Source organism: Alosa sapidissima, chromosome 8 (genome assembly GCF_018492685.1).
Source record: "Alosa sapidissima isolate fAloSap1 chromosome 8, fAloSap1.pri, whole genome shotgun sequence".
In the NCBI taxonomy this organism is placed as follows: domain Eukaryota; kingdom Metazoa; phylum Chordata; class Actinopteri; order Clupeiformes; family Clupeidae; genus Alosa; species Alosa sapidissima.
This window is the reverse complement of record NC_055964.1, coordinates 25,268,560-25,340,185: the sequence shown is the minus strand read 5'-3', so window position 1 is coordinate 25,340,185 and position 71,626 is coordinate 25,268,560. Positions and strand designations below refer to the sequence as shown.

General features: G+C 41.0%; 5 protein-coding genes across 8 annotated transcripts in view; 3 read left to right on the top strand and 2 right to left on the bottom strand.

Moving 5' to 3' along the window:
* Positions 1 to 209, top strand: part of inpp5jb (inositol polyphosphate-5-phosphatase Jb) — a 22,179-nt gene extending 21,970 nt beyond the window's left edge. The window contains exon 14 of the mRNA XM_042100758.1: positions 1 to 209. This exon is cut by the window's left edge and continues 1,641 nt beyond it. The gene's annotated coding sequence lies outside the window, so the exon portion shown is untranslated.
* An 18,453-nt stretch (positions 210 to 18,662) lies between these two features.
* On the top strand, positions 18,663 to 42,827 carry mat2ab (methionine adenosyltransferase II, alpha b). 3 transcript variants are annotated; one of them, XM_042100775.1, is made up of 10 exons: positions 18,663 to 18,874; positions 19,817 to 19,894; positions 20,284 to 20,406; positions 20,631 to 20,743; positions 20,836 to 20,979; positions 21,102 to 21,320; positions 21,445 to 21,627; positions 21,781 to 21,914; positions 22,079 to 22,192; positions 42,795 to 42,827. In XM_042100775.1, exons 1-9 carry the CDS (start codon positions 18,793 to 18,795, stop codon positions 22,179 to 22,181), a joined length of 1,179 nt encoding a protein of 392 aa, XP_041956709.1. In that variant the 5' UTR covers positions 18,663 to 18,792; the 3' UTR covers positions 22,182 to 22,192; positions 42,795 to 42,827. The 3 variants fall into 3 exon arrangements, with proteins under 3 accessions (XP_041956709.1, XP_041956710.1, XP_041956708.1); XM_042100776.1 differs by lacking the exon at positions 42,795 to 42,827 and adding an exon at positions 31,701 to 31,724; XM_042100774.1 differs by lacking the exon at positions 42,795 to 42,827 and having other exon boundaries at positions 22,079 to 23,198.
* Positions 35,036 to 37,132, bottom strand: c8h2orf68 (chromosome 8 C2orf68 homolog). Its single transcript, XM_042100795.1, has 4 exons — positions 36,884 to 37,132; positions 36,324 to 36,439; positions 36,080 to 36,231; positions 35,036 to 35,840 (listed from the first exon to the last, which is right to left on the bottom strand). Exons 1-4 carry the CDS (start codon positions 36,991 to 36,993, stop codon positions 35,718 to 35,720), a joined length of 501 nt encoding a protein of 166 aa, XP_041956729.1. The 5' UTR covers positions 36,994 to 37,132; the 3' UTR covers positions 35,036 to 35,717.
* usp39 (ubiquitin specific peptidase 39) lies at positions 37,421 to 46,742 on the top strand. Its single transcript, XM_042100767.1, has 13 exons — positions 37,421 to 37,648; positions 38,170 to 38,248; positions 38,476 to 38,570; positions 38,708 to 38,844; positions 40,110 to 40,262; positions 41,901 to 42,126; positions 42,465 to 42,539; positions 42,690 to 42,757; positions 42,996 to 43,184; positions 43,473 to 43,615; positions 45,944 to 46,079; positions 46,177 to 46,263; positions 46,420 to 46,742. The coding sequence occupies exons 1-13, from the start codon at positions 37,600 to 37,602 to the stop codon at positions 46,471 to 46,473; spliced, it is 1,491 nt and encodes a 496-aa protein (XP_041956701.1). The 5' UTR covers positions 37,421 to 37,599; the 3' UTR covers positions 46,474 to 46,742.
* Positions 46,743 to 48,630: 1,888 nt separating this feature from the next.
* Positions 48,631 to 56,553, bottom strand: sftpbb (surfactant protein Bb). 2 transcript variants are annotated; one of them, XM_042101859.1, is made up of 10 exons: positions 56,409 to 56,553; positions 55,928 to 55,986; positions 51,789 to 51,863; positions 51,510 to 51,620; positions 51,169 to 51,306; positions 50,984 to 51,058; positions 50,524 to 50,707; positions 49,942 to 50,084; positions 49,771 to 49,851; positions 48,631 to 49,590 (listed from the first exon to the last, which is right to left on the bottom strand). In XM_042101859.1, the coding sequence occupies exons 1-10, from the start codon at positions 56,509 to 56,511 to the stop codon at positions 49,546 to 49,548; spliced, it is 1,014 nt and encodes a 337-aa protein (XP_041957793.1). In that variant the 5' UTR covers positions 56,512 to 56,553; the 3' UTR covers positions 48,631 to 49,545. The 2 variants fall into 2 exon arrangements, with proteins under 2 accessions (XP_041957793.1, XP_041957794.1); XM_042101860.1 differs by lacking the exon at positions 55,928 to 55,986 and having other exon boundaries at positions 56,409 to 56,551.
* Positions 56,554 to 71,626: the final 15,073 nt, after the last annotated feature.

Sequence of the window (71,626 nt, the reverse complement as noted above, 5' to 3'; positions counted from 1 at the left end):
TACAGTATTGTACCTCTGTCTTTAGCAGTACAGTAGGACAGTTTGTGCAGTCGTAATGTAACTTGACAGTATGAGTGTGTGAGAGCTAGAGAATGTATGGGTGTGTGGTTGCATGGTTTGCCGCGCTTGACTCCTAGTTTGGTGCTGTGCATTACCGTGTCTGACCTGTACTACGTGTCAGTGTTCATAAAACTATCAAACAAATTTTTTTAAAAAGTTAGAGAAACAGTAAAAGAAGGAGGTTCACACATTGACAGAAAAGAGGGGGAGAACTCAGAACAAGGAGACTTTCTTTTACATATTGCCACAATATTTTGTGTTGAATCCACCAATTGTAAAACAATTAGAAAAGGCATAAAAGTTTAGAGATTGTAAGATTATTTGAAGGCACTGAGAACTCTGTCTGTGTGTGTGTGTGTGTGTGTGTGTGTTCATGCATGCGTGTACACATGTGTGTGTATGGTTGCGCGTGTGCATGTGCACATGTTTGTGTGTGTGTGTGTGTGTATGTGTATCTACATGTGTGCATGTGTACATGTATAGAATGACCCTGTTGTATATGTAGGTTGAGAGACAGGTGAGTTCTAGCTGGTTTGTGTGGCTTTAAGAATGGTTAAACAGACTATTGGAAAGAACTCTTTCAACTATTGTTGAAAATACAGTAAATGAAGGCTATTGCATCATTACACATCTAGCTTTGATCATAAGCCTCTTCACAGCCAGCCAATAAGACTGTGATGTTTTTCAGTTCTGGTCATGAAGAACTGCACTGTCTGTAACAGTGATAGGTTAGACACAGCCTAGGTTTTCACGTGCACTGTCTGTTCTTATTCTGTGGTCTTCCTTTGGGTGGGAATGTGTTAATATATGAAATATGGGCCTCAGGCAAATGTGCAATCGAAAAATAAATTATCAGATTAATGTCTATTAAAGAATGTGAAGAATCACGATTAAATGTGAATACATAAATATATGTATATTCATATAGACCATGTTAATATTGATAGGATGTGAATATGAGTATTGTTAAGATTTAGTGAGAAGGTCTGAAGACAATCAATGCCAATATAGTTGTTTTAATATATATTTTTAATTTCTTGTCAAGCAATCTGCTGTTTTTTTTTATTCTGATGGATTCAGTACATTTCAAAGATATTTAATTTTCACATAACTTGATCAAGTGCATTTGATTTATGACTATTTGTGTGTTTTTTTTTATTTATCAGAATGGATCATGCCTCTCCATTGATTTATTATGGGACTGGTAAGGGTTGTCGGTCAAATGGACTGATTTGTGTATTGATCACTCATTGTAGTGGCTGGTTAATCTCTAACAGAGACGGGTCTTGTCCCTACAACTGCTGTTTAATTTGTGTCCTCAGAAACACACACACACACACACACACACACACACACACACACACATACAGTTTGTCAAGTCAAAATAAAGCAGAGGTGTATCTTGTCTGTGTGTTTTGAGTTTTTTTTTTTATTTATAGGCTATGGTGTGTTATATGTGATAACTGCAGCATTCTAAAGGTAAGTGGCCAGAAGAAATAGAATTTAGAGTAGGGTGTAGTTCTCCCATTCCCTTTGTCCTCCTTGTCTTTCATGCGCTCCTCCTCTCTCCCCTCCCATCCTCTCCTCCTCCCTCTCCTATGATGTCCTCTGTCCCTGCTCACTCCATCTCTCCACTTCCCTCTCAGCTCAGGTGGAGGAGGGGTGCTTATGTCATTACTCTTCAATCTCCAAGGCCTTGTCTGTGTCTCCATAGTCACACACCTCAGAGGCTGACCCTGGAAAACACACACACACACACACACACACACACACAAACACATCCCAAATAAACACAAACGCAGGTCTTCTGCATCTCCGACACGTACAGGAAAGCATCACATTACCTGGACACCCACGTGCAACCCTGGGTACACAGTCTGGACTGCTTAATTCCTACTAACCTGCACAGCCTCCACTGCTTTAAATGGGCAATGTGCAGGACTTCAGGGATTATTGGTCAACATTGTCTGTGGAGCTCATAACTTTCCATTAGTGTATAACCTGTAAGTAATAATCATTGTATTTTTGTCAACTTAGAATAAATCTAACCTAAGGGCAACTGTGGCCTACTGGTTAGCACTTCGGACTTGTAACCGGAGGGTTGCCGGTTCGAACCCCAACCAGTAGCACCTAACCCCTCACTGCTCCCCGAGCGCCACTGTTGTTGCAGGCAGCTCACTGCGCCGGGATTAGTGTGTGCTTCACCTCACTGTGTGCTGAGTGTGTTTCACTAATTCACGGATTGGGATAAATGCAGAGACCAAATTTCCCACATGTGATCAAAAGAGTATAGGGGGCAGCCGTGGCCCACTGGTTAGCACTCTGGACTTGTAACCGGAGGGTTGCCGGTTCGAGCCCCGACCAGTGGGCTGCGGCTGAAGTGCCCTTGAGCAAGGCACCTAACCCCTCACTGCTCCCCGAGCGCCGCCATTGTAGCAGGCAGCTCACTGCGCCGGGATTAGTGTGTGCTTCAGTTCACTGTGTGCTGAGTGTGTTTCACTAATTCACGGATTGGGATAAATGCAGAGACCAAATTTCCCACACGTGATCAAAAGAGTATATATACTTTTACAGTTAGAGGAGGCGTTGTGCAAGTTGGCTGTATTCTGCAAACTCAGCTCACCCAGAAAAGACGGTGGCGTGTCATGATCATGATGATCGCATGGTTGTGTTTTAACTAGCATTTTTTGATGGAGCATCTGTGTTGCTAGCTAATGGTTATCAGTAGATTTTCAGAGCCTGCATTGGTTTATTAAAGAATCAGATCTGTTTTTAATGCAGTGCCATCTGAGGCCCTGGCGTGGCCTTTCAATGTTTTTCAGCCTTGTCCTTTGTTTACAGAGATTTCTCAGATGATATTTTAATTAAATCTCCAAATTTGTGATGAGTACCTCCGCATCTTTACTTCTGAGAGTTTTTGTCTCTGGGATGCTCTTTATATACACAGTCTCTGGGATGCTCTTTATATACACAATCATGTTGATAGTTAACCGTTAAGTAAGATGTTCCTCCTTGTGTTTTCTTCAACATTACACACTTTACCAGCCTTTTGTTGCTGTCCCCATCCCAACTTTTTTGAGATGTGTTGCTGTCATCAAATTCAAGATAAGAGTATATTTTTCCTAAAATTAAATTAGTCATTTTCATCATTTCAACATTTAGAAATGTGGTTGTTTAATTACTGCTATACTCTATTCACATATTCTCTACTCTATTCACATATTCACTGTAACAAGTGAAGTGTTTCTGTGGAAAGTATGCCTACTTTTGTGTTCCTTGCACAAGCATCAATACTCACTAGGATTCATGTAGAAACATAGCCAAACTCAAAAATAACATTTGATAAATTAACCTTACATTTTTCAGTAGCCATGGGTGTGTAGATTTGAACAAAATCTAGTTTGATTCTTACCGGGGCTTTTACTGCCTGAAATATCCGATTTTGTTTACCACGCTCAGAGTTTAGTGCTGGTGGCTGCCTATTTCCGACCTTTCTCACAGCACATCAACGGTTAGACTGATAATTCTCGTCACAAATCAAAAAAAGAGCTCCAAGCAGATTTGTACACGCAGTCTTACAACACTGTTTACAGTCACGGTAAAATGTAATTTTTGGTACATAGCTAATTTAGATACACTTATGGTGTGGGTGCTTGCATTTCTTTAGGAATCCGCCGTCTTGGTTTGTGTAGAAATTAATATTAAATGACACATACACGTATGAGGTCGGAAATACGGGACGGTCGGTAATAGGTGACGTTCCGATATATATATAGGTTGGAGCTTCAAGTTCAAGTTCAAGTAGTTCATTGTCATGTACTCATAAAAGGAATTATAAGTAATGAAATTCTTGTGCTCAAGAGCCAGCTAATCTTTAAAATATGGTGTGTGTGTGTGTTGGGGGAGGGTGTACTTGTGTGCAGAGCCATATAGACCGCAACAGTCCTACCCACAGCCGATTCCGGAAGTAAGAATACAATACAATTTCTCCATTGACAATTGCAGTACTGTATAAGCCATAAAATCGTAACCATCCACGGTAGACTTAAAACCAGCTACGACATAAGTAAACGATTGTACATGCTCATATAGACGCTGTAAGAAATTAAAGGAACCATATGTAAGATTGTGGCCAAAACTGGTACTGCAATCACTTTCAAAATACTGAAGAGCGGTGTATCCCCTCCCCTTCCCCCCTGACTCGAGGTTGCCAACCCTGATGGCGAAACACTACTGACTTCGTGATTAGTAGATAGGTGGAGGGTGGCGCATCAGGCCAAAACACAACATGACATGACAAAACACAACATCAACATCAGTTGAGGGCTGCAACTTCACTTTTTAAATGACAATATCCTGGCCGGACTACTGTTGTCAGTGTTATAAGTATTTGAAATGAACATGATTTCTTAATGTCTAGTGACATATCAGGGCCATTTTATGATTAATTGAAATATTTTTCTTACATACGGTTCCTTTAATCCTGCCGTATTGTATGAGTGATATCATTTCTCCAACCAAGATGGCAGGCCAGATGTTTTGGCGCCAGGTGAGGTGTGAAACACCAACGATAATAGAATGGGTTTTGGGGGTAAGCCATTGAAAACCATCCCAGCCAAAGGTGTGAGGTTAACTCAATTATCATATACATAGGACAAAAGGCTATCTGGGTAGAAGCCAGATTAATTTGCATTGAGACCAGCATATACTGTAATGACTTGAGTTGGTAAATTTTAGTAGTTCATGCAGGACGAAGGAGAGAGGTTGAACCTTTGTGAACTTTTGTAAACCTTTCTACCATTTTACACTGGAATAAACCACTTTTCTGTATCAATCCGAAGAAGAGAAAACCTTTCCTATTTTTTCTTACAATGCCAAAAGTTAATGGGGCATTAACCTTGTTTTGAGAAGAAAAAAAAATATTCGCAATTTAACGGAAAAGTACTCCAGCTGGGATACCCAAAATCCTAACATTTAAAAGCCGGTAAAGCAGAGCCTTTGATTGGTAGAAATCGCCGTTGCCATGTAAATGTTCATGCCACTGTTCCCGTGCCTGCATCTCGTTACTCGCTGGAATCAAGATGGATACCAAGGCTGTCACCCTGTCACCCACCCACTGCCAGATGCCTGTTGAGGTGTCCACGACCATGGCAACCTTGACAGGGACAACAAGGAATGGTATGGGGTGGATTGGTGTGTGGATATGGTGTGTGTGTTTGGGGGGTATGGTATAATGGTGTGTGTGGGGGGGGGGGGGGGGGGGGGGACAAATACAACCCCAAAACAGAAAAAGTTGGGACGTTGTGTAAAATGCAAATAAAAACAGAATGTGATAATATACAAGTCGCGTAAACCCATATTTAGCAGCAAAAAGGACATAGACAACATATCAAATGTTGGAAATGAAAATGTGGACTATTTCATGGAAAATATATGTTCATTTTGAATTTGATGCCAGCAACATGTTTCAAAAGAAGTTGGGACGGGAGCATGTTTACCACTGTGCTGCTTCACCTCTTTATTTAACAATTTTTTTTAAATGTTTAGGAACTGAGGAGACCATTTGCTAGTGTTTTGAGAATTAAATGTTGTCCCATAACTCCTCAATATAGGATTTCAGTTGCTCAACAGTATGGGGTATTCTTAGTCATGTTTTTTTTCCATTATGCACCTAATTTGACAATTCTGGACTGCAGACAGGCCCTTAGCACCCAGACTATTCCTCTATGGAGAAATACTATTTAAATGTGCAGAATTCATTTTGGCATTGTTTTCCTGAAATATTCAAGGTCTTCCCTGGAAAAGACATTGCCTGGATGGCAGTATATGTTGCTCAAAACCTGTATACATCATTCAGAATTGATAGTACTTTGCCAAGATGCCAAGATGCCAATGTGCAAGATGCCCATGCTGTAGGCACTAATGCTCCTCCACACCATCATAGATGTTGGGTATCGAACTGAGCACTAAAACAAGTTGTATAGGCTGGATCAGAGCCATATAAAGGTAGAGTTGCGACAATGGGTGTTCAAAATTCGTTAAGGTCACGTGGTTCATGTAAACTTCAAATAGTTCCCGGAAGTGATTGACAATGGATTAGAATGCATTAAATAGGCTACTGTTCAATGATAGACAGAGCCCCGATTTTGGTTCATTGACAGTCAATAAATGCATTGATATACAATATTTATAACACAGTGTAATTATTGTGTAAACTATGTAGTTATCCTACCATTACAACAATATTAAATTAAATTCCAGACCTTATATCTTAGCCTGCTATATAAGGTGACGTTTTTTTCCGCCCTTTTACGTATGTGTCACTTAATATTAATTTCTGTACAAAAGAAGAGATTCTTTAGAAAACGCTATTGCACCCACCCCATAAGTGTATCTAAATTATCGCTATATAAAATAAATGACCTCGTACAGTGACTCGAAAAGCTGTAAACAGTGTTTTTGAGACTGCGTGTAGCCTACAAAAGCGCATGGAGCTCCTGTGAAATTTTGATTGCAACGAGAAACTGTAACACAGCTAGTCTAACATTACTTGTTTGAGCTTTCTACCCCGCGTTTCCTCTGGTAGTCACTGATCTGAGCTAATGAGCGAATTACCTAGCCAAGCCTAGCCTATCGTCGCGGCAGAATAAAAAAAGTTTAAAAGTGTTTTAACATCTCCAGTGTAATGGTGGGCATTCTAAGTTAACCGTAGCATTAGACCTACCTATTTAGTAACCCCGTGGTAATGCGAGTGATCATAATAAAATATAAAACGTGACATGTAAGTCCTTCGATAAATAACCAGGATATGAACTCATAAACATGAACAGCATTTTGTCATCGTTTGTCATTCACCGTGCTGTGAACAACAGATGCTAGGCTAAAGAGCTTGAGATTCAGACAGGTGAGCACCTGGAAATGGTGTGCATTGTGTCAGAAAATAGCAATTTGATCAGTGATCATGCATCATCAGCGCAAGCTTGGTTTGAAACTTTCTGGGGATGGGGATTTTACACGATCCTTCATCACTGGGCTAGCCATCACTGGGCTAGTGTGCCCTGCTGTGTTAATATGACCTGCAGATGCTAACAGCTGCAGCTCCCTCAAATCTAGGTTCTCTCATGCATAGGCTAGCTTTTGCCAATGAAAATGAATGCAAAATAAAAAAAACAGTCCTGCTCCTAACTGAAGAAACGTTTACGTTACCAACAATGTTAACAACAAACTCAGTTTCACTGCTGCAAGTAGGCCTACAAAGTTGGCTGTAAATATGCTTCACCATATTTAACGAACCAGCTAGCTTTGTGAAATCTTACCTTTTATGTGTTTAGTCCACTGAAAGTTATCCACATATCAAACGATTAAATCCACAGGAATTGTTTTGGGGAAGCAGTTGCACTTTATCCCACTTTTGCTGCCCTTTTTAAAATTAAACCACTTAAATCCATAGCCTAGATGAGCATTGCATAACGTTACAACTATGTTGACATGATGGTAAAGCGAAATGCCCAAGACACGTCACGTCATAAAAGTGTTATAGTAAATAGTTTATTATTATAATTAGGTTATTAATACTATTACTTTACAACTATTACTGTTATTATTATTATTATTATTCGGATGAGCCAATAATGTAAATCTGAGTCTGAAATGTTGGCTACAAACAGTCTGTAACTGCACTGCTGCTATTATAAATTGTTAACGTTCGGGAACTATTTGAGGCTTCCATTAGCCGCCATTGTTGAAAAAAAATGGAACATTAGCGTCAATGGAGTTGTCGCAACTCTACCTTTATATGGCTCTGGGCTGGATATTTGGACAGGCCCTCTCCTCTTTAGCCCAGATGAGTCCACGATTTCCAAAAAGAATGGCAAATTTTGATTGGTCTAACCACAGGACCTTTTTCCATGTTACCTCAGTCCATTTTAAACAAGCTTAGGCCCAGATAAGACGGTGGTATTTTCTGTATCATGTCTCAATACAATATTAGAGGTTACAATTTTGGCTGCAGTTTTTGAATTGAATATCAAACTATGCACATAGACAATGTCAGAGGTTTTCCTGAGCCCATACAATGACAGGTCTGGAAACAGGTCACTGGTCTGCAGTGCCATCTAAGTTCCAAAAGACCACAGCCATCCAATTTGTTTTCAGCTCTTTCTCTTGTTTGCAAAGATTTCTCTGGATTCTCTGAATGTTTTAATAATATTATGTCCTGTAGATGATGAACTCCCCAAATACTTCACAATTCCATGTTAAGAAGCATTAAAATTACATTGTTTCATCATTTGTGCACACAGGTTTACACAGAGGGATGAATACCCCTACATCTTTACTTCTAAGAGACCCCTGCCTCTCTGGGATGCTCTTTTTCATACCCAATCTTGTTGCCAGTTATAGTTGTGAATCATTCCTCCTTTTGTTTTCTTTGTCATTACACAACTTTTCCAGCATTTTGTTACCACTGTCCCAACCTTTTTTGAAACATGTGGCTGGTATCAAATTCTCAAAATGAACATACATTTTCCATGAAATAGTCAAATTTGTAATTTTCAACATTTGATATGTTGTCTGTGTCCTTTTTGCAACTAAATATGAGTTTAAGAGATTTGCAGATTATTACATTCTGTTTTTATTCACATTTTACACAACGTCCCAACTTTTTCTGTTTTGGGTTGTAAATAAAAGATAAATAAATAGATAAATAAAAAACAATTAAAAAACCCTGAGGAGGTTTGAGGTTGATTAGGTACTACCACATCCCTCCCTCCCGCCTCTCTATCCAACTGTCTTCAGGAAATCAGATCCTGGTAAACTTTCTCAAGCTCAACAGTGACAAAACAAAACTCCTAATCCATCCTCTCTAAAATAAATGACTTCTCCATCTCCATCGACAATTCATCTGTGCCCCCCTCCCCCCAGGTTAAGAGTCTGGGTGTCATCCTAGATAGCACTCTATCATTCCAGACCCACATAAATAACATCACTCGGTCAGCATATTTCCATTTACATACCATCTCTCTCCCCCAACAGTGCTGAAATTCTGGTTCACACCCTGGTCTCCTCCCGCCTAGACTATTGCAACTCTCTCCTCTATGGTTTACCTGACAAATCCATTCATAAACTAGTCCAAAACTCTGCTGCCTGCATCATTAGAACCCCCTCCATCAGTCACATAACACCTGTCCTGCAGCAACTTCATTGGCTCCCCTTCAAATACTGCATCATTTACAAGATCCTCCTCCTTACATTCAAAGTTATCAACGATCTTGCCCCTCAGTATCTCACTGAGCTCCTACATATTGTTATGACCGCCGCGCAGCGAAGCGGCGGTCATATAGGTTTAGTCAGAATTTTTTTTTTTTTTCTTTTTTCTTTTTCGCATGCCCAAATTTCCGTCAATGATTCCCGGGACACTGAAAGACTGGGGTACACGAAACTTGGTGGGCATGTAACCCCACATGGATAGCATGGAACCATCGTTTTTTGTTTTGATCTGTAGCCCCCCGCTGGACTGGACCCCCCCAAAAGGAGGGTAGGGCAGACACAGTTTTCTGTGAATATCTCGAAAACCGTAGGGTTTAGGAGGACCATTTTTTTTTTGTATGTTGATCTCAAGGGGCCATGTCAACCCATTCCATAACCACTCATTTAATGTATAGCGCCACCTAGTTAAACACAAAAAAGTAAAAATGAGGTGTTGTAATTGAAGGTATCTGTGACCTAACATAGTCAAAACTGCACGAAATTGGAAGTGTAGGATCATTATGACACCCTCTGTATGCACGCCATGTTTTGTGGAATTCCGTTCATGGGGGGCCACACAATAAATTAATTTATGTTACTATACACCAACTGGCCTGTAGGTGGCCGGAGACAGTTTTCTGTGAATATCTCGAGAACCGTAGGGCCTAGGAGGTCCACCTTTTTTATGTATGTTGGTCTTAAGGGGGCATGTCAACCCATCCCATAACCACTTATTTCATGTATAGCGCCACCTAGTTAAAAATTAAAAAGCAAAACAATTAGGTGTTTTCATCACAATATCTCTGGCTGACACAGTTCTCTGTGAATCCCTTGAGAACTGTAGGGCCTAGGATGACCATTTTTTTCCGTATGTTTGCCTCCAGGGGTCATGTTAACCCATTTCATGTGCACACATGTGCACAAACAGATACACACACACACACACATACATTCACAGTAATCATACGTATGACACTCACACAGTAGACATATGTACATACGCAGGCACACACACAAGCACGCACGCACACACACACACACACACACACACACACACACACACACACTCACACACTCACACACACACACATACACCCACACACATAACATAAACATAACACAAACAATCAAGAATTTCTCAGAATTATGAACAGGCAAGATGGAGGTGGGGTTGTATAAAATGAATTTTACATGTGAAATCTATGAACTAATCATGTTTTGGTACTTGTTGTCTAGCAGATAGCAGTGAGAATTGAGTGTGGATAATGCAATTTAGTGAGACAGTTAGAATCATATAGGCCTTTCAGCATGATTTCTTTTTGTGGAAAAAATGTGCTGGACTGGGCGGCGGTCATATTTTGTACCGCTCTGCGGTACATCTAGTTATGTAGTATAATTAGTATTATTATGTTATTTTATTGCCTGTTTTTCTGATTGCTTGTTTGATGGACTGAGTGTTTTATTGTTGATTTTGTAAGGTGACCTTCGAGTGTTGAGAAAGGCACCCATAAATAAAAAATGCATTAGGTATAAGGAAGAGAATGACAGTTCAGCGGCCTGGTGGCTTGTGGATTGAAACTGTCTGTATACTGTCTGTATATGCTGGTACAGGTCCGCATACTCTTGTAGCTTCTACCAGATGGTAGGAGGGTGAAGAGACTCTGACTGGGATGACTGGGGTCAGCGTGCTTCTGCTTGGTCTTTCTCCTGCAGCACTGGCTGTAAAGGTCCTGGATAGTTGGTAACTCAGGCCTTGTAATGCGCTGACCTGTCAATACTCTCATTGATACTCTCAAGTTGGTCAGTATTTCACCACCCATTCCGCAGCCTGAAGAACGAAGAGCCGCTGTCTTGCTGACTTTGTGACCATACCTATATGGTGACCAGCTCAGAATCAGATTCTCGCTGATGATAGTTTTTTGAATTTCCCCTTGGGGATCAATAAAGTATCTATCTATCTATCTATATCTATCTATCTATCTATCTAGTTCCAAGGAATCTGAAGCAGCTGACTCTCTCCACTGCTGTTCCCCCAGATGGATGTGTGCTTCCTGCAGTCTCCTAGCCTAGAAATCTAGACGCACCCTAGCGGCGGCAAATTAATTTGCTCAGCCTGTACGTCTAGTATCAAACCATAGGGATTTCTAATCACAGCGCTCTATTTTGTTAGAGAGTCTTAAGGCGGGCTTAACAGGATGACGACAGTCCTGCGACGGTGAACAACAAGGAAGGTGGCTATGGCGAACGAAGAGCGGTTGTTTAAATCGGCATTGGCATCAATTTTGGAGGAGTTGGACTTGTGCTTTTCTTTGAAAGTTGAGCAACACAATGCACTTCAGTCATTCCTTTCAAAGAAGGATGTATTTGCCGTTTTGCCGACCGGATACGGATATGGTAGTAGCGCTGGCCTATTGCATGCCTAGGCAGTTTGAAAGACAATTCTCTGCCCGCCCCTTGGATTAAGCGAGGTAAATGGCTCGATTCCAGACTATACATTTCAATGATATAGAATGGCCCGCCAGGCTAGCAGTCTCCTGTAGTCAGGGGTGATTAGAGTAGGCTACTGAAAAATGTACTCAAATAAAAGTAGGCCTTCAATTACTTGAGTAAAAGTAAATATTCCCATCTTGTATTAAATGTTTGATGGCCCAAGGGATACAAAAGTATCTTTTGGGGCCAGAGACTCGGAGTAGTTCTATATCAGTAACCATTAATAGCTTAGTGCTGTGAACAACAGCAGTCTACCTTAGTTGAATATTTTATTACATTTAATCATAGGCTATTGCAATTTAATACCATTGTTAGCTGTGTTTATATTGTCATCATGCCATATCAGTGTAAAATTAAATAATACTAATAAAAAAACGTTTGCATTCCCAAAAGTATTAGCAGGGAGTCCCAAAAGTATATATTTTTTAAAAATGTGTGAACTCTGAATTCTGTGTCTTTGTATACACAGCTCAAGTTGTGAATATCCTACAAATAATTTAAAGTTCTCAAACTATGAGAATTTTATGAAGTGCTGAAGTGGTCTGAAATGACCACCATTCTAACTTTCAGTCACCTGATGAGAACTTTGTGAACTCTTTGTATGAACATTTGAACGAGTGAATAAAAAATAGAAATAATTATCCCAGAAAGTCCCAGAAATATGACTTGAATAGTTATTAACAATTAATTGATACATTTTTAAAATACTTTGAGCACTGATGCAGTCAGCATAGGCCTCTTACATTGTTTGCAGGTAGGCTTACATTTCATTCCGTTTTCGATGGCAAACGCAAAACAGCGCCAAAACAACCACCGGTGGACAAATCGAGTATTACATGTGTACTGTTAAAGGGGTGGTTCAGGATTTTGGACATAGGACCTCATTTCCAAGTAAGCAAGTGTGATATTTATCAGTGGAGACCGTTTTCAACACGTTTCATCCAGTCGTTCTAATTGCAGAGTTCGCAGGTGCTAGACTAGCGCAAATCAACGGTATGTGCTAGCCTGCCACTAAAAACAGTCTTACCCACTCCAAAGTACACCCAAGGCAAATAAATTATAACGCCAGACTATCGATGTAAATGTCTGTATTGATAGTTTTATTTCTAACATTATTCTATCCTTGCATTTCAACGATCGCATTACATTTTGAGGGACTAGTCTTAGCAGCGGCGGAATTATACTTGCTCCAGTTAGTAGTACTGCGCCAAAAAGTAAACAGTAAAGCACACTCCAATGGGGATACCTAGTAGTAGCCTTGGTAATATCAGTCCGCCGCTGAGATGCAAAATGACTACTACCAACTTCAGGGAACAAAGTATAACTATTGCAACGCGATGCGAGGGTAGTTGTATTTCTTACACTATTCTATCAACACAGACATTTACATCGATTGTCTGGAATTTGCCTCGAGTGTCCTTTGGAGTAGGTAAGACTGTTTTTAGTGGCAGGCTAGCACATACCGTTGACTTGCGCTAGCCTAGCACCTGCGAACTCTGCAATTAGAACGACTGGATGAAACGTGTTGAAAACGGTCTCCACTGATAAATATCACATTTGCTTACTTGGAAATGAGGTCCTATGTCCAAAATCCTGAACCAGCCCTTTAAGACTCGCCATAGAGAATGAATGGGGGAAATTGCGGAGGTTTTAGTTTGACGATGTTGTACTCCCGTGCGGGCCGGATGATATATACTACGGACATGTTTTGGGGGGCCACCCAAAATGAGGTGGCGGGCCGTATACAGCCAAGGGGGCCAATGGTTCCGGGCCAATTCCCGGAAGTAGAAGAATCGACGTAGGCTGGAGGGACCACCTCTCTGCTAACTCCCATAGAAGTCCATTCATTCTAGGATTTTTTTGAAATACCATAACTTCATATAACATATATCCTGTGCTGATATTGTAGCTTTTGTGTAATCAACATAAACACTACAAAGGCAAAACAGACTCCACTACCTCGTCCGTAACGTTGGTTACCCGTAAGAAGAATGGTTAGCTTGTTCGGTTGGAGGGAAGCTAGCTTTGACGTAATCTCTCTTTCGCGCCGTAGGGAGATCACCGTATTGTTTGGATAAGAAGCTCAGTCCACCTTACTGTCTATGACGGTAACTCGTAAGCAAAACCTAGCATACACGACCGTATGTTAAGGTAAAGCATTACACAGAGGCAACCTAATAATAATAAAAAAGTAAACCTAATTAAAAAAAACAAAAAAAAACGGCAGTAATCATTTCAGAGGTTTTCGATGGATTGACCGTAGGTCGGAAAAGTGGAAAGAAAATAGCTTCAAGGCTATAACTTTTTTGTTTTGTTTTAGCATGACTGTTTTTGAAGATGATCATGTATGGTAGCTTCAACATTAACACGACTTGGTGAGGATGATATTAATAATAATACATAAATAAATGTTTAACTTTGATGACTTTGAAGGCGAAGGAAATGTGAGAAGAATTTCTGTGTATCTATCATATGAGTTACAAGATTCAGTTCTATGGCTAACGTCACAAAGTTAAGTGTGAGGCTGCGCAGTACTGGGGGGACCAACTGAAAAATCGTTCTATTTGACTCAGTGCCCTCCCATTGAAAACGACGGAGTCTGTTCGTCCATTTCTTTTACTGTCTATGTATACAGCCCGCGGGCGTAGTTTGGGGACCACTGGTCTATGTCATGTCCTGCACTGACAAATTGGGGCTACATAAACGAATGCTAGGTTTTTCTAACTTGTGGTCCAGTGCATTTGCGTTGCTTGTGAATGAAGTTGTAGGCCTACTTTCCTAGTCCAATGTGATTGTTGAAAGATGCTGGCCAGAAATGAATATAGGTGAAAGTTTCCTCATGTCATGTCACGTCATGTCATGCCATGCCATGTCACGTCATGTCACCTCTCGTCTCGTTACTCTGGCAGTCTCACCAGAAGATGCAGCAGCTGGCAGGACGTCATTGCCATTGACTGAGCTCAGCTGTTAGATAGAACATCTACTTCCGTGTAGTAGGCTACATAGGCTTAACCTGACTCTCGCCAGGTTAACATAGGCTACAGCATGGTTTGATTCTACAGTCATTACTTTTATAATCGCGGGGCAACGTAGCAATGCATTCTGAAGCCCTGTTTATTTTCTCCCACGCCGTTGTAGCCCGGTTGACACCACCGAGGGAGGGGTGCGCTTTTCACCTTCGAGATACTTTCTCCTCCGTTAATAAACTTGTAGCCTACTCGTAACGAAAGGCAATTGAAAATGTAGTAGCAGGTAAAGAGTAGATTATTGCCTCAAAAATGTACTTGAGTAAGAGTAAAGTAGGCTACAGTTTTGAAAAAGTAGCCTAATATAAAGTTGCCGTTCCTCGAAAAAAAAAACTTTTTTTCTGCGTTATCCACCCCAGCCTCACTATCAGCTCCTTGGTTTTGCTGACGTTAAGCAGCAGGTTGTTTAACACACATTCAAGCTTGTGTGGTAAGGTTTGGTGGTGTCATTGTTACATAATCCAGGAAAAAGACTTTTATGGCTCTCAGGTTCAGAGCAAAATATCTTCATGCCAGATCAAAGTCCAGTCTTGAAATTACTAATGCAACACCTTGTTGAATATTCGATGACAATTGTGTGTGCGTGTTGTGTGTGTGTGTGTTAACTTGTCTGTATGCTACTGTGACCTTGAATTTCCCCTAGGGATCAATAAAGTATATCTATCTATCTATCTATCTATCTATCTATCTATCCATCTAACTGATCTGGCCTCTGAGTCTCTGTGTTAATATTTGCTGTCACCCCTATGATGCAATAGCTGTGATTATTGCCATGACTCTATCATTCTTATATCAACCTAACAGTGAAAAAAGTGTTCAAAACATTGCTCTCGATCTGTGATTTGCTTTATATGATGAGATTAGTGTGTTTATGCATTTACAAGTACAGTACATTTGTGCACATTTATATTGTGTATGTGCATAAGCATAGAGGGTATGTTTATAGAAGTACAATGTCCCTGATTGGGCATTTGCAATAGGATGCCAGACCGAGGTTGTATAGGGGATTCAGAACAATAACAATCTCCAAGCCTGACTCTCAAATCACAGATAGCAGGATTTGTTTTGTTTATATTTCTCTCTGTGAATGTGTATGTGTGTGTGACTGATGCAATAGTTGGCTTGTATTGAGGGGTGCGGCACAGTGCTATTGTGTTAGTGATTTATGCCAAAAAGTCGCTGTGTCAGTATGACTGCACAGGGCTCATGTTTTTCTTGTGTTTGTGTGTGTGTATGTGGGTGTGTGTGTGTGTGGGGGGGGGGGGGGGGGGTGCGAATGTGATATTGCAGTCTTAATAAGCCTTTCTGATAAAGGATTAAATATGTGAGTCATTGGAAATAATGAATGAAAATGCCAACTGGAGTGATGGAGCATATTTTGTTAGAAACAAACAGCAAACTCACACCGTGTATTATCATAGGCAACACACAAGCATGGGCATGACACAAAATTGTGCATTTGAAAAAACTTGTGGAATAAACCCATCATGATCATCCTTTATTATAGAGGCAGAGTACATGATGGCCACAACAACACACCATTACATAACATTAACACTCAAACTAACATAACATTATGTTCAGCTAACATGTCCCCATCGATATACACATGTCCACAATGGAGGGAAAGGTCAGCAGGAACCATGAGCAGCGTTACCTTTATGCACTGTTCTGTTATCCGAAGTCTTCTTCTTCTTCGAACCAAAATTTCTGCGTCTAATTCAGCTTCATTCAGCTATGTATAGAGATATATGAGGTAGGCCTCACAGCTATACTATGTATAGAGATATATTATGAGGTAGGCCTCACAGGTTTTCACACACTACCAAGTCATGTGTGAGACAAGGTCACAGATGCAGCACCATGGGCGAGCTGAGAGGAATTACAATATTTCTAGGGTTCTAGACTAAGCTCTAGATACTTCTGAGAGACTTTCTAGGTCAACAGTGTAAATTCCTATTCTCAGCAAACACCCAGTGTAGTCTCACGAGAAGCAAAGTTATTGCACTGTACTGCACTGACCCACTAACAAGACAGTACTAGGAGTGCTTACTGTATACTGTGTATGGAGGTCAAAAGTTCAAACCACACAAGAATAGTCTGCCTCTGACTGGATTCAACAGGAAAGTGCAAAGGTTTCTGGCGCTATTTTTTTATTTCCTGATGTCTGCAATCTGCACCAATACATTACTTAAATAATCTCTAACAAGACCACACCCTCGGTGTATGAATATCAGTAAAATGACCCTGCAGTAGCCTGTAATGATGACATCATCAATATGAGGACAATCAGCTGTCCATCTTAGGTTCCACATCAGTGCTGATTAAGAGCAGCAGAGGAATTACCACTGGCTTACACATGGAGTCATCAACAGGTCAGTGGGACTTGTCTTCTTATTGTCCATCTTGACTGTCCATCTTGTCTGCTTATTGGAACCTTTAGGTATAAGTATATATACTCTTTTGATCCTGTGAGGGAAATGTGGTCTCTGCATTTATACCAATCCGTGAATTAGTGAAACACTCAGCACACAGTGAACACACACTAATCTCAGCGCAGTGAGCTGCCTGCAACAGCAGTGAGGGGTTAGGTGCCTTGCTCAAGGGCACTTCAGCCGTGCCTACTGGTCGGGGTTCGAACCGGCAACCCTCCGGCTACAAGTCCAAAGCGCTAACCAGTAGGCCACGGGTGCCTGCTCTCATAACAAACTGCACTGAAATAAAGACCACTTATCTCATTGGATCCGCCCAGGTGGCATGTAAACCAGTATGATGGGGGGTGTTAGGACAATTCTAAGGGCCCAACACTGACAGGGGGCCCCCAGAAAGCAAATTATCGTCTGTCATTTTCTAGCAGCGCCCTATTCGATACCCCTAATGGTGACTATTTTCCCAGGGTAGTCCTCTGGATTACATGAGTCTGGTTAAGATGTTAATTCATTTCACTATATGGCCTAAATAGAATGTATTGTTCACAGACATCTGCTGATGAGGCCTCACACAAATAAGCAACAACCAAACGCATGAATGACTCCCACAAAAGCATCCCACTAATCTGTGAGGCAAACCTCCCACACCTGAAAGAGCTCACAGAGAGCAGCAGGACTGGAGTAGCTCCCTCAGGATATGGGGGAGATAAGACCTCCAGAAGAACAACACCTGGGGTTGCACCTCTTATCGGTTACATAAGAGTAGCCTGCTCTCTCTCTTGTCATGAAACAGATAGCCAGATTTATGCCGGGATAGCCTATTGCTATTAAGTTATTAGTCTAAAGATCAGGCCTCCATCTCTCAACTCTGGGGCTCTCTGTGACTGTGTGTGTGTGTGACCTCAAGGTTTCTGTCAAATTTAATTGAATAAAGATTGTAGGTAAACCCACAGATCTGGTAAATGTGACCGTGTAGGTGTAATTAAGCAGTGCTGACGCTAAGTGTCCTCCTCCAGGCGTGCAGTCACCATGATAACAGCCTTGAAAACAAATTGTAATGGGATACATATGCTGGGTGACAAAACGGGGTGGCACACACAGACACACACACACACACACAGCACCATGAAACTCTGAAATCATATTGAAATATATGTTTGGGGAAAGACACATTATAGTATCAATCAGTGAGTTGGGCAAAGCAACTAAACTAAGCAAACTATTTGGATGCAAGTCATGCATGTTCACATAATTTAGCCCATAAACGGGTCTTCATGATGGAATAAACCATTCACGGGTAGGCCTACCAAAGGCTCCGCCTTAACAATCTTTGGGCCTACCTTACGGGGCTTATTTGGTTTCGTCCGGTGATGCAAGAGGACATGGAAGACCGCGCTGATGACGTCTGTAAGAGGAGGATAAATACCGGTTTGGCCACGCGCTCTTGCATGCGGTCCTGAGGTAACGCAGCAGCCTCGTGGAGCAACAAACTCACTAACAAGGACACTTGGGTTTCAGTGATTGTCATTACAGCCGTAAAGATGATGAACGGTTTTCATAACGCACTTATCGATGAAGACTACTTCCTCTTCACATCGGAATCCGTAGGAGAGGGACATCCAGGTAAGATATCTGTGGTGGAAAGGTTGCTAGCACGTTAGCATCTATTTCAGGGTAATAAAAAAACGTTTATAGTTTTAGATAAATTAATCTCATTCTGACCTGCACTTCATCATCATTCTGACATCTAATTATTTCCGGCACTTTAACGTTAGACCAACGTTAGTTTTGCTGGAAACCCGTGCTAACAAACGGGATAACACAAACGTCAGTTAACTTCTCACGCGACTTGTGAGCGCAAATTTGTAGTCCACTGTCTCCGACTGCTTTGACTGATTGATTTGTACAGTCAAACAACGTGTTTTCGTTGTGGTTCAACCTTGCGACATACAGAGTTAACTCTAGGGCAGGCTCTGTGGTGCCGACGGCAGGTTGGCGGCAGTCCGCGCATTCACGCACTTAAGGCGCCTTACTCACAAGGCCCAGATAGAAGATTAGCATTTCTCACCAGCGTTGATTGATGACTCTGCGGAAACCAAACAATAACGTAAACATATAATTATCTATAATGAACTCTGGGCTGTTAATAGCCGGAGTTATTCCGTGTCGTTGGTGCAGTGGCTAAATACACGGTGTACACGGTTTTTGATGTATTCTGTGCTGGTGCCATCTATGGATTTTAAGTTTTTGCGCAGTCCTTGCTGGTTCCAGCGCACTCGGGCGAAACCACGTTGTCAAATGTCAAGATGTTTACATTCTCATGCTTTGGTATCTTGGGAGATGGCTCGGTTAAAAACCTTATTATTGAAGGTCTACTCAGATAACCACATCAGAAGTATAACTATTAACGTTACTAAAATCATCCCTCCCCAATAAGGTTGGCTACCTTACCTATAATACTGGATGAAGGCTTTGTTTGGCTGATATCTGAATGGCTAATATTTGTTCAGCAGTTCATGTGTGATGGGGAAGTGGTGTAATAATCACCCCCCTCTTTTATTTCAGATAAGATCTGCGACCAGATCAGTGATGCAGTCTTGGATGCCCACCTCAAGCAGGACCCTGATGCCAAAGTGGCCTGTGGTACGTTGGCAAACCCATACCTATGCACACACAGGCACCCTCTTTTCCTGTCTGATGCAACTTCTGGAAGAGCCTGCATCAGCATAGCAGGAGTTAGCTCAGCTTGCTAGCCTCCGCTTTTTGTGTCCTGAATGATGGCTACAACATGTTGTACACCCCAGTTTCTCTCAATACACTCAGTTTTGCCTCTTTGTTAACACGCATATACTTTTCAGATGGAAATTAATTCGTATACACTGCACTGACATACTAGACCATGTGTACTCGGTTATGTCCAAGATGCTGTACATGCACAAACTTTTGAAAGGTGTTTTATTAAAGATACTTGGGGTGGTATCTGCACTTCATGGAATGTAGTTGTTGAAGGTTTTCCCCTTCTCCTTACACAGAGACTGTTGCAAAGACTGGCATGATTCTTCTAGCTGGAGAGGTGACCTCTCACGCTAATGTTGATTACCAGAAGATTGTCAGGGATACAATCAAGCACATCGGCTACGATGACTCCACGAAAGGTCAGTGTATATTTCCGCTTGTCGAAGGCTTGTATTTGTTAGGTGCGTGTGTGTCTCGGGCTTTGACTGTATGATGCTGTAATGTTAGTGTGTTATATAATTTTTTAATATTTTTTGTATAACTTTACAATGACTTGCATAATAAAATTCTTGTATAATATAATTGCACAATATAATACTTGAATTCATACTGGACATGGTGTCAATTGTGTCTGTCTGTTTAGGCTTTGATTACAAGACCTGTAATGTTCTGGTGGCTCTGGAGCAGCAGTCCCCAGACATTGCACAGGGCGTTCACCTGGACCGCAATGAGGTGGATGTAGGAGCAGGAGACCAGGTGTGTTTGTGTAATGATTGTCAAGAATTTCAGAAGCATATACTTGACTACAAGTGATTTGTACTGAAGTATTGTGTGTGTTTGTGTGTCAGGGCCTGATGTTTGGCTATGCCTCAGATGAGACTGAGGAGTGTATGCCACTCACCATTGTCCTCGCCCACAAACTCAATGCCAAGATGTCTGAACTGCGGCGCAATGGAACTCTCCCCTGGTTGAGACCCGACACCAAGACTCAGGTACGCTGATGCCTTGAACTAGTTGTGGTATTATGCTGCTGATAAAATTTAGATGTAAAATTAAGTCCAATGAAATTATACTCGCATATTATTATACTCGGTGTAATTATACCCCCCCCCAGGTGACTGTCCAGTACCGACAGGACCGTGGGGCAATGTTGCCAGTGCGCGTCCACACAATTGTAGTCTCTGCGCAGCACGATGACGACATCTGTGTGGACGAGATGCGCGACGCACTGAAGGAGAAGGTCATCAAGGCTGTGGTGCCCTGCGTGTACCTCGACGACGACACCATTTACCACCTGCAGCCCAGCGGCCGCTTCGTCATTGGGGGTCCCCAGGTGTGAATACTTGGATGTGTGCAAATGGGGGGGGGGGGGGGGGTGCGCTAATGTCATTTTTTTAAAGACTTTACTGAGTGCGCTGGCTATTACAGCTGTTAACTTTATGGCCTCTGTCTGTTAGGGTGATGCAGGGCTGACAGGCCGTAAGATCATCGTGGACACTTATGGGGGCTGGGGGGCACACGGAGGTGGTGCCTTCTCTGGGAAGGACTATACCAAAGTGGACCGCAGTGCCGCCTATGCAGCCCGCTGGGTCGCTAAGAGCCTCGTCAAAGCTGGACTTTGCAGACGCGTGCTGGTGCAGGTATGCACACTCAAAAGTACCACATTATATGAGAATTGCACATTTACTGGGTTTTTTCCTAGTCCTATCTCTTACCAATATTTTTTTATTTATTCAGGAAGGGCTAATGAAGTGAATATTGCTCATGTTTATTTATTTCTGTATGTGTTTAAGGTGGCTTATGCCATTGGAGTGGCCCACCCACTGTCTATCTCCATCTTCCATTATGGCACCTCCCAGAAGACCGAGAGGGAACTGCTTGATATCGTTAAGAAGAACTTTGACCTCCGACCTGGAGTTATTGTCAGGTAGGTCCTCATACCCATATGCACATATATACCACTAGGTTGACTAAATGTCCCTTTTGCCTCAAAAGACCGCTTGTTTATTTCATGAACCTGGTGTAGAAGACACAGAAGTTGCTCCTACTTGACTTGAGCCACACTAATATGTTTATGCTTATGTGTTCCAGGGATCTTGAGTTGAGGAGGCCCATCTACCAGCGCACAGCAGTATATGGACACTTTGGGCGAGAGTCCTTCACATGGGAGCAGCCGAAGAAACTCCAATACTAAAACACACCCACACACAGCATCCTTGCATGCCTGTTGGTGTAACTACAGAGAAGCCACAGGCCTCAAGGGTGTCACACAGACACGCACACACGTATTAACATTCTCTATGTAACAGAGGTCCTTTCCACTATGTCTTAGTGCGAGGAGTGACCTGTTCAACTGTTGATGCAAATCTTCCTGTAGCTCTTGTGTTTTACAGTCAACAGCATTTGGTGCTCAAGTATCAAGATGTTTGTTTTTTGTTTTGTTTTTAGATTTGTTTGTTTTTTGTTTTGTTTAGATTTTTTATTTTTTATTTTCAATTGTTTTAATGTGCCTACTCCAAGGTGTCCATGTCTTGGCGTTCTTAGTATATTTTGTGGGAGATCTTCTGTCATAGAGCCACATTTCGTGTTATTGGTGTCATTGTTTCTAGGTCCCACATTCTCAGTCGGACCAAACATGGTCTTTCTCATATACCCCAGTCAGACCAAACAATATGACTGTTAACTCCCAAGATACTTTCACTCATCTGAGTGAAAATAACAATTAGTACTCCATATGTGTGTGCACATAATATGGAGGGAACCTGAGGTTCTTCTAGTTTCTGGAAACTATAAGGCTTTTTAATCCATCATATTTATTAACCCTGAGACTTAGCTGTAAACCTCAAACATATTCTTCTGTCGGAGAGACAATAACATATTCCCCACACAAACATACACGCACATAAAGATGATGGTGAATGGTTGAATGATTGTGTCTCGGTGAGCGTGTGAGGGCCCAGAGTGTGGTACAGAAAAGCTCATGGTTCCCCTCCATGCTCACAGGCTGCTGGGCAGGTCCCCTGTCATATCTGCTCCACATCCTCCAGCACTAGTGGCAAGGAGAGGCAAAGTCTGGCTGGTGTTGTACAGAGAAACCAGCCTTGTTTACAAGCCTCCCTGGTCTCCACTTCTGCATGAATGGACGTGGAGGAACTTTTATTCCTTTTCCATTTTTAAACTCTCTTTTTACCATTAAAGAGATCTACAATGATCCTGTGTGTCAAGTTTTCTCTGAATTGACAGTAGGTTTTGCTGTTAAAATAAAGCACAAATCCCAGAAAGTATCTCTTGATGTAATTAATCACAACAATTAGTAGCTGAACAGCAACACAATTGTTAAACATGATACCTGTAACTGATTATCGTTCACACAGTTAATCAACAGTGACAAAATTGCCACTCTGCAGATTTACCAGCTCAACAGCTGGTGCTAATCAATCAGATTAGACTACCAGACATATGTTCAAACAGCTGGTGCATGAACAGGTGGATCTATAAATTAACCCTCTAGAGAGAGATCCTGGTGATAGTTTAAGGGTACGTTCTGACTAGGTGCATTTTTCACAGCTGCCGGTGTCCATTTTAGGTTTTAATCTTATGGAGTAGGCTATCCCTTGTTTTCAAAGAAGTCAAGTCAAGTTTATTTATATAGCGCATTTCATACACAGAGGTCATTCAATGTGCTTTACATAAACAAAACCAAACAATAATAACAAATAAAAGCATAGAAGGGCAATATAGTCAAAGAATAGTTAAAAGGTAAAGATCATAATAGAAAGAAAACATAAACCAAGGTAAAATCATTTAAAAATAAAGAATAATTAGTAGCAAAAACAAGTAGGCAAAAGTAGTAAAAAAAAAAGTAATAAAAGACAAGTTAGAATAATTATCAAGGCAGTTTCAGAATTTGTAACTCGGCACAGTTAGCAGAAAGCATCTGAGAACAGTTTGGTCTTAAGTCTAGATTTAAAACTGGCTATAGTTGGGGCCTTTTTGATGTCATCCGAAAGTTGGTTCCACAGCTGAGCCGCATAGCAGCTAAAAGCTGCTTCACCATGTTTAGTTCTAACTGTGGGTTTTACTAGCAGGTTTTTCACCTGGGACCTGAGAGGACGAGAAGGTGTGTACTGCTGAAGCATGTCTGACAAGTATTTAGGTCCTGCTCCATTTACTGATTTATAAACAAGCAATAGTGCTTTAAAGTCAATTCTGTGACTTACTGGAAGCCAGTGCAATGACTTAAGAATGGGGGAATGTGGTCAGTTCTTTTATTTTTTGTTAGAATCGTAGCTGCTGCATTTTGTATCACCTGAAGCTGTTAGTCTTAATAGTCTTTTTAGGAAGGCCTGTGAACAGTCCATTGCAGTAATCAACTCTGCTGGAGATAAATGCATGAATGAGTTTTTCTAAGTCATGTTTTGACATCAGCCCTCTGAGTTTGGCAATATTTTTGAGGTGGTAAAAAGCTGATTTAGTTATCGCTTTCATGTGGCTGTTGAAATTTAGATCACTGTCAATTAATACACCAAGATTTTTAACAGTATCCTTTGCCTTCAACCCTTTTGTGTCGAGGAGAGTGGCAACCCTAAGTCTTTCCTCCTTTTTACCAAATATAATTACTTCAGTTTTTTCTTTGTTCAGCTGAAGAAGATTTTGAGACATCCAGGTGTTGATTTGTTCTATACACTGACACATAGATTCAAGAGGACCATAGTCGTTTGGTGATAGAGCTAAGTAAATTTGTGTGTCATCTGCATAGCTATGATATGAAATCAAATTATTTTGAATGATTTGTCCAAGTGGGAGCATATAGAGGTTGAATAATAGTGGCCCCAAGATCGACCCCTGGGGAACACCACAGGTCAAGGATGTTGGTGTTGAGGTACAGTTTCCGATGGCAACAAAGAAGCTCCTTTCTTGTAGATATGATTTTAGCCAGCTGATAACTATGCCTGTAAATCCAACCCAGTGTTCTAGTCTGTGTAGTAAAATATTGTGATCAACAGTGTCAAATGTTGCACTAAGGTCCAGTAGCACTAGGACTGATGTTTTACCTGAATCTGTGTTGAGGCGTATGTCATTGGAAACTTTAATGAGAGCTGTTTCAGTGCTGTGATTTGCCCGAAAACCAGACTGAAAGTAATCAAAATACCCATTTGATGTTAGGAAGGTGGTTAATTGATTAAAGACTACTTTTTCAATAATTTTGCCAATAAAAGGTAGATTGGATATGGGCCTGTAATTGTTTAGCATGAAGGCATCCAGGTTATTCTTCTTGAGAAGTGGCTTTACAACAGCTGTTTTCAGTGATTTAGGAAAAGTGCCAGACAGCAGTGATACATTTACAATTTGAAGGACATCCGCCGCTATGGGGTGAAAAACAGTTTTGAAGAAATTGGTAGGCAGAGTGTCTAAGACACATGTGGAAGAGCTGAGATTCTGTACCGTTTTTTCAAGTGTTTCGTAGTCTATCAAGCTGAACTCTGACATCAAGTTTAGTTTCCCTCTGTTTGTTGCTGGAAGTTCAGGTTCTTGAATTTGTAATTGAGCAGATATGTTGTCTGATTTTGTCAATTTTACCTTTAAAAAGAGATGAAAACTCATTGCATTTACTAGTTGAGAGAAGTTCAGGCGCTAATTGTGAGGGGGGATTTGTTAACTTATCAACAGTTGAAAATAGAATACGAGTGTTATTTGAACTTCTATTGATAATGTTAGAAAAGAAAGACTGTCTTGCTTTGCATATTTCAGAGTTATATGTGCAGAGCATCTCTTTATGGATTTCATAGTGGATCTGAAGTTTGTATTTACGCCATTTTCTTTCAGTCTTCCTACACTCTCTTTTTAGAAGTTTAACTGCTGGATTTTGCCTCCATGGTGCTTTCTGTTTGTCCTTAACTTTCTTGAATTGTAATGGAGCAATGTCATCCATAATGTTTGCCATTTTTGCATTAAAGTGATCAAATAAGTCTTCAGAGTCTGACAGTTGACTTGACTTGAGTGAAAGTGCTTGCTCAAAGAGAGCACTTGTCTGATCATTTATGATTCTCCTTTTTACCATCATAGCTGTTTTGAGTGTGTGGGGACATAGACACATCAAAGAACACGCAGAAATGATCAGATAAGGCCAGGTCTTTAACAACTGTAAGTCGCTTTGGTCGCTAAAGCGTCAGCCAAATGTAATGTAATGTAATGTAAACTGTAGAGACATCGAGACCTTTTGTGATAACAAGGTCGAGGGTATGGCCGAGAGAGTGTGTTGGCCCCTGTACATGCTGTGTTAGGGAGAAAGTATCGATTAGTGCAATGAATTCCTTGGCATAATTGTTTTCAGGATTATCCGCAAGTTTAGATCCCCTGATATAATAAGACAGTCAAACTCTATGCAAACAACTGATAGCAGTTCACCTAGCTCTTCAAGAAAAACTTTAGCTGAATGTTTTGGAGGCCTGTAAATTGTCAGTAATAAAATCTGAGGAGAAGACTTAATGCATGCACACAGATATTCAAATGAAGTAAAGTCACCGAATGACGACTGATTGCACTGAAAAGACGTCTTGAAAATTGTGGCTATCCCCCCACCTCTTTTATCAGCTTTTAAACGTGATAGTGGGCGTCTTTTTCTGCAGCTCAGCTGTTTTTAAAGTTTCGAAAATTCAGCTTCTAGGCCTAGTTGAAAATGCCCTATGTCACGCTGACAGCTGACCAATCACAAGCAGATAACCGAAACCTGTGAAGACGCTCCCTGCTGCTTTTTGGAAGAAAAATAATGGCAGGTTTTAAAAAAAAAAGGGGGAAAAAAGCGGCCTGCACAACTTATTTTGTCAGAAAAAGAAGTCTGAACGTAGCCTACCCTAATGAACTCATTGAGCCAGTTTCCAGTAGGCCTACATGAATTAAGGGTGTTTTCACATAGCCTATAGTCAGTTTAAAAGAACCGAACTCGGTCCACTAAAGGCGTTTTTGTTTACTCACGGCAACAGTTGATAAGGAGGGAAATCGCATGTTTTAAGCCTTCTTTCATCTGAATGGTGAAGTGGTGATAAGTCCACTGCTGTCTGCTGTCTGGCACTTTTCCTAAATCACTGAGGATGGCAGGAAAACCCAACTATTTTCTGGTTCAAGCTTAGTTCAAGCTCCGAACCAAAGTGCCATTCCGAACCGTTTTTTGTTTGGTCGAATGCTCTGCCAGGTTGAAATGTTAGTTCGCGAACGGGAACAGAGCCGGTTCTCTGTCGGTGGAAAAGACCAACGAGACCAGAAAGTGGACCAAATATTGCTATTTATATATTAACTAGATGTACCGCATAGTGGTACAAAATATGACCGCCGCTCATACATCCGTTCCGCGAAATCACACTTCAATTTGTCTCCATATTTTACTCCATCCCCCACTCTTGAAACTTTTGTGTAGGCCTATGCTTGTTTGGCATGCGGCTGCACAGAAAGTAGCCTACTGGTGCTGAAAAGGTGAATTGATTGTAGAATAGCCAAAGAAGATGTAGCATTGTTATAAAACCTTTAAAATCTCTAAACAATCACAAGTAGGGCAGTTCATCACAGTTCATCCATTGCAACTGGATTGATGAAAGGCCACTTACACCTGTAGGCTACATTGTATTTGGGAAAAGCAAAAGGTATCAGCATAATGTTATTTATTTATTTATTTATTTATAAACAAAAACATCTCTGTCAGTTCCATGCCGTTTTCAACAGCTATCAAAACCAAAGGTCATTTTTGGATGGATGGATTTTTTGTGAATGTTTCTTCTTCTACATAAGATTTTAGTCATCTTTAGTTCATGTGATACTTTATTGTCAATGCACAAATTAAGTAACAGTAGTCTGAAACGTTGTTAATGCGCAAATTAAGTAACAGTAGTCTGAAACGAAATGCTGTTTTACATCTAACCAGTGGTGCAAATAACTGACATGTACAAATGGGCCTTGATGAAATGCGTCGCTAGACTGTTCTACACATTTTAACGCCCCCCCCATGCTTTTGTGTATATGTTCTTCTGTGTGTGTGTTTTCGCTTGTGTTTGTGTGGGGTTAATGGTTTGTGTGTGTCTGCTTGCCTGCATCTGTGTGTGTGTTTTATGGTCAAACCGAAAAACAATGGTTCCGTGTCATCCTTGTGAAATGCATGCCCAGATTGAGCAACAAAAAAATGCATGCCCAGATTGAGCAATGTTGCAGGGCAATCCAACCACATAACCGTCTATGTGTGCCAATTGGATGACTAAAGTTCTCAAGAAACTTGAGTTTGGCGTAAGAGGGAGTGTATTGTGTGAGCAACCTTACTCATCTTGCACTGGATCATCTTCCTAAATCTAAATATTATGATCACAAGTGTTGGAAAATTACTAAGTCAGCACCAGTCAGAGGCTATATTGATTGTTTTGCACTCTTATGATGTCATCACATCACCAAAAGTAGGCTATTGGTTTTACCAAAAATATTACAAAAATAGACACCTAAGTATTTTGATAACAAATACGAAGCCATTTTCTTCAACCCAATCAAATACAAATGACAAAATACTGTTTTGCATTTGAAATATGTAATACGTATCATAAATACTGCCCATCCCTAGGAGTAGGCATCCACGTGTGAAGATATGATGCAAAACCATTAGGGTTTGTTGATAATGGTTTTATATCTGAAAATGTTCAGGGCTCCAAACTGTTCACCAAGTTTCATTCCTTTATGAAAGAATTTGACCTCATTTACACATATCCCCTGTACTATGAAAGTTCAGTAAACTGCCAAAGGTACAGTTTTTGGCCATTGACTTATGCACATAATTTCAATTTTGACAATGTTCATGGACTTTTGGTATGTGATATGGGAAGGTTTCATGAACTGAATACAACAAAAATAATTTCTGTTGTAATTAGTTTTGGGTTGGGTGATTATTTCTCACAGATTGCCTAGACTAATACAGTATATGTTGCCAAATGTTCTTTTTCTTACATTATAGATGGTGATACCAGGAACAATAATAAGCAGTTTGCACCAATATTCAACCTCATACTAATGCCAAGAAATTGTCTTTGTTTCTGATGTCAAGTGTAGTGTTTAGGGTTATGGTAAACCATACATTTTCAGAATGAAGTCACATTGTGTAATGTTATCATGCAGTTAACAAGCATAATTTACCAGGTGATGCTACTAGCCTGACTACGCCCACATTTTCCTTTCAGGGAGATACTAGTCTGGAGCAGGAGCACCATAGTTCAGTTTCAGTCAAAAAAAAAAAAAAAAAAGTCAGACCAATCAACAAAAAGAGGGGATGACGAAATCAAAACTGCATGACTGTGGTAAATGGTAGAAGCAATGCCTGCAAGACTGCAAACATCAAAAACTGTTGTTGGAAAAGTAGGCTCAGATGCATTGTTTCTGACTGCCTAGTCTGTTTATAGTTTGTAAAGTTTAGGCGATTCTGATCAATGTGATTGACCAATGATTTCAAAGTTAATGATGAGTGACCAGGCTATTCACTCGTCAATGAGTTTGGCTTACCAGGCAAGCTACCCCTCAAAAAATGAGATAAAAAGTCATGATTCTTAATATCATAATATCATAATATCATAAAACCCTCATGCTGGTGCCACCTTATCTGTCCCTTTCAGTCATTTGGATTTCTCTTCTTTAGATTCCGCACATACACTGCTCTGTCTGCTTTGACCATGGGGTTTTATCTGGAATTCACAGGTGAATTTGGTTTTGATCGATCCCTGAGTTGACACTTTCAGGGTTTTTATGCAAAGGCTCACTTAATGAATGGAATCCATTTGATTCTATATTTACCACCTTCTTACCACAGAGGGTGAAGCACAGTTGATTGAAATTACAATTGTGATTACAAATGTAATTAAAGCATAATTATGCACCAGTGAAAACATGCACAGTGATACCATAATTTTATCCAAAAAAGTCTTTGGAACTAACAGTGTCAGAATTTTACCATTTTAGAAGTGCATAATGATCTGTGTGTTTAGACAAAGAAACCCTAAAATGTTCACTCCAACTCAAATGTTAGACAGTTCATCAGACACAGCTCAATCAAGATATATCCAAAAAAGGTTTTACAGTTGTCCAACAACATCAAAAGCTTTCAATGAGAGGCGTTTAATTTGTGTCATGGCTATTCAGAGCAAAAGTTACACATTAATATTTTTAAATTGGTGTATTTGCAACAAAAACCTTAATTATATATTATATCCCAGACACATCACTAATATTTGTTGCGGTGCATACTGTAGCTGCATCAGTAGGATTTAAAATGCTTCAGATGGGATATTTACTCATGTAGACAGATGATTTAATACTTAGATTTTTCAATATCATCCTTGAGTGTTTTGAGAGTTATCCATGGTCTGATGCCTTGAAACAACTTCTTTGTCCTTCTACAGGCATATTGACTGTGTAAAACCCAATTACATTTTTAGATGGTTTAATTTTTGACCCGTTTGAAAAAAGCACACACCCTGATTGTGAAATTAAAAAAAAGTGCAAAACAATGAATGTAGCCTCTGACTGGTGCTGATTAGTAATTTACCCAGACTTGTTGTGATCATAATATTGAGATTCAGAGGATGAGAAACTTGTGATGAGTACTTGTAGGTTGCTTACACACAATACACTCCCTCTCATACCAACCTCAAGTTTCTTGGAAACTTTAAAAATAAGTTTTTTGAGAACTTTAGTCATCCAATCGGCAACATTGTTCAATCTGGGAATGCATTGACGTTGTCAGACTTGTCTCCACTTTGTACCGCTTGACAAGTTCAGTTGTGACTTTTTGAGAGATTCTCTGATACAGTATTTAGGCTATGAGACATACAGTTGTCTCCAGAATTATTGGCACCTCTGCTAAAGTTGACTAAAAAGAGGAATGTAAAATCATCTTTTGGAAATTGGGTGGGCTTAGCCCATCCTGGACCCTGCCTAGCCGGCCCTGTTTACAAGACTGGGTTGCTACAGTTCAGCTACAACAGATACATCAGCATCAACTCATTTCAGGGCTTGCTAACCCAAAGGAATATTTCAATCTTGTCTCAAAAATGTATTTTCTTTGTCTCAGCTGCGAAATAGCCCTCTTCTTGTCTCAGCCCAAGACCAAATACTCTTCTCGATCTATTCTTATTTCCCCTAAGGACCCCTTTGGAGAAACAGGTGAGATCTCATTTCAAATTTTGCTGTCCTGTGGGAAGCTATCTATTTTCAAATCTCTTTGGTCCAAGATGGAAGATGAGGAATGTTCTATTTTTGATTTTATATTAAGGATTTCGAAGTACATGTCACAAATTCCATTGCATCTCTGTCCATCTATATGTACACAAAAACATTGTTTTAGGATCTTTGGGCCAGGAGGGAAAAATGCAAACATGCATTACAAGTGTAAATCACACAGTTTTTCTGTCTTGATTTTTGACTCCAGGGCAACCTGTCTTGATCTTTAAATGATGTGCAGTGTACACATACATCTCGGTCATAGACTGGTGTCAGCAGTATCAAAGGTCTGATGATAACTAATATGGTCAAGGTCCATTGGCCAATGGTCCGTCAGGTTGTCTTGTGCAAGAGTGAGGACCTTGAGTGTGTGTGAAAGAGAAGGAGGGGCTTCTCCCACACCCCAGAGCAATACAGACAGCCTCTCTGACCTGTACACGCACTTCGCAGACTAAACATCGCACACACACACATGCACACACACACACACACACACACACACACACACACACACACAAGCACACACTAAAAGCACTCACACAGACTTTGATGTAGACATAACAATTCCAAGCAGGAAACTACTTAGGAAGTAGCACTAGCAACCTCAAAGAAACCCTGAGCTTGCGCATCTTCTCAAATGTGGTCACTATTATTGAGTGGGGTATATTTCATGATCTGGCCCTGAGTGTGTCCGTGCAGGGGTCTCCTTACACTATACAGTACTGTAATTGGCCAGGAATAGCCAGTGAGTTAGGTTCAAAATGTCAACCACAGAACAGAGATGCAAAATATTTGTGTCCACACACACTCACACAGTTACACATATACACAAAACATATTCGCAGAGTTAATTAACAATGGCTTAATAATTGCTAAGCAAGACAAAACTTTCATAGATATAGAACAGTTGACTGCTGCAACTGGCATTATAATTAAACTAAACAGTTGCTGTAGGGCACAGCATAACAGTCTAGTAGTTCAAGCTAAGTAAAAGATTACTACTTCAAACTTTCAACAAGTAGTATTGAATGCATTTGAGTGCAAAATGGACGGTGTGTCAAAGGCAATGGTCAATTTGACGACAGGTGAAATCTGAACTCAACACCACGGCCACTCTGACACATGATCTACTGTATATCAACATGTCTCCATGAGTCTAAATAAATACACGCGCATGCACGGACGCACACACACACACACACACACACACAAAAACACACACACACACACACAGTGTCAAAGAATCATGACTCCAGCCTTTTTCTGTATGCAAAGTCCATTTCTGTATCTTACAGAGGCTGCAAAGGGACATGGGCAAAACAAAACAAAAAAAAGTTTAAGTTTTTCATGTGCAATTGAAACTTTCTCCCCTCTCCCCTTAGCCATAGAGGACTTTTTATGCACCAAAAATGTTGTGCACCAGAAACAGATTTTTTTGACCATGTCCAACACACACACAGATACACTTATAAACCTTATAAGTGCTTGAGGTCATGTACCTCTGTGCATGAGCATGTGCTTGGCTAACCCAGTCAGTGTCCAGACCTCCAGGAACCCACATGTGTCCTGAGATAGAGGGTGATCCTGAAGGTCAGGGTGTGGCACATTCTAAGTTGGTCTGAGTACAGTTAGATGGACGGGGCAGAGGTGTAGGGTTTCTGAATGATGCAATCCAGAAGGATGCCCCCTTTGGATGTGTATGTGTATGTTTTCATACACTATAAGGTATGAGTTTCAGTGTATGTACATGTGACGATCACTCTTTTACCAAATCTGTTCCGTGGTGCTTTCTCAGTTCATTGTGGTAATCAGTGGGCCTATGGAGTTTACACTACAGGCATATAAATATTTACAAAGCTGTAAGTTAACACACCTGATATCTTCCAACCTTCACATCACTTTCTATCAGCTGATATAATCTTTCCACGAGTCAGCAACTCTACCAGGAACCCAAGATTAATTCTGAACTTCGTGGAACAACTTCCAGAACATTACCTTTTTTTTCGGTGTGAACTCAAAGCCATAATAAATCACTAAATAACTATAGAGTGTACAGTAGGTGCCTCTGACAAATCGTTTTTTGATATGCCATTTCCGTTTAATGTCGTTCTGTTTCTGAGTTGAAGGACGGGCAGTGTATTTTAAGTGGTGCATTGATATTTGTTCTTTACACAGTTGTTTTTATATCTTTGAGAACTTGGCCAACTTTGTACTGTGGTGTGCAATGCTGATCAAATTAAGGCCCACTTGAGATTTTTTATTTCAAAGGACTTATGGTAATATTAAGGTTAAATAACAAATAGGTAATACAGAGCTCTGAGGCGTTTATTCTGGCACTGACATGAAACAATTTGGAGTGGTTCTGCGCATGTGTGCTTTTCCTATCTACGGGTCTATGGGCAGTCAATATGCTCGCGACAGGAAATGAGGGATTTGATCCAGAAGAACAGATGTGCATGTGTGATCTTTCAGTTTAGCCTTCGCTGGCAACGGCAACTAGCCGGACTATGCGTGAGAGAGAGTGAGAAAGAAAGAATGACCCTAACCTGGTATTGCCTTTCTGTATGCTGGTGTGTGAGCTAGACTTGCTGATGTGTCTGAGTGACAAACCCCTGTGGAGCTGTTACATAATCCCATATGCACCTTTGAGTGTGCATGGGAGAATTGTGAACATGCATGAGTGTGTGTGTGTGAGAGAGGAAAAGCTGTTACTGCATGCTACATTTAGGTTCCTAAGTGGCCAATCACAACGCACTAAAGTCATGGGAGCATGGGAAAGAGACCATTCAAGGCCCCCACACACACACACATAGCTAGCCTGGGCTCTAAGAATAGCACACTGTGTACTGCTACAAGAATCTGACAGGAGCCTCACTGGCTGAGCCTGAAGTCAAAAGCTTCACCGTGCTTACTCTCCTGTTACTACACACACGCACCAGCCTCTATTTGTTTGGCTGCACTCACACATGCATATCAGAGGTTTAGATGTCTTTCCTGAAGATATGCCACCCTCTGCTGGTCGAGCAATTCAAACACTGTCAAGCTACAGCTCTCAGCTGTCCAACATTGTGTTTCTATGTGAAGAGTGTTCCTCCAGCTCAGGGATCTCTATCCTGCTCCTTCCCCACTCTACTCTGCATGCCTCCATCTCCTCTTGCCATGTAGACCTATTTGAGATCATCAGTAGCACTCGCACCCAAAGAATATCACCAGCCATTCTAAGAACAGAAACGGGATAGGATGTGAATGAATTTCAAACCCCTGCTCTAGCCAGAGAAATGTGCCAACGTCACCAAGATGGGTTTGAGTTCCACAGAGTACAATAAGATATGTATGTCTTCCCAGCAGTGCATGTTGCTTTTGATAAAAGTGTCTGCTAAATAAAGGGGTATGATAATGTTTAAGGAAAACGTGAGACTTTTGTATCACATCCCTTTAATGACATACACACACACACACACACACTGATATTTCAACATACACATAGAACAGAACACAGACCTCTGCCAAGGCCAATGTGACCCTTCTTGCAATGTTAAAGAAGATTGAACAAAATTCCTGGATCTAGGGCTTGACCTGGATCTGTTCCAAAAGTGTAACCGGTTCTTCCTCAGCCCACACTCCACAGAGTTTCATGAAAATCTTGTCATATTGTTTTTTTGTGTAATCCTGTTGACAGACAAACAACAAATCTAACCAAAAAGATTACCTTCATCAAAGAGGTTATAACATTTACAGAGAAAAGAGTAAACGGCAATCAATGTTTGACTGGAGTGACAATGCAGCAAGCAAGGTGAGCCTTTCTTGTTTCACACACACACACACACCAATTTATTCTAATAGACACATTCATTCCATACACCTGCAAATCTTCTTATGCTTGTAACTGTTCACCCAGTTTTCTGTATGTGCAGTGCCATCACTCTAACTGAAAACACACAATGATGACACCACAGGGACCTTTACAAAACAAAGAAAACACATGCACAACTCTTGCAGCCATAGGCAGATCCAGCTATACTAATTCATAACCCTCCACTAGATTGCTGATACTGATGAACCAGATTATGTTTGTGTAGGAGTTGGTGTGAGTTGGTGTGTGTGTGTGTGTGAAAGATATGAGAGAGAGTTAAAAGCGTCCATGGTGGTTTGTGTTTCAGGAGACCACCATGACTGCACTTGAAAAGTCATGACCTTTGAACTCTGATGCGAGCAGTCAGTCTGTCTCAGCATACATATTCCTGTGAGAGCAGCTCCACGACCTGACTGGCTGCTGTAATTCTGCCTTCGTTGCTCCTCTTCCCTGAGGAGTCCTGAGCGCTGTGCAGTCCACTGCACCTCTTCACCTGCCGTCTCTGTCCACGCACACTCACTCCTCACGATCAGTTCCACAACTCTTCCTCTAATATCACTTGTTATCTCGCTCTCTCTCTCTCATCCTCCGGTTTTGCTGTTCTTATGGTCTGTCCCCTCTGTAAGTACAGCTGCTTGCTCAGCGCTTGTTACGCCGTTTGTCCATTTCCTTGCGGACGCGTGCCAGCAGCACGGTTTTCATGGCCGAGTCTAGAATGTTCTCCTCTGCCACCCGCGACACCACACTCTCAGGATCGTCCTCCTGATAAAAAAACAAACAAACAAATAATTAAAATCAGCACGAAGTTGTTTTCCCTTCACCTTCCCTCACTCTATTAATCTCTCAGCTTTAGCCTCTGTATGGCTACTTCAAATGTGTATTTTACAGTAGAACAATGTTATATAATATATATATATATATATTGCTGCAAACATCTGTTTAACTGGGAGGGTGGGTATACCCATTTTTGTTCTCACAGATAAGCCGGCGCACCAACACACCTTACAGACGATGAAGGAAGTAATGTGTCCACTGTCGGCCTGGTAGTCCAGCCAGAAGAGCGGAGAGGCTGAGCTTCCCTCCTGTTCAGTGCTGCTGTCACCACTCTCATTCTCCTGCCAATCATCTGCTGCCTCATTGGGCCCCAAGCCGTCTGCTCAGACACAGGACACACATATGCACATAACTTAGACGTGTGTACACAGGCCTGTGAGTAGCACATGCACATTCATATCACTGACTTACTCCGGTGGCGTGGATGATATACTTGCAGATCGGGTCGTCGAGGTCGACAGGGGGTGGTTGTATGCCTGCGCCGTTGCCTCTCTTTGGCCTGTTTCACTTCTTTATCATAATCATCTCTACAAAACACACATATCAACACATGTCTAACTTGTGGGCCTACTAAGGCCCAGGGGGAAACCCACCCATCATTCAGACTTCAATCCATCATTGATTTCCAAAGCGCCCCCCCTGGACTTGAGTGGTTGTATGGGTAAGGAGGTGGTGCGTAGATTATTTAGACTTTAATCATTTATTCGTCCGCAAGAGTGAAGCACATTATATCTGAAGACGATATCCAGCAGTCTTCGGCCAACAAGGCCCCTGCGTCAACACTCATACAAGCATCGTCTGCGCATGCGTTACTAAGCCTCTAGCTGAGAAAGTACAAGTGAGACCATAAGGAACTGGGAATTTAAGATTTTAATGTCGAGTCTTGCATAAGGGAAATTACAACTTACACAAGAGACTTCAAAAACATTTCCATGGGGTCACTTTCACAGACCTGAGTCGATAAACTTTACCTTGCTTTCTGATTTCGTCTAATGTGGTGTAAGAAGCCGTGAGTCATGTCCAAACGCCCCCCTCGTTTATCCTTCAGTGCATGCTCTTCCCCGTCCTGCAAAACCTCCATCGTGATTATTCCTGGAACAAGCAGTTACATTAAGTAAAAGTTATCTTTCTTAATACGCTCATCCAAACAGGACCACCGCATCATTGGCTTGTTGTGGTTATGCTTCTAAAACCCTTAACCGATAAACTGATGTCCAACACATGTCATACACGGAGTGACTTTTCTCTTTCCTCAGTTCAATGCATAAAGCATTACTGCCATCTAATGGAAAATGCAAATGATAGTATTTTCTTACATGTTTGTCTTTAAGGTAAAATAATAGTTCTGCCTTTAACGAAATTAGTTATATTAAGGAAGATGTGTAGGGATGGAAATGGTAAGAGAGTAATCATTATTGAGAGCTGTTTGTGAAGATAAAGTCAAAGATCCTTTAGTCTCTGATAAAGTATCCTGTTTGCACTATCTGCTCAATCACTCTGGGTAGGATTTCAGTTGGCCTGAATTGTCGTAAAGATGTCGTAACCATTGGTCGTAACCTGGTCGTAACCGGGAGATTCAGAGTGCTTTCGGCCATACAAACACATTTCGTGTATGAATTCAACATTTGTGCATAGATTTCTCAATTAACCTCTATTTACTGCGGGAAAATACGTGATCATAAAGAGAATGGCGACCATAAAGCGTGAACGTGAAATCGACGAAGACGACGATGAAGGTAACTTTCAATGTTGTGTACGTTATGGTTTACTTTATATTGTTAGCAAAGCCTGCAGTAGCTGTTGTAGATAGTAAGGTAACGTTACTTATCTAGTTGCTAAGTAAATAACATGTAGTCGCAAATGATGTAAAGACGGAGATGTTTTTTGTTATCCGGCAGCATTAGTTTATGTTGCAAACATGGGATTAATTGTCTCAGTGACATAGCTGGTTTTAGTCATTTGGCTAGCTACTGAGTAGGCTACTTGTGTAGCCTAATGTTAACCAGAACTTCTGGTGATTCTGTCGAAGACTGATTACTGATGTGCCTAATTTGCACAGTAATGTATTCTTTAATGCTAGCTCATCCAAGGTGAACTTTCGGATGAAATAATCCTACATGTATGTGCCTCACATCCCTGTTGACTGTTTATTGGAAGATCTTTTTTGTTGATCTAACTATGTTGTTAACAATAATTATGTAATAATATTTTGATTGATGTACTGGAATGTTTTTTCCCTATCAATGTAATTTAACAGTACCTGTAAAAGTGGGTCGAGGGCATGATGTCGAGGACAAGAGGAGTCGCCACTGCCCCTACCTTGACACCATCAACAGGCAGGCCAACACAGACAGACACACCATCTTAATTTGTTTCTCTCACTCTTGCTCACACACTTCCTGTATCTCAAAAGAGTTTGCATACATAATATTTTCTATCTTTACGTCATGAAGTTTATTGTCACGTCATGAAGTTTATTGTCATTAACAAATAACAGACACACAAAGTGTGCTCCCATACAGGACATTTGGATATGATAACTCATACTGGCTGTGTTTTTTAGGAGTGTTTTGGACTTTGACTTTGAGAAGCTGTGCTCCATTTCGTTGTCCCACATAAATGTGTATGCTTGTCTTGTTTGTGGGAAGTATTTTCAGGGTGAGTTTTCATCTACCCTACATATGTACACACAGACATACAGACTTGGGCAGTTAGACCAAGGAGGCCAAATGTTTGATTTTCTGAGCCTGACTCTGCAGTAGCCCTTGATAACGTGTGTTTTTCTGTGTTTACAGGGAGAGGACAGAAGTCTCACGCCTACACACACAGTGTACAGTTCACTCACCATGTATTCCTTAATCTGCACACACTTAAATTCTACTGTCTGCCTGACAATTACGAGATCATTGACTCCTCGCTAGAGGATATCACGGTGAGTTCACATAAATGCCTTATAGGGCTAGCTATTAGGGCTGTCACTTTTGTGAAAAAATCCTGTTTTAGACATAATTGTTCATTGAATCGATTGTAAAATCGATTTTTCATGTCAAAAGACGTTTAATTTTCAACGCCAAATATAGGCCAATCCACGAACAACTAACAGGCATTAGGACGAACGTAAAGGGGGGGCGCTTGAAGACGCACAAGCCAGCAATATTTCTGATGATTTCTTGGCGTGAAGTTTCGTGCACAATGACAAACAGGAGTGCAACATTCTCGAAAAACAATAAGCAGAGTGGACTGTCATAACATCAGTGAAAAACATTACTGCAGGCTTCAACGTGGCTGCGTTTACAATTAGAAATGTCAAACAAATTTTGCCTACGTAGAACTCACAACTGCACAGTTTGCATGCCGCTTTGTCCTTCTCCATAGTTTGATATACCCAAACCCCGAAGTGCTTCCATATCGAACTCCTCAAGTTATTAGGGCCTATCACTCGTCTCTCTAATGTCGCACATTAGATCGCGTTGTCCTTAATTTTTTGGCAAAACACCAGCAGCACAGCAGCCGATTGAAACAGCTGTTTCCGATGCGTAAAATTGGTGGGAATTTTCTTTTTTAGCTTTCGCAATGCTTACTGCACTTCGGAATTCTTTGTTATTTTTCTGCGTGTTTGTGAGTTTTGTTACATCTAGATTTTTTATTTGTTTAATTCGTTTAAAATTAATAGTGTACATATTTGGTTAAATTCGATTCCCTATTTTAGTTTTCGAAACTTGTGTTGGTTGGTCCAATCGATTGTGCAATCGATTTTCGAACGTAAAGTGACAGCCCTACTAGCTATACATGTAATTGCATCTGTACTTACACTCAGAAGCACACAGCCGTACACATTAATGCATATTTATACTCTGACTAGCTGTCAACCACTCATGTAGTCCTAGTGCCCCACACAAGCATTCCTTAGACCTCATGTAAAAGGATTACTCATTGAAGCAAATCATAAAGATGTGTTGTTAGTTATGCACAGGTTCATAAATCTTCAATCAATGATAAATCATTGTCTGTGTCTCACTGTGTTCTCTCCCTTTCTCTGTATCTTTGTCTCTTGTCGTCTCTCTCTCTCTCTCTCTCTCTCTCTCTCTCTCTCTCTCTCTCTCTCTCTCTCTCTCTCTCTCTCTCTCTCTCTCTCTCTCTCTCTCTCTCTCTCTCTCTCTCTCTCTCTCTCTCTCTCTCCTTTCTCAAACACTGCAGTACGTGCTGAAGCCCACATTTACTCGTCAGCATATTAGCGGACTGGACAAGCAGGGCCGTCTCTACCGTGCCTATGATGGCACCACTTATCTGCCTGGCATCGTGGGGCTCAACAACATCAAAGCCAATGACTATGCCAATGCAGTGCTGCAGGTACACATGCAGATCTTACTCATTTTCTTAGTCCATCAAACACATCTGTAAATGCTATGCAAGTCACTGGACTATTAATGGCATTTCAATTACATTAGTGGAGGTCTTCAGATAGAGATGCATAGATAGGTATACACACTGAAACACACACACTTGTATTTCTGGCATATCAGGTCGTTATGGTGTCAATGAGTAGCCTGATGAGCCAGACCCACATCAAGATGTAGGGTCTGGGGACTCACCGTTTGCAGTGCTCAGTCTGAGGGGCGGCATAATCGGTTGTCTTTCAAATTCCCTCTGCACGCAATAGGATGGTGTTACAACTTATGAGTCCCATGCGTTTTCCCACCAGCGGAGCTAGTTGGCTAGTTCAAACTTTTGCCAACTTAAAAAAAAGCTTAACTCGTGTCACGCTGTTCGCCAATTCACATATGCATAACCCCTCCCTCCATGCCACAGCCGAACTGTGGCCACACTTATACCTTTTCTTAATATAGTTATATATATAGATATATAGAAATATAGACTTTATTCTTGCACTGTTGCACTGTTGGACTTACTCATTTGCACTATCACCATGACACTCACTCACACAGAGCACCTTACCTTCGAGTATATATACTTATACTTATACTTATATACTTTACTATGCACAGAGAATCACAGGCTCAGTCCCTGCCTCAGTCATTGCAAGCGCCTCTTGATTGATTAATCACCCACTATGTGGATACTGTTTTTAGAATTGATTTAGATTAAGTGTTAGTTAGTATAATTTGTATTTTAGTATATTTAGTATATTCTTTATCTTTTACTGTCCTTATTGCTTAGTTGTGTTTTTTATATTATATACTTTTAATTACTTTTTCTGCTGTTAGTGAATGTGTGTGTGTGTGTTGTCTGTATGCTACTGAGGCCTCGAATTTCCCCTGGGGATCAATAAAGTATCTATCTTTCTCTCTTTCTCTCTTTCTCTCTTTCTCTCTCTCTCTCTCTCTCTCTCTCTCTCAGCAACATTTATCTTCTTTGTTTTCAAGTAGCAGGGAATTAACGCCGAACCGTTACAACTATGCCATCATTATGTTAAGCCCACCTACCGACTCTATACACAATGTCATTGGCCTTATCGAAGTTTAATTTTTCCAGCTTGCAGGCCAACAGAGGGTTGCTAGACTACCCTGGCACATTTGCTGCCGCTAGGGTGCGTCTAGATTTCTAGACTAGTCAATGAGTGCGTACAGCTCTTAAAGAATTCTGATTAAGTATAAGTATATATACTCTTTTGATCCCGTGAGGGAAATTTGGTCTCTGCATTTATCCCAATCCGTGAATTAGTGAACACAGTGAACACACAAGTGAGGTGAAGCACACACTAATCCCGGCGCAGTGAGCTGCCTGCAACAACAGCGGTGCTCGGGGAGCAGTGAGGGGTTAGGTGCCTTGCTCAAGGGCACTTCAGCCGTGCCTACTGGTCGGGGTTTGAACCGGCAACCCTCCGGTAACAAGTCCAAAGCCCTAACCAGTAGGCCACGGCTGCCCCAAAGAAATTAAGAAATGTGTCCTACTTACATGCATAACTGTGGGTTACAATGTTGATGCAAATAGATTGAAATGATTTTCTCTCTCCCTCTCCCTTTCAAGGCCCTGTCTAATGTACCTCCCCTGAGGAACTACTTCCTGGAGGAGGAGAACTACCGTGGGATTCGCCGGCCTCCGGGTGACATCATGTTCCTGCTGGTGCAGCGCTTTGGGGAGCTGATGAGGAAGCTGTGGAACCCGCGCAACTTCAAGGCCCACGTCTCGCCCCACGAGATGCTGCAGGCTGTGGTGCTCTGCTCCAAGAAGAACTTCCAGATCACCAAACAGGGTAGGACGGCCCTGTTTAATGATGTTCATTTACACCACCAGGTGGAGTGTGTGCTTATTACTAGATCATCTGTGCTTCAGGTGTTCAGGATTGTTCTTTGGGCTTACTGTGTATTTGGCAGTTGTGATAATGGTCTCTTAAAGGCTGACACACAATTTTTATGCCTTTTTTCCATACTTTTACAATTCTTTTGAGATACTGTGAATGAAGTGCTAGTTTTTTGTGTTCATAGATTAATTGTTTGTCTTTACTTGTATAATTAAAAATTACAAGAGTGGTTGGTCTAAATGTTGCGTGTGTGTGTGTGTTGACACATTGTTATCTGTGTGCTTCCACAGGGGATTCTGTGGACTTCCTGTCTTGGTTCCTCAATGCTCTACATGGTGCTTTGGGTGGCACCAAGAAGAAACCATGTAAGTGCGTGTGTGTTTCTTTCAAATGTCTTGACACAGTTTTGAGTGTCAAAATGTGTGTGTGTGTGTGTATGTAAATGTTTGCATGTGATCGTGTTTACACTTTGCCCTTTGCTTATATAAAAATGTGAACTTCTGCCTTATTTGCAGCCATCATCACAAAAGTGTTCCAGGGCTCCATGCGGATCTTCTCTAAGAAACTGCCTCATCCTGACCTGGTGAGGGATAACACACTCTCACACACTCTCTCTCACACACACACACACACACACACACATACACATCCTCACCTGGTGAGGGGTAACACACTCACACATTCACTCTTTGCTATTCTCCTAATATACACTGTTATTCTGCTGAAGGTGACATGAACTTCACTGTGTGAAGCTTCCCAATTAGCCTATCTCATTTAAGTGGTGTGTGTGTGTGTGTGTGTGTGTGTGTGAATATAATCAGCCCCCAGAGGAGAAGGAGGCCCTCCTGCTGACGGAGGACTACCAGGAGGTGATGAGCGAGGCTCCCTTCCTCTACCTGACCCTGGACCTCCCCACTGCGCCGCTCTACAAGGACGAGAAAGAGCAGCTCATCATCCCACAGGTCCCCCTCTTCAACATCCTCACCAAGTTCAACGGCAACACAGAGAAGGTACGCACACACAGACATAAACATACACACACACATACATACATACATACACGGACGCACACACACACATACATACATACATACATACATACATACATACATACATACATACACGGACGCACACACACACACACACCCAGAGACAACACAGGGACATCACTGTATATACACTCATCAAAACTGATGTTTTTGTTCATCATCCGGCCTCATTTTACAACCACTGAGCACACACATGCTATTGAATGCCTGTATTTACATTTTCAACTTGTATTGCTGTGTTGTTGGCAGGAGTATAAGACGTACAAGGAGAATTTCCTGAAGCGTTTCCAGCTGCTACGGCTGCCCCCATACCTCATCTTCTACATCAAGAGGTTCACCAAGAACAACTTCTTTGTGGAGAAGAACCCCACCATTGTGAACTTCCCCATCACGTCAGTTACTCACACACACCACACACACACACCCATGGTCATGTTTAGAATGGACAGACACAGACACAGACACAGACACAGACACAGACACAGACACAGACACAGACACAGACACAGACACAGACACAGGTTTGTTTACCTATACATGTAGAATAATGTTGTCAAGCTCTGACGCAGATGCACAAACCTTCATACTAATACATACAGCAGTCTCACACAACCAGGCTTTCACTGAAGGCTCAGGCTTCTCACTCACACACTTACGGCTTCTACACACAGTTGCGTGCGTTGCAGTGCTGGAGACGCATCCCATTCACTTTACATGGGCTCATGTCATCCGTTGCCGAACTGAATTGTGGGTCTGTTGCGTCGCGGGGGGGGGGGGGGGGGGGGGTCATGAGTGCTGAGGAGTGAATGAGTGCAAAGTCAGTATAGTGTGAGTTCAGAGTTGGGAAATGTTTGAGAGTGCTGAGGAGTGAATGTGTGCAAAGTCAGTATAGTGTGAGTTCAGAGTTCGGATGGCCTGGGGATAAAAACTTCTCCTGAGTCTCTCAGTTCTGGCTTTGTGACTACATAGGCGTCTTCTTGATTTCAGCGGTAGGAATAATCCATTGTTAGGATGAGAAGAGTCCTTCAGAATCTTTTGGGCTCTTAGGAGTATTCTTCTGGAATAGATATCTTGTAGAGCAGGGAGTTGAGTTCTTATAGTACGTTCAGCTGAGCGCACTACTCTCTGCAGAGTACTACAATCTCTAACTGTGGAGTTCCCATACCAGGTGATGATGCTACCAGTTAGAACACTCTCAACCGCTGAAGTGTAGAAGGCCTTCATGATGGATGTAGAAACTTTGAATTTCCTTAGCTGACGAAGGAAGTAGAGTCGTTGTCTGGACTTCTTCAGAACATATTGAGTGTTAACAGTCCATGTTAAGTCTTCAGTAATGTGGACACCAAGGTATTTAAAACTTGTGACTCTCTCTACAGGTTGCCCGCTGATCATTAGTGGGGTGTAACTGTAGTTCTGCTGCTGCCTTCTGTAATCCACTACCATTTCCTTGGTTTTATTGATATTCAGTGTCAAGCTGTTAGATTGACACCACTGTGCCACCTCATCAACCTGATCCAAGTAGAACTGTTCATTGTTGTTACTAATCAGGCCCAAGATCACTGTGTCATTTGCGAACTTGATGATGGAGGTATGACTACTGTTGGCTTTGCAGTCATGTGTGTAGATGTTGTACAGCAGTGGACTCAACACAGCCTTGGGGAGCACCAGTGCTGATGGTTAATGAGTCAGATGTCAAACAAATAAAAAAAATTCTGGGGGAGGACCCCCAAACCCCCCCTCCCACATATGCGACAATTATTGGGGGCCCTTAATACATCTGGGCTCAGGGGCCCGAAAGTTCATAATCCGTCCATGAGGTAGACTATTCAATCTTCACTGCTTCTTCCGCCTGTAGTAGGCCTAGTACGGCAATCTAGATCATTGTTGACGTTAAGCTCTCAGTGGGTACAAACCGTTTATTTCTACATGCCTAGTAGCTGCCAAGACAGACGCACTAGAGGCTACGTCATGTCCCTACAGAGCCAATGATAACGCATTCTACACAAGAGACACCAACTGCTGTGTGCACAACACAGGCTATTTCAAGTGGAGAGAAAATAGTAAATTGAACATACGTATTCACGTAGCCTTTCGAAAACCGGGATATTCAGGTTCCCGGGAGATTGGATACATTTCCCGGGACAGGCTATTAAAAAGAAGGACAATCCCGGTAAAACCGGGACGGGTGGTAACCCCACTTTTGGGTGCTATAGGCTAGTTGGAACTGCCCATCTCAATAAACTATGCTAAGCTATGCTAACGATTGGTGCAGTTACTGTGAGTTACTGCATGCACAGAGACGAGAAGGGTATGTATCATTTTAACTCTAGAGGGAGACAGTGAATAAACTTATTTTCTCAAAAAGTTGACGTGTTCCTTTAAAGCTGAATTGAACAATATAAATATCTTCCCCCAAATCACTAAAATAAGACAAAAATACAAAAATGCAGTTGGTTACTTAGGCTACATAACAGGAGGGTGCAGGATATGTGTAGACAACTAACATTAGCGTTATGGATTAACCCCATACATTTCTATGGAGGATTCTTGAGTGTCATTAGAACGTCTCTGGTTAAGCTGAATGTTTAACGTTTATATAGAGTTTTGTGTTTTTCTGTTGCCATTAGTGGAAATGATTGTCTTATTTCAACATCAGTATCTGTGGGCAAGGAGCTCAGATACTTTCGTCTTACTCACTTTGTGTTTGTGTGTTTTTACAGGAGTGTGGACCTGCGTGAGTATTTGACAGAAGAGGCCCAGGCTACAGAGAAACATACCACCTATGACCTAATAGCCAACGTGGTGCATGATGGGAAACCGACAGAAGGATCCTACAGGATCCACGTTTTACATCATGTAAGTGTGCGTTTGTGTGGGTCTGTCAGCTATTGAAGGACCTTTGTGGAGGCCAAATCTGAATGTGTGTGTGTGTGTGTGTGTGTGTGTGTTGCAGGGCACTGGGAAATGGTATGAGCTGCAGGATCTACAGGTTACAGATATTCTTCCCCAGATGATCACGTTGTCTGAGGCGTATATACAGGTACTTTTTCACTCAAAGAATCGTATTCAAACACATGCGTTTATTTTAAAAGTTTACCAGATCTATCTACCAAATCTGTTTAATTGATTGTGTGTGTGTGTGTGTGTGTGTGTGTGTGTGTGTGTGTGTGTGTGTGTGTTTGTTTTCTGTGTCCAGATCTGGAAGAGAAGACAGAGTGAAGAGGAGGAAGACAGTCACACAGGAGCCTGAGAGTATTTTATCATGCTTGCTGTGTGTATGCTAAAAGAAATTGACTTTTTTTTTTTTTTTTTTATATATACATACATGTTTTACTTTTAAACCTGAAACTCTTGTTTTGAGCTCTGGTGGCTGTTATTGTAGCAGATAAAATCGGCTTACAAGCTTATTGAATGAAAAACAAAGGGCAAGTAATACTTTGGTCTGAGGAATGCTGCCCAACAATGCTATCTGAATATCTACCTGCTGAGTCATGGAATAAAATGACTACAAACATTTCACTCATTTGTAACATTTCTTTTCACTCTTACACAGTAGATGGTGTGGAGGAGATGGTGTGAATATGTATCCATGTTATAATTCATATGGGGTTTTATGTGTATTTTGTATTGTTTTAAGCAAGGTGAAGGTGCAACGTACAATGCAGTACTAAATTGTGGTATTACAACAATAGACACCTTTCTATAAACCCCACCCACAACAAACCCTTGTAAAATGAGGCAGGATAAAGAAACAAAACAACAACAGACATTTGTCACTTCATCGCTTCTGGCAGTAAATGGTGTAGTACTTGTAATTCTTAATAGTGCCACAAGGTTGCATCTGTGAGCTTTCATGTTGATTTTATTGAGGTTCAGGCACGTCGGTATCTTTCCATCGAGTTTCTTACGCCATAATCCTTACTGCTCCATAGACCACTGCTGCTCCTTTCTGTGAGGCTTGTATGCAGCCATAAGAAGGTATTCCTGCATCATGTGGGTCAGTAAGCTTATTTACTGGAACTTTAGGTTCATTCCCATCAAAAGTGTTCTGGTTACTCTGGCAGGCAGATGGTTTTAGCTTAATTTTTTTGAATTCTTTAATTCTTATCCAAAGCAACCTATATAATAACAATAGCAATGTTCACTACACTAACACCATAAGAGCATCACTTAAAATAAAACAAATTAAAGACTATGTCTGATCACGGAAACAACCTCAGCAACAGCCTGTACCGCTTCCTCCTTTTCTGACATGATGTAACCCAAACGGTCTAACAGACAAATAGACTGTGACCAATTATGACCTGGGGATTTACAGACTCAAATCACGCTGATATTTCCGTGCAGGCTCCAGGTAGCTGGCAGATTGTAGAAGTTGTATTTAACAACCATTATAATAAACTAATCAAGTGTTAGTGTCTTATTACCCTTCCGTTAATGCTAAGAATAAACAGTTTGTGAACTCTTCCGCAAGTCATGTTGTATGTTATACTCCACTGTGAGCATATTGTATTTCAGGCTGCACACTAAATCGTCTGTTAGCCGCAATGATGTGTAACTGATGGAGCATTCATGTAGAGTCTGTGATGAAAATGACAAATTAAATATATTTTGTGCCGCTCATCCAAAAGCTTTACCACTACTGCCACTCTGTTAAATCAGACAAAGCTTTGTATTATCAGAAACTGTTTTTATTTCCAAATTACAGCAGTTTTGTCTCCCTGATATATCACATCAGTTCAAAATAATAAAACACTGAGATTGGTACATCGCTGATACAGTGCATTAAAAAATGTGCAAATAAGCTAAAAAGCAAAGATCAGTGCAAGAGAAAATTCAGTCACATGAAGTAAATAGACACACGTGATTAGGGATGTAACGGTATGAAAATTTAACCTCACGGTTATAGTGACCAAAATTATCACGGTTCTCGGTATTATCGCGGTATTTTTAAAAGTGTGTTCAATATGTTCAGAAAGCACTGATAGGCCTACATAAACTGAAATAGTTTCAAAAAGTGTCGCTTTTTCCTTGGTCATGTTTAATTGGCTATGTGCTTATAGCTTAACTTACCCTACCATGACTTTGTTTGGAGTTTGCTATTTCTGTTATTTGGATCCAATGAGTGAGACCAAAGTAAGTGTTCGAAATAAAACTTTAGGCTACTGTATTTTCCTGATAACGTGAGTGGAATGGATTTAATGTGGATGCGACCATAAAAAGACGCTGAGTGGCTACATGATACAGTGTATGTTTTGCAGTGAAAATGTTCCGCTTTTTAAAATCAAAATTTTGCTTAATTGTACCAGGCCTACTGTATGCCAAAAGTAGGCTCGCAAGAAGCTGGGAAGGATTAAACACATGGTTTCCACACCGTGCTAATCAACCGTGATAATTATGATATTTGAAATGAAAACGCCAATTGTTATCGTCAACATTTTTTATCGCGGTTTACCATTATACCGGTAATTGTTACATCCCTACACGTGATCACCAATGCATTTGACATAGAGGTACGCTACTCCTCTCCCATGCCTGTACTATGGTCTCTGTGCACTAGCTTACTTGAGGTAGGCAGTTTCCTGTTTGTTGACATGGCCATCAACAAGCACCTGAAGAAGAGTGCTTTAGTTGAACTAAAGCATAAGAAATACAATGTACGCGAGTCTTAATGTCCTTGAGCGGCTCTAAGGAGCACTGCTGTGGGCCAGTCTGCTCGGCTTCAAGTCGTTGCCAGCCTACGTGCAGTGGCTGCGCAACATAAGGGTGAGCACACGTTTTCAGGTGCTGCTTGACAGCATTGTCAACAAACAGGAAACTGGTTTGTTGACTTCAAGTAAGTGGATGCCCAGAGCCTATATTCTTATATTGGCTGTATTTCCATCTCTCTCTCTCCCTCCCCCCTCTTTTCTCTGTATTACCTCCTCTGAATATGAAGATAGCAATAAACAACGAGATGTAAGAATGCTAGATGCCATGGCTGATTGTGTCACTCCCCCAACAAGCCAAAGGACTGCACGCATACATACACACATACACACACACACTGATATACAGATTTACATGCAGGGCAAAGGACAGGTGAGTTGTTAGTTTACATACATTGTTGCTGTGGGAAGCATATGTGAAACATTATGGACAATTCCAACGGTCACAGTCACTGTCACTCACTGTTGTTCTCTTATTGTGTATTGTCCGGTAAAAAAGAGTGCAATTCATCTTTAATCTTCTGATGTAGCTCTTGATGCGCATGACAATAGTGATTAATTGAAATAAGCAGTAAATGTGGTTCTTCAAGTTTAGGAAGAGACAGGTAAAGGCTCTAGTTAACATTTCCCCACCACTGGCTTTGGCAGAAGTCCTCTTTCTGAGAAGTGAACACAAACACACATGGACTCGCCTTAGGGTACAGTATGGTCACCTTAGTATGCCAAGCCAAACAAACACAAACTGCAGCCCTCAGACTTCAACACACTATGATGATGTGTTGTGGTGTCATCTACAGTACTCTGTTGTTTAGTGCACTAAGAAACTGGATTTGTTTTACCTCACAAGCATCCCGTCCACCATCGTGTTTCCCCAAAATTCTGGGGAGTCTTGGTCCATAGAGCTGGATAAAGGCCTCACACTAAGAAAATAACAACAGGGATAAGCAGAGTAACAAAATCAATTCAAATTGAATGTTTTTTGTTCTGCTGTGGTGTTCTGTAGGGGGTACCTGAGGAACAGCATTGGGGTGCCGCTGGCAGATGTTCTGCAGCAGGGAGGCTGTCTGCGTCTCGGTGGCGTTCCGTCCGAGGTGGAACCGCGTTAGAGCCGAGAGTGAGAGACAAGAGGTGCAGTCGGAGGCCAGGGCATACTCTGCTCAACAACAAAAGAGGAAAACTGCTGATTCCAGGGACATGTTTGAACAACAATAAGATGTCTGATGTGTCTGGAATAACAGTCTGGTGTCAGTCAGCTTATGGTCTCAAGGCAGTTAGATTGATTTAAGTCACTCTGTCAAGTTTTCCAGTTCTGTATTCAAAATAAAATATAGCACTAATCTGTGACTGAAATCACAAGTTTAAAAGACAAGGTGTGGTTTAGGTGTACTTTGTATCCACATAATCAGTTTAATATTTAATTTGTTTCATTAACACTTTGCTTTCAAATTTAATATGTCAGTAACCTTTCCAGGTATTCAACACTTTGAGTGCACATGAGAAATGTAGGTATAATGTAGGTTTCAGACTTCATAGCATTGTTGTGGCACTGGTTTGTATTTCTGTGGATATGAGAGTGCAGTTCAGAGGCTGACCTCTAGGAGGCACCTCCTCAAATAGGCACAGGTGCAACAGAACACAGATGGTGTGGGGCGCAGCATCAGACAACAGGAAGTCGACCACCTGCTTGCCATACTTCTGCAGGAAGTCATTGCACTTTTCACTATATTTGTCTGGCAACATGCTGCACACTTTCCCCATGAGCTCTACTATCTGCTCCTGAGAGTCAAAGAGAGAGAGAGAGAGAGAGAGAGAGAGATAGAGAGAGAGAGAGGCGTGGGGGGAGGGGGTGAATGAGAAAGGTTGCAAGAAACAAGTACAGGAAGACAGAACAAGTGGGATAACAGAAGTCTGATGATGAATACCACAAGACCAGTCTAAAAAAAAACAAAAACCTGAAGTATATGTACATGAATAACATTCACACATGCTCAGATACAAACACTGAAACTGTTACTAAGATGAAGGAGAAGTGAGAGGTGTGCACGTGTGAACCTCAGTTCTCTCTTTCGGCAGCATGTCCTCCATCTTCTGGAGGAGGAGCACACACAAAGCACAGACAGGACCGCCCTGGAGGGAGGGACAGAGAGAGAGTCAGTGACTGGTAGCTGGAGAAGACAAGGAAATAATAGAGCAAATAGCAAATAGGTCCACCCACCCATCCATCCACACACACACACCTGAGTATTCTGCTTGGTCCCTCCCACAGAGACACGTGTTGTGCTGATCTCAACCATGTCACTGGTCAAAGGCTTTGAGTTCTCTTGTAATGAGCGGATAGGACACAATCCCAGCAGTGGACACAAATCAATCTGGTGCTGCAAGACACACACACACATATAATACACATATAATATATACATATTTTATAAATAATAATAATATATTATTATTTGTGCATTAAGTAGCAACTGAATGTTTGCATGTGTGTGTGGGGGGGGGGGAGAGAGAGAGCAAGTCTGTGTGTGTGTCTGTGTGTGTGTGTGTGTGTGTGTGTGTGTGTGTGCCAATGCGTAATCACCTTCATTATTGAGGGCAGGTGTTTGTCTACCATCATGTAGCAACGGGTCAAGGCCTCTCCTTTCGGTAACTGCAAACACACTCCATGCAGAGCTTTCCTGAGCAGCTCAAGCTACAGCGTGAACAAACACACAAAAAAAACTGTGTTTGAGAGGTGACATGGAAAGAATGCACACGACTGATGTAAAAAGAGACACGTTGGTGTGTATTTGTGACCTAGTGGCCAATGGCTAATCTCTGACTGAGAGCGCTCATGGTGTGTGTGTTCAGCACACCTCACCTGTATGGAACTGGGAGAGTCCACATCCATTAGTAGCTGTGTTATCTTGGTGCAGTCCTCACACACACCCTCTGTCTGTTGGGTCAAAACAACAAAACGTAAGTGTGTGTGTGTGTGTGTGTGTGTGTGTGTGTGTGTGTGTGTGTGTGTGTGCGTGCGTGTGATAGTGTACAAGCATTGTGTGTGAGCAGACTTACAGGATTGCAAAGGCTTATGTCTGAACAAAAAAACTAAGTGATAAGACATCAGGTGCATTGTTCAAAAAGGTTGTTCTTATGTTTCTTAATTAATCATGAGCATGGACGTATCTACAATTGAGGACACCGAGGTAATGTTCTCTGTATATTTTTCTACAGGTTTCGTTTAATTTATTAAGTGAAAGTAGAACTGGCGAGACAATTAGCACTGCAAACTCAGGAACACTTGACACATAGTTGTAGCTACAATCTAACTTCTCAAAACGAGAGCACAGTAATGTTAGTTAGAAATTACTGAGTGAATTTTATTTATAAAACAGACACCTAAACTAATTGTTGAACGCACGTCAAAACCCACAAACCCACAAAGTCCAACATAAACAAACTACTGTAAAACTTCAAATAATAGCTGAGTCCCAAATAGACACTGTCTCTTTTAAACGTCTGGTGTGGCTACAGGTTTGGGTTAAAGGCCGGTCTCAAATAGAGGCCTGGTCTGTTTTTTAGTTTCGGGTTGTAGACCTATTTAATCTTCCAAAACCCGTCAGATCGTCTGTTTAAGCCAGTATGGTGCAGACTGCGCACGTTAACGTTGTGATTAGATGGCATTAAAAGACTGCGGTGGGGAAAAGAGTTCCAAATTGTATAACTTTTTTCAATATAAACGATGCCTATATGTCTGACTTCGACATCGTTCAATTCATCCCTTTTGTTTCAAATTTGCGGATAGGCCGATGGTAAGCTTGTTTTTATGCCGGCAACAAAACAAAAGGGTTCACAAACGTTATTCTTTATTCTAAATGCATACCGCTATGGCGATAAAGAGAAAGTAGTAGGCCTAGGCTATGATTGAAGACTATGATGACGCTGACTGTTGTCAAATTTGCTTAATAAAATACGGGAGAAACGATATGGTTCATGCTCTCTTATGCTGTTTCATTCGTGCCGAAAATGAGGGAGAATGAAACATTACGCACATTCCACTTTTGCATAAATAATTCCTGAACGGTTTTGGTCAGGGCTGAAAATGCAACTGTATTTGACAGAGGACAGACATAGGTTGCTAGTGACAAAATATGAGCTTTCAGTGTCTCTTTGTAAATTACGTTTGATTAAAACGTGTGTCATCTGTTCTGGCTATCCCCGCTATTTGGATCTTATCTCATTCAATGAACAACATCTCAACACTAAATGAATGATAAGCTGTAATTGTCATCGGATAGCCTAGTCATATGGGTAGTCATATGGGTAGACACTCCGATGCAGTTTGGTGAATAAAAGCCTGGGCTATTATTTGGAGTATTACGGTAGGTTATCTGACGTTTGTCATGTTAATTTCTGCCTGATGTGGGGTCTATTCACCTGAATAAAAATGAGTGATAGGCTAAATCAGGGGTCTTCAACCTTTTTCAGCCCAAGGACCCCTTGGCTGAGAGAGACACTGAGCACGGACATTTGGCCTGATATTTGGAACTAAGTAGTCACACACGCATACACACACCCCTACACATGTTAACATGTGGGCTGTTGCTGAGCGACACTCCCATTAAGATTGGGCAACATAATTTCTATCTGAAAGATTTGGATACTTAGGGGCAACGAGACCATCCAATCAGAGTGCTAGCAATGAATCACATGACCAACCATCTGTGAGCTTCTGAAATGTTCAATAAAGTTACCAGGGTCACGATAGTGAAGCAAGGGGAAAAGAGAAGCTTTGTATATCTTTTTACTCCGCTAAGTGTTCATGTTGAAACACAAAATGGACATTTTACTTTATCGAATGCTTAAAAAAAACAATGTATCGGTGTATCATCAGCTATTCAGTTAACAATCACAGCTTGAGTATGGATGCAATATCTCATAGCCTACCTAGTGAGAGTTCGTCTGACCCTGGTGAGTGGCACAGATTCTGGGGCAGATGGACGTCACTTATTTTGGTTTTGACGCTAACTAAATGGTGCATGTTCCCACGGTGATCACATGATTGCATGAAGACTCATATGTAGCCTATATAATGTTTTATAAACGAATACAAATCATCTTTTCTACGTTCTGTTTATGTTTATGTATTTATGTATGTGTATATAAATGCTTCAGATGAAATCATTTGACAGACCCCCGGTTGAATATCACTGGGCTAAATCAAAACAAATTTGCCTATGAGTTCAAATAATAGGCGAGTGCAGATGCATGTAGGTTAATAACCTAATATAATATATTAATATACTTGCTAGTCACAAACAGGTTTCAGTAAAGGCAGGTTTAGTGGAATTCCTGTGTTCCATTCGGTCTCGCGTTCAAGCAGATTCCTTCAAATGCGCAGTTGACTATCAAAATGCGCTGTTTGGAGTTGCGCTACTTGCTGTTAAAGGGAATGACAGATGTCATTCTCATTGGTTTAAAGGATGTCACGCCCAAAACACACCCATGACTGATAAAGGCACATAAGAACAACCCTTTTGTGCCCACTACCCAGCATTTGATCACAAAATCACGCCATTAAATTAGAGTTGACTGGCCACGCCTTTAACGTCTTAAAACTTGTGCCTCTGACCAGACGTATCAGATCGCCAAGATAGGGCCCATAGTCTTATGCTGAAATTCAATGGAGATTCAGCTAACCTACATCATATAGATTACTTTATTCGTCCCCAAAGGAAATTGCTAATTATACATTGACTAATGTTATTTTGGATGAATAATAAATGTTATGATATATTAATTTCATTTTTCATAAGCATGACCTAAACATAACCTTTTGTTAAATAATACCAATTATGGATCAGTTATTTAGTCTCTTAATTCGAAATTCAACAAGATAGACAGGAGAGAGAAAAGGAAGGGCCCTCTCAAGTGAGTGAAGTGACTCAGACCCAACAACACCCAATTGAAATTAGCTTCATTTTTGACCTCGTATTTAAAAAAATCGGCTGGCCCTGTTTATGGGTGTGTTTTTGGTGTAACGTCCATTAAACCAATGAGAGTGACATCTGCCATTCCCTTTAAGAGCAAGAAGCACAAAAAAATAAAACAGCATGTTGATATTCTGACGAAGGGGGGTTCTACAATTCTTTACCAGGGGGGTTCTACAACTCTCATTTGCTTAGCCCCACAGAAACCAGACATAACCACTGGCCCTATTAGCCTTCATGGCTAGAAAAGGATTTGAGCTAACTAATCTCGATCAGACATTAAACATTACACTCTCTCTCCCTTAATCCTTTAAACACACATTCTTTCACAGAAGCATTCAGACAGCCTCCCAAATCTACATTCCCTCTCTCTCTATTCCTCCTAACACAGGGCTTCTCCTGTAGGCCTACAACCACCCCCTGCAGGGTTCCATCATTTACTCATCAGTGGCACAGCTGATTTACTTAACAAACCACATTAGTTAATCAGGAGCTAACGTCTCTGATTTCAGTCAGGTTTTCAGAGTAGACTAGCCTGCAGGGAGAAGCCCTGCTCTAGGACACTGTCTGCTTTCACTGACTTTCACTGGACACCCGTTACTTGTTACTTACTGCAAACATTCATCCTCCTTTTAATACAGGCACCATACAGTGCCGCGCACACGCACACGCACACACACACACGCGCGCACACACGCACACGCACACACACACACACACACACACACACACACACACACACACGTGCACTGGTGAGTTTCCTCTTTAACGCCTATATGAAATCAGAAGAGGGAAATGTGTGGTTTCTAAGCCTTTGAGTATAGAGAAGTGAGACAAAAAGTCTTACAAGAACCCACCCCACCCCTTCACACCACGTACACCTGAATTCCTGAATATCCCCTTGGGGATCAATAAAGTATCTATCTATCTATCTATCTGTACACATAAGGCAATAAACACACAGAAGCACATGCTACAAGTAAAACAAGCCTTGCCCAAAGAATGTGAGTATGGTGGACTTACTCACCAACATTAAAACATTGTTATCTTCTCTGGGGAAAGAATGTACCACCACTCTTGTTTGCCCTTAACACACACACACACACACACACACACACACACACACACACACACACACACACACACACAGACAATCAGAGAGCAAAGTAGGCTATTACTTAGATAGCCTAAATTATCATATTATCATATTATTTACACATTAGCTCATTTTTTACATTTACATCTGTTAGGATAAAAACAAAATGCTCAAATGAAGGCTGCATGCATTTATGTGACTGTATGGCTAAAGCTGGCAATCCATAGCCTATCATCCATACATTACAAGAACCACACAACTGTAAAAACAACCGTAAGCAACCGATACATACAATTCCTGGGATTTTTAGGAAAAAGTAACCTATATGATGTTGTTGCAGAAGACGCGGGGAGAATATGATTATAGAAAGAAACTTCGTAGGCTATTAGGCTATATTAGACCTATGTCTTACCCACGGAGAGAGCAGTGGAAATGACCAGACTGGAGAGGATCGCAGCTATCATTTTGCTGGGGTGTGTCGGACTAACGGCAAGGACAAGAGGTAAACACAGCATACAGAACCTGCTCTTGACATTTATGTCAAAGACTGGGATTACCCGGAAACACTGACCCCAAACTCAAACCTATCAAGTACGAGAGAGACTAGTACGTCAGCCAGTGACGTCAGCCAGTTCCGAATCGGTGCGTTCATTGATTCACAAGGGAAAACATTTTTCCCAGTGAAAATATCATTATTCACGTCAATTCATGTGGGAATAAGAGGTGGGGAACTGGGAGAATATTTTGCTAACCGAGTTGCCCAGTTGGAAGCTCGCTCGTCGTCACTTTTGTCATCACGTTGTGGTTCATTTTTAGGCTAGTCCTTGTGGCCTTTCATGTCCAACAACTTTAATGTGAACTTGGGAATTTGTCGTTTTTGTCACTTGAAAGCTGCATATCCTTCTTTCACAAGCGTCTTACATCATAGCCTATGTTTAAGCAAATACAAATACAGCTTCTCTCTATTTGCCGACTTTACTGTAACCTAATGTTGAGAGACAAGGTGAGCCATTTGGATATGATACAGCCCGAGTTGTGAACTTGTCGCCACTTTGTAGCTCATGTGGATTCTGTCCAGCGATTTTAATGTGAAGCTGTCAAATATTGCGGTTTTTGTAACTTAAAAGCTGCATATCCTTTCTATTCTTTCACAGCTGTGGGCAGTTTCACGTGGGTCATCATTGCCCTTGGACATTTTCAGCTGGTTAGAAATTGGACTAATTTAACATGATTTTTCTTTGTCATTTTATTTTCTTTTTTTTACTTTTTATTTTTTTATTTATTCGTTGTCTGTCTTGGTGTCACGGGTACGCTGGCGACTATGCCGCTCCGTCCGACATCTATTGTCTTATGTGTCAATGACAATGTCTTATGTGGAGCGCTTTGGGTTGCACTTTGTGCATGTTAAATGTGCTATACAAATAAAACTGACTTGACTTGACTTTCACAAGGAGCCCCACATACCTTTGAGGAAATACAGCCCTTTATTTATGATTAATGTTGGTATGTTTTCACTTTGTTTTAACTTTGTAAGCTATAACTTTGTTGTGCCGTCCTAGTTTCACATTCCTACTGCAAGGTAGGCCTACAGAACAATGTCATCACTGGGAATGTTCCCCTTTTACTGTCTATGTTTTTCATGGTGCGTTCATGCACATGAGAAAAAAACATTTTCGTAACGTGATTGCAAACGTAATCGTGGACGTCACCTCGTGGGAATCACTGGTGGAAAACTGGGGGGAACGTTTGCTAACAGAGTTGCCCAATTGTGGGCTTGTCACCACTTTTGTCATCACGTCAAAGATGGTTGATTACGAAGATACTTCATGAGAGGCCATTTCCTGTCCCTGGAAATTTATGCAAATAGGGTAGCAGTACATGCCCCCGCACATTTATGCAGTGATCGGGCTCTCTTTTTAACATTGAGGTCTATGGCAGAATCCAAGAATTTCCCAGAATTTGTCAAAGACTTATTTTTCTGAGCAATGGATGCACATTTCGGACACGGTATCATGATCTCCAAACCCTCCTCCCTATTTCAGTAGAATGTTGTGATAGTATGACCCTCCAGTCGGGAGAAAATCAACATTAAATATAGCTGCAAGCAGCAATGCGGGGGCCTAGCAGTGCGCCAGAGCAGGAATGGCGTTGACATGGCATGAGCAAGCACTCACAGCAAGAGGCCAAATTACACCGATGTCCTTGTGCGTTCTCACAATCAGCTACCATGTCCCTCTACCAAGTTTGGACTTCATACACCAAAGTGTTGCTGAGATGTTAGCTCACTTTCTTTATTACAGCACCCCTAGAGGCCAAATGAGACCACTTTCCTTGCATGTCCTCACAATCAGCTAATACGTCCATGTATCAAGTATAGACTTCATACAATGAAGCGTTGCTGAGATATGAGCCCACTTCCTGTATTACAGCGCCCTCTATAGAGGCCAAATGATGCCAATTTCCTACTGTGTCCTCACAATCAGGTACCAAGTCCCTGTACCAAGTTTGGACTTCATACATCAAAGCGCTGCTAAGATAGGAGCTCACTTCCTGTATTGCAGTGCCCCCTATAGAGGCCAAATGATTCCAATTTCCTAGTGCGTCATCATAATCAGGTAACAGGTCCTTATACCAAGTTTGGACTTTGTACACCAAAGCGTTGCTGAGATACAAGCTCACTTCCTGTATTACAGCGCCCCCTATAGAGGCCACAGGATGCCAATTTCCTAGTGTGTCCTCACAATCAGATACCAAGTCCCTGTACCCAATTTGGACTTCATACATTAAAGCGTCTCCGAGATGTTAGCCCACTTCCTTTTTTTGCGGCTTCATCGCCATATTTCATTGGTTGTCATGAGCCAATAAAGTGGAATTTGAAAAATCTGACAAGTATCGTTTGTGCGGCTCAGTCTGAAGATCATCTCCGCCAAGTTCCGTGAAAATCAGATGAAATTTGTGACCGCTGAAACTTTCTGTAGAGTTTGGACCAAATCCAATATGGCGGAGGTCCAATATGGCGGAAAGTGACGAGATAGGGGTCGATGAACTCGGGATGGTCCAAGGATTCAGACGCAATTGTGAAAATCAGACAAAAGAGTCAAGGATCACGCGCATGAACGCATGCCCAGCATTGAACTGGTGGTGGCGCTAGAGTGTTCAATGTATATGCATAAAAATTACTGTGAGTGATTGGGACAGCGTCCTGACTAATGGTATCGAGTTTTGTTATGTTAACTCAAAGTGCCACGGAGATGTTAGTCCACTTCCTGTTTGGCGGCTTCATCGCCATATTTGATTGGCTGTCACAGGCAAACAAAAATGAAATTGAAAAATCTGACAAGTATCTTTTGTGCGGCTCGGGCAGAAGATCATCTCCTCCAATTTCCGTGAAAATCGGATGAAATTTGTGACCGCTGAAACTTTTCGTAGAGTTTGGACTAAATCCAATATGGCGGAGGTCCAATATGGCGAAAAGTGACGTAATAGGGGTCATTGAACTTAAGGCGGTCCAGGGATTCCAATGGTGTCTGATATGTGAAAATCGGACACACCGTTCAATGGTCACATGCGTGAATGCAATCCAGGTTCGACCCATTGGTGGCGCTAGAGTGTTGGGCATAGAGTTCTGTAAATTGGTGAAAGTGATCATGGGACAGTGCTTAATCAGTGTGCCAAATTTCATAACTTTAGACCCAAGCGGTTCTCTATGGCGAGTCTTAACTGTACACATGTAATACTCTTTTTGTCCACTGGTGGTTGTTTTGGCGCTGTTTCGCGTTTGCCATCGAAAACGGAATGAAATGTAGGGCTACCTGCAAACAATGTAAGAGGCCTATGCTGACTGCATCAGTGCTCAAAGTCAGTGGTCCCCAAACTACGGCCCGCCCCCTAATTTTGGGTGGCTCCCCAAAACATGTCCGTGGTATATAGCATCTGGCCCGCACGGGAGTACGACATCGTCAAACTATAACCTCCGTAATTTCCCCCTTTCATTCTCTATGGCGAGTCTTAACTGTACACATGTAATACTCTTTTTGTCCACTGGTGGTTGTTTTGGCGCTGTGTCGCATTTGCCATCGAAAACGGAATGAAATTTAACATTCTAGCATGCTGCCTAACACCTCCATGGTGTTTAGAGGGACCTTCTTTACTTGCTGGCTACTATTATATCATTAAACAGCAATGCTAATTTTTAAGGCTTCATCCAATATGTACCGTATTAAGTTTGGAAATTTGTGCACATTAGTGCATATTTCAGTAGATTAAGCCTTATTTGCACATTTAAACATTACATTTCAGAAAACTTGTAATGCAAAAAATACTTGTCTTAATGTAAGTGAAAAACTGGGAAAGTTTTGTGGTGATACATAAAAGTTTACATTTTTACCCTATACCAGTATTTTCTCGCCTGAGAACAAGGCATCCATTTTTGAATGAAACTTCAGAGACACTGGGGACCTGATTTAAATGTTATACGGTGGATTTGTATTAAGGACCCTTTGAACTATCTAAAAATGCTGTATAACAACTTTTCCTCAAATTTTTTACCACAGATTTACTTTAATTTCAACTCTGCAAGATATCAGCAAATTAGCCTATGGCGTTATTAGTGTAATAGTACACCGTTTTCAGGTCCTAAAATGACTGCAGTAATGACTTGTCAACCAAAATTGTCAACCAAAGATTTTCTGATTCTTCAGTTTGTAAGGATTCCAAAAATATATAGTTTTACAAATCCCCCAAAAAATTGAACGAACAAATTGGTCTGAACAAAGTGTCCTTCACTATAGGGCTACCTGCAAACAATGGGTGTGTTCGAAATGGGAGACAGCTGCCTACTGCCTCCCTCCCTACATAGAGAGCTGTCTCACTAGACATGATTTTGGATTAAATGCATCTTTTAAAAATGAGAATCTTTGGTTAACACTACGGTATGACGTTAGCAAAGGCCTGACGTTAAACTAAATTAGCTTATGTAAGCTAGCAGGCTAACGGTATGAATTAGTTTTACGGCCGGCAGATATATCAGACCAGACGCTATTAATGGTTACAACAATGGCATAATCAGATAGTAAATTGTTTATTTCTAATCTGTAATCTACAAATCTAAGCAAAATAAGGTCACACAAATGACATTTTAAACAAATTCAGCAGGCATTACCAATGTCATCCGCCATGTTTGTTTACCTTTCACAGCTGTTTCAGACGTTGCCGCAAGGGATTATGGGTAGGAGGGAGCATGAAGTGTGAATCGATGCTGCCTTCAAAAATGACCGTTATTTGGGAATTCTAAGATATCTTAAAAGGCAGCAGAATTTGTTTTTTTGGTTTCGAACCGCACTTGCTGCCTTGCTCCCCAGTTAGATATCTTAAAAGGCAGCAACTTTACCCGTTTCGAACACACCCAATGTAAGAGGCCTATGCTGACTGCATCAGTGCTCAAAGTATTCTAAAAGTTTATCAATTAATTGTTAATAACTAATTAACTTCTATTCAAGTCTTATTTCTGGGTCTTTCCGGGATAATTATTTCTATTTTTATCCACTCGTTCAAATGTTCATTCAAATTCACAATTCACAAAGTTCTCATAAGGTAAGTGAAAGTGGTCATTTCAGATGTTTTTGTCAGCACTTCATAAACCTCTCATAGTTTGAGAACTTTAAATTATTTGTAGAATATTGCTTGTTCACAACTTGAGCTGTGTAGGCAAAGACACAGAGTTCAGAGTTCACACATTTTGAATAAAATATACTTTTGGGACTCCCTGCTAATACTTTTGGGAATGCTTACGTCTTTTTATTAGAATTTTCATTTGTAGTTTCATTTGAGCTACATTTTACACTGATATGGCATGATGGTAATATAAACACAGCTAACAATGGTATTAAATTCCAGTAGCCTATGATTAAATGTAATAGAATATTCAACTAAGGTAGACTGCTGTTGTTCACAGTTCTAAGATATTTATGGTTACTGATATACTCTACTATAGAGTCTCTGGCCCTCTCTTAGAGCCAGGCATAGCGAGCTGGCCCTCAGAAGAAAAAGTTTGGGGACCACTGCGCTAGATGGCTGGGTTTAGAAGTCCGTAAATGAGTGTGAGCGGTCAGTGGAGTGTCCCGAAACTTTCTGCCAAAAAATCTGCACTTTTTAGCCAGGCGTTCTATGGGCTGCCATAGACTCCAATGGCGGAAGTATAATAATAATAGGAAAAGCTAGTAGGTGTACACCAAGTTTATTTTGTACTCCGGCTTGTCTGGCGTGGAACCGAGGCGTTCAAACGTAAGTCATACGTCAGTGACACGCCCCTGTGCAGGCAGGAACTGAACCAGAGCCCGTCTCTGACTGAACTCCACTTTGCCCTCATAGACATGAACTAGGACGACCCATCTTGCTACGCATTCATTATCTTTGATCACGTTGTATAGTTCAGTGTTTTTCAACCTTTTTTGTGCCACGGCACACTTTTGACACTTAAAATGTCCCACGGCACACTAACATCCTGTGTGAAGAAAAAATAAACATACCATAGCCTAAAATTTTAAATAATACACAGATATGGCCTTATTATGGCTTCTATGCAAGACCTGCTCAATAAAACAAGCGCCCTCTGTTTCATTTGTAGGTGACTATATCTAATTTAATTGTTGTTATGAACTGGATATGTGATGATTCTGATGATCCCCGTTGTACAATGTCTGCATACCACAAATAGTGCAATCATACAATCAATGAGAGCATGTGGTTATAAATTCTTTGATGCAACAGTTGCTTTTCTGGACCAGTGAGTGACATTTGAGTAATTTTCTGCGGCACACCTGTGTGCCCCGGCACAGTGGTTGAAAAACACTGGTATAGTTGTATAGTAGTTCATGTGGACTTGCATGTCCAACAATTTTAATGTGAAGTTTGGAATTTGCCGTCTTTGTCACTTGAAAGCTGCATATTATGCAAGTGTCTTACAGCATAGACCTACTTTTAAGCTGTTCTTTATTTAGATTAATGAGTATATGTTTTAACTTTTGTTGTGGTGTCCATGCTTTCTCCACATTCTGATGGCAAAGCACATGAACGTTGGCAGTGGGAAAAACAACAACAACAACAGTCATGGGGGGGCAGTCCCTAATATTCTCAGATGGCCTGAACACACCACCAGACCCTATAAACGTATCATTACGTCCACTCAGCCTGAACCAGAGCCATATAGAGAGCTCTGGCCTAAACATACACCCAGGTTAATTAAATTCTTTCACATGACAAGTTTGAAACACAATGAAACACAACTACCTGCTGTCAGTGACGCATGAATAAATCATAGAGAGAGCGCCACTTGCTGTTATGGCTGTTCCAACACACTCAGTATTTCCACAGCTTTTAAAAATCTAGTATTACACTGGAAAACATTGTGATAATTTTATTTAAAGGTACACTATGCAGGTTTAGGTATATTTTTGCCTTTTTTGCTGTGAACTGATTTGTATGAAATCACTTCTCATCAGACAAGTTTAGGGGTCGCGTAACTTCTGTTTTTTCGGACTTACTTACTACTTACTACTCATAAGACAAGCACGATGGACAAATGGATTACACGATTACAGTCAGTGGTAAACCTCACTCTCTTACGGTAGCCTCTGTGTCTTATAGCTGAGATTCTTCTAGGAACTGATGCTGATATTACTGTCATACTTAAAATACACGACAAAAGTCAAGAAATTTACATAAAAAAATGAAAGGAAAAAAATTGAGACATTCAAACTTTTAAAAGAAAAAAAACAACTTTGTCCATAAAAAATGCTTACTTACACCTATTTGTACCAATTTGCATGTTTGCTGCATTAAATATTGACTACTTAATACAGTTAAGAACAAAATTATTCGTACCCCTGGCAAATATTGATTTAATGTTGATTTTTTCTTGACCAATATGTTTGTTCTGATTGAAAATGACACTGCCACATGCCAATAGGTTGTAAGACAATGTGGTAGAAACATGGAATCAAAAAAATAAGCATTTTTATCTTTTTTTTAAATAATTTTTATGAAAAATGGCGTGTCCACAATTATTCATACCCTTTTAAAATAATCACTGGAAACATCTTTATTTGCAATCAAAGCTCTCAAAATGGTTCTTATAATACGTACCAAGCCGCTCCATGTCTCCACAATGATTGTAGACCGCACCTTTTTAGCTGCAATCCGGGTTTTGAGGCAGGAACAATTATTTGCCATCACTCTGGCTGACGGACTGGACGGTCTGGCATTTGAGGCCGTTTGGGCCGGCCAATCATGGGGCGGCATGCTTGTCGGGTTCGCGTGGCCCCTCCATCGCAAAGCCGGTTTCACATTATCTCTTGGCCCTCTATCAAGCATAACAGTATTAAATGGCGTCAAACTAGCTATTTCTCTCTAACGCTGTCTTTCTCTTATATAGTTGGAGACTGATCTAATTTCGTTAAAATTTTCATCTTTTCATTTTCATCTAATATCTCAGCTGTCCAATGACTGATTTTATTTCTGAAATACATTATTTTTGCTTTCATATAATGTTAATGACAAACATCAGTCAAGGTAAACTCCAACGAAGTGCAGGTGGCATCTAGCGGTCCATGTCAAAATGTACAACTGAAGTGAAAAGATTTTTTCACGACTCATCTTCAAGTATCCAAAACATTTCGCGCCATAAACCCCTTAACCAATCATATCAAATTGAAGCTTATGTTGTCAGCATTACGGGGAAGATTTCAGAAATAAAATCAGTCATTGGACAGCTGAGATATTAGATGATTGGTGATTGATTAACGAAATTAGAACGGTCGGGCTTGTGAGGGTTAAAAAAAGTTGGGGCACGGGCATGTTTACCACTGTGCTGCTTGTCGTAAAAAAAAATAGGAAGACGAAGTCGTTTGGTGATGCCTAAATTGTGTTAAATTATGCCGAAGGGGCATAATTATAATGTGATACACAGGGCAACTCTTTGAGCAATGTTGCTTGGCGAACCATAACCGGTTCCATGTGTTTTGATTAGATGATTCACCTGACAATTTGCCTATTTATGATTAAAGTTCTCAAAAACAACTAGAATTGCGTTTCCGAGGAACTGCAAGAGTGGGTTTGATCAGGGGCATGGAACTCATCCAAGGATTCCAACGGTACCTCATTTATGAAAATCGGACATACGGGTCAAAAGTTACATGCACACACCTTCATATACACAGACAGCCCAGCCCAGCCCATTAGAGCTCTGCCAGATGGCTTAGAACTATGCCAGGTGCAAGCTTAAACAATTAGAGCTGTGATGTCATAATCGAAATTAGAATCCTTGAACATTCCGCCATTCATTTCAATGGGCCCGAAAAATGGGAATAACGTGAAAACGACAAGGGCCAGCAACACGAAAGTAACAAGCTCCCTACACCGGTTCGGGCCTGCATTTTTGGAGTTTGAACCGCGTCGATAGCTCACATGGTCTAGGAGCAGTAGTTCGTAGAAAAAGTGGGTGAAAAAGAAGATATAATAAGTAAACTTAAGAAGAACAATAGTGGGCTTGCTCCGCCATGCTGTGGTCTTGCTGGATCAAACCCACTAATAAATAAATAAAGTAAACTTAAGAAGAACAATAGTGTGCTTGCTGGATCAAACCTACTAATAAAGTAGAACAATAGTATAGTATAGTATAGTATATATACTTTTTTGATCCCGTGAGGGACATTTGGTAAATCTGCTGGATCAAATTTGCTAGATCAAACCCACTAATAAGTCACCCAATATCAATGGGAATGTGTCAGAACAACAGTTCTCAGGAACATTGCCCAGCAACATTGCTTGGAAAAAGGTGCCATGTTTATCCGCTTTGGGGGACACATACACATCACAGTCACAGTTGTTTCAAAGTTCTACCAAAAAAGTGTGGGTTAGCAAGTAACCATGTGGTTGAGCGAGTGGGTTGGTGTGAGAGAGGGAGTGTATTGTGTGTGTGTGAGCAACCTACACGTTACTCATCTTGCACTGGATCACCTTCCTGAATCTCAATATTCTGATCAAAACAATGGGCAAATTACTGCACCAGTCAGACTATATTCATTGTTTTGCACTTTTATGTCATCATATCACCAAAAGTATTTGTTTTACAAAAAATATTTGGCAGCACAAAAATACACACCTATAAAGTATTTTAATACAAAATGTGTAGCCATTTTCTTCAGCCCAATAGATTAGATTAGATTCAACTTTATTGTCATTGTACAAGTACAAAGACAACGAAATGCAGTTTGTGTCTAACCAGAAGTGCAAAACAGCAGAAAAGTGCAATGTGATATACAAAGTATAGACAGGTGGTACATAGACAGGACAAGATAGACAATATAGTGCAGTGAAGACAGTAGTATACAGTTTGTTTACAGAAGGTGGTTTAGAGTAATAAATATGTGCAGTGTATTAGCAGTTACCTTATAAGAGCAGAATATATGCTATGTAATATGAACAATGTATGAACAACATGCAGGCGTAGCAAGCGTGGGGGGTGTGGATGTTATAACGTACACACTTTTGCTGGAACACGATTCTATCCCCCACACTTTTTGTCAGATTAAAATGAAAGTAAAATATATTTAAAAAAAACGCTCCCGTAAAGAGTTGGAACCGTATCTACCACAACGCACACACAAAGAGACACAAATAGGTCTGTTGATTTGATTGAATGGTCATCCAGCCAATCACATCAAGTTAGCCAGTGAAGAACCAGAGCCGCTCTGATCAAATTCAAAGTGTGCATCTTTCTGACTGACCGTTTTTGTCACACTGTATAAATGCAGAGAGTCAAAGTGAATACGGGGGTGCGCGCACCAATGCACTTGTTTGTGCAGAAAGACCTTTGGCTACTGTTCTCAGAGCATTATGCTTTCTCTGTCTATGATCTGCAGCTTTTCTCAAACTATGGGCCTCCTCAACAATTAACCTAGGCTACTGGTCCACGTAGCCGCGAAATTAAGTTATGCCCGGTGCTTCACACGTCTGATCTGATTTCACTGTCAATGTGTGTCATAGTGCTACATCTACTGGAGATCTTAATGTTTTACGATCGCGTTCCATTTAGAACATCTTATTTTGATCTTACAAACGGAGGCGTCAAGACACATTTGAGTTCTACATCTGAGAATGAAGATTTCCAGCATGTAGAACTCATATAGAGCGCTCATGCAATGTGTGTGTCCCTGCAGCAAGTGAAACTGTAACGTGGGCTAGAAGCAACAATAGTTTAAACAACAACGTGGATTCCTGTAACTATTAATGGAAAAAGGATAGAAATGGCTAATCATAATCTTTAAATTGACATTAATTAAGCTGGCTATATGCAACACAATTTATTATGACCGCTGCTAGCGAAGCTAGCGAAGCGGTCATATAGGGATTGTCAAAGTTTTTTTTTTTTTTTCGTCATCTACTTCCTGAATTTTGGTCAACGATACCCGGGACACCGAACCACCGGGGCACATGAAATTTGGTGGGTATGTAGCCCCACTAGACTTTTAGATTTCGTTTCGTCCCTGGGGGCGGCAGTTTTGCCTATACATGCGTGAGACTAAGACGCCTGTTTATTTTGTTTTAAGTGCGTGCAGGGTGTGAGAGGGGAATCGATGTGCTTTGATTCCAGCTTGGTAGTTGTATTCTGTGAAATTAAAAAGCATGTGTGTGTGAAGTATGCAAACAATGACACCTTCATTTCATTATGGCTGCTTTAGCAACACACCTTAAGCTACTGTGTAGTGGGTCCCATTTAGAAGTGGCTACTTCATTCGCGCTTTCCTTGACTCATGGAGCTGCGTGAATTTTATTACAACTTTTCGCATATGGCAGTTTAAGTCCGCTTGATACTGTAAGGCGTAAGCCATTGGTTTCCAAATGAGATTTTATTTGTGTCGCCAGCATAGCCTATTGACAATTTATGTTGTAAATAGGCCTACCTTATAAGCCTACCTGTAGCTTAGGGAAGCTAACAGCTTTCTATTAGCTGTTCTATTAGGAGTCATAACTCCCTGATGCATTTTTGCATTTAGAATAGCCAGAGCGTGGATATCTCAATCGGAAAATTAAACAATATCGGGTGCCTATGGACTAGGCTGGGTGAACCCAGCCTGATCTGCCCGCTATTTACAGTGCATGAAAATGCACTGTTCTGTTATCCGAAGTCTTCTTCTTCTTCTTCTTCTTCTTCTTCCCACCAAAGTTCTCTGCGTCTAATTCAGCCTTAACCGTTTAACGTTAAAAACAGCACTCACTGATGCACTTATTCTTATACTCTAATGTTTTTAAATTGTCCTAAAATTGTTGAGAATTGCTCTAAAACTTAAACTGTTTACCATGTTGTTAGTCGCTTTGGCTAAAAATGCGTCAGCCAAATGTAATGTAATGTAATGTAATGTAATGTAACGTAATGTAGAAACTTTGTTAAAACTTTGTAACGTAGGTCTTGAAAAGGACACGTGGGGAATGTATTTTTCACTTTTCTAAACTTTATACTTTTTGAGATAGGCTATTAATAAAAAAAACAAGCTTATTTTTCCCTATAGACTTTCACAATGGACTAATTAACTTGATTTGCACCTGTATCAACTTCCAGCTGCTCACTATTAGGACCCATCAAAGGGCCAGTTAAACTGATTGCACCTGTATCAACTGCTTTCTGCTTAACTAGGCCAACTCTCCATTCTACAAGGATATAAGGCACATTCCATCCAACTTTCTATCCATTCATCCTCATCCATCAACATCCATTAAACAATCTGCCTATCAACATCCATTCAACTTTCTGTCTATCAACATCCATTACACTATCTACATTCAACTTTTAAACTATATACTCTGTCTCAGGCTTTAAGCATAAATAAATTATCGGACTAGCCATGGACCTCAGTTACACAATGCAAGGGAACATGAATCCGCCTATATTTGCACGAACAATAACGGACAACAGCTCATCAACTTTGGCCCGTTAAAATGTGTATGAACAGTCTAGCGACGCATTTCATCATGTCAGTTATTTGCACCACTGGTTAGATGTAAAACAGCATTTCGTTTCAGACTACTGTTACTTAATTTGTGCATTAACAATAACGTTTCAAACTACTGTTACTTAATTTGTGCATTGACAATAAAGTATTACATGAACTAATGATGACTAAAATCTTATGTAGAAGAAGAAACATTCACAAAAAATCCATCCATCCAAAAATGACCTTTGTTTTTGATAGCTGTTGAAAACGGCATGGAACTGACAGAGATGTTTTTGTTTATAAATAAATAAATAAATAAATAAATAAATAACATTATGCTGATACCTTTTGCTTTTCCCAAATACAATGTAGCCTACAGGTGTAAGTGACCTTTCATCAATCCAGTTGCAATGGATGAACTGTGATGAACTGCCCTACTTGTGATTGTTTAGAAATTTTAAAGGTTTTATAACAATGCTACATCTTCTTTGGCTATTCTACAATCTATTCACCTTTTCAGCACCAGTAGGCTACTTTCTGTGCAGCCGCACACACACACTCAGGCACGCCAAACAAGCATACACAAAAGTTTCAAGAGTGGGGGATGGAGTAAAATATGGAGACAAATTGAAGTGTGATTTATTTTCGCGGAACGGATGTACAGGACTGAGTGGCGGTCATATTTTGTACCACTATGCGGTACATCTAGTTTATATTCCCTTTGCTTATGTTTGGGTAGACTTCAAACGTTTTTGAATTTGAGCTTACAGTTCTTTATTCTTTATTATTATATTTATTTAGCTATTAGTGATACCTCGAAATTAGGCTGCTGTCTGTTAGGGCAATTTATTGTAGCCTGCTAACCCATCAAAGTCAAAGTCAAAGTCAGCTTTATTGTCAATTTCTTCACATGTTCCAGACATACAAAGAGATCGAAATTACGATTCTCACTATCCCACGGTGAAGACAAGACATATTTTACCAATTTAGGTCCACAGACAAACATAACATTCAAGTAAGTAAATAAGTAAAAAAAAAAAAAGTAAGTAAATAAGTAAATAAGAGGGCACATATAATAATGAAAAAATAAGAGCAGCAAAATTTGGTTGAAATTGTGCATAGACAGTCAATAAAATACTAGTGCAAAGTCAGGCCAATAAAAGGCTTGGGTAGTTCTGTTTGACCTAAGTAAGAAAGAAAGTGGCATAGTGGTGCAAGTTATGTAAGAGCAGCAGAAGTGTTGTGTTTTCAGGACAACAACACCAAGTTGTAAAGTGTACAAGTGTGCAAGTGTGCAAGTGGAGTAGTGCAGGCGGCCATTTTGGGTCCAATGTCCAGGATGTTATGTAGCTGAGGGTGGAGGGGGGAGAGGAGGGAGAGAGTTCAGCATCCTTACAGCTTGGTGTATGAAGCTGTTGGTGAGTCTGGTAGTGCGGGAGCGCAGGCTTCTGTACCTCTTCCCAGAGGGCAGTAGATCAAACAGATTGTGAGCGGGGTGACTTGCATCACTCACAATTTTGGTCGCCTTGCGGGTGAGGTGGGTGGTGTAAATGTCCTTCAGGGAGGGGAGTGAAGCACCAATAATCCTTCCAGCTGTACAAAACATAATTTCTGAAATGATTTCTTGATTTATAACATGAGATATGTCTCCATGTAGGGTAGTGTCAAATAGTGAAGTGATAGGTAGATCATGTAGGCCTACATGTCACATGAGCCACACATACAGTATGAGGGGCGCTGCTTCTTCTGTCCCGCAAACTGCATTAAAATGGTGTGTTTAGCAATCAGAATTTCTATTTTTTTCGGGGTAGAAACTGCCGGACACCAATATAGTCCGCACCCCTCTCAGAAAATACTTACAACGTCCCTGTAGGGAGTTATTTATAATTTGGCAAGATTGTTTCATTTTCCTATCCCACAACCCCCACACTTTTAAAAAGCTTGATACGCCCCTGACAACATGTGTAATGTAGTGGCAGTACCATTATAATAAGAATAATATAGATATATGCAGTGTATTAACAGAATATATTAAAGAACAACTGAATAAATATGGATATTCAGTATATGAACCATGACAAATATGTACAGCTATGTGCAGTGTGGTAACAGTACCATTGTAGTGCAGAAACAGTAACATTATAAGTAGTAAGTAGTAAGAATAAGTATTAGTGCAGGATGAAGAGCAGTAGAATATGGCTGTTTAAATGTAACTGTACATTTGTAAATAAATAGGACACTATTTGGGATAGGGTAGGGCAATTGTCTGGGGGGGCGCCTCCTTGTTGTCCCTGTCAAGGTTGCCATGGTTGTGGACACCTCAACAGGCACAGGCAAGGAAGCATCAGGCGGGGGGTGATGGGGGCTTAGTTGGTTGGATGTCACCGGGATGCAGAGTTCAGTAGGGTGACAGCCGCAGGAAAGAAGCTTCCTCTGAACCTGCTGGTTCGGGTGCGGAGAGACCTGTAGCGCCTCCCGGAGGGGAGTGGGGTGAACAGTCTGTGGTTAGGGTGAGAACAGTCTTTGATGATGCTGCCCGCCTTACGCAAGCATCGCTTGCCCTGGATGGCCTCGATGGAGGGTAGTGAGGACAACAGTTGGACAGTTTTCACCACTCTCTGCAGTCCTTTTCAGGGTTCTC

Bases quoted from the DNA above. Each gene is read 5' to 3' on its own strand.
- usp39 (XM_042100767.1), top strand. From the start codon at position 37,600: ATGGCGACCATAAAGCGTGAACGTGAAATCGACGAAGACGACGATGAA. The intron at 42,540-42,689 runs GTAAGTGCGTGT...CCTTATTTGCAG, and splicing joins TGGCACCAAGAAGAAACCAT to CCATCATCACAAAAGTGTTC. The intron at 43,616-45,943 runs GTCAGTTACTCA...GTGTTTTTACAG, and splicing joins ATTGTGAACTTCCCCATCAC to GAGTGTGGACCTGCGTGAGT.
- sftpbb (XM_042101859.1), bottom strand. From the start codon at position 56,511: ATGCTGTGTTTACCTCTTGTCCTTGCCGTTAGTCCGACACACCCCAGC. The intron at 49,852-49,941 runs GTACCCCCTACA...TTATTTTCTTAG, and splicing joins ACCCCAATGCTGTTCCTCAG to TGTGAGGCCTTTATCCAGCT. The intron at 49,591-49,770 runs GTAAAACAAATC...TTCACTTCTCAG, and splicing joins GTGGACGGGATGCTTGTGAG to AAAGAGGACTTCTGCCAAAG.
- mat2ab (XM_042100775.1), top strand. From the start codon at position 18,793: ATGATGAACGGTTTTCATAACGCACTTATCGATGAAGACTACTTCCTC. The intron at 21,321-21,444 runs GTGTGAATACTT...TCTGTCTGTTAG, and splicing joins TCGTCATTGGGGGTCCCCAG to GGTGATGCAGGGCTGACAGG. The intron at 21,628-21,780 runs GTATGCACACTC...TATGTGTTTAAG, and splicing joins GCAGACGCGTGCTGGTGCAG to GTGGCTTATGCCATTGGAGT.
- c8h2orf68 (XM_042100795.1), bottom strand. From the start codon at position 36,993: ATGGAGGTTTTGCAGGACGGGGAAGAGCATGCACTGAAGGATAAACGA. The intron at 36,440-36,883 runs GTAAAGTTTATC...TGTGTTTTGTAG, and splicing joins AGACGAAATCAGAAAGCAAG to AGATGATTATGATAAAGAAG. The intron at 35,841-36,079 runs GTGTGTTGGTGC...TTTTTTTATCAG, and splicing joins CTTCCTTCATCGTCTGTAAG to GAGGACGATCCTGAGAGTGT.